The sequence below is a fragment of the Chlamydotis macqueenii genome, chromosome 21, assembly GCF_036417535.1.
Source record: "Chlamydotis macqueenii isolate bChlMac1 chromosome 21, bChlMac1.mat, whole genome shotgun sequence".
In the NCBI taxonomy this organism is placed as follows: domain Eukaryota; kingdom Metazoa; phylum Chordata; class Aves; order Otidiformes; family Otididae; genus Chlamydotis; species Chlamydotis macqueenii.
This window is the reverse complement of record NC_141576.1, coordinates 5,227,663-5,280,908: the sequence shown is the minus strand read 5'-3', so window position 1 is coordinate 5,280,908 and position 53,246 is coordinate 5,227,663. Positions and strand designations below refer to the sequence as shown.

General features: G+C 38.6%; 2 protein-coding genes and 1 long non-coding RNA gene across 9 annotated transcripts; 1 reads left to right on the top strand and 2 right to left on the bottom strand.

Moving 5' to 3' along the window:
- Positions 1 to 965: 965 nt before the first annotated feature.
- Positions 966 to 44,174, bottom strand: UBE4B (ubiquitination factor E4B). Of its 7 annotated transcripts, none has more exons than XM_086764257.1 (29): positions 43,929 to 44,174; positions 37,686 to 37,872; positions 32,777 to 32,912; positions 32,136 to 32,223; positions 29,510 to 29,654; positions 28,419 to 28,647; positions 27,535 to 27,945; positions 26,553 to 26,666; positions 22,912 to 23,053; positions 22,299 to 22,399; positions 20,967 to 21,081; positions 18,976 to 19,059; positions 17,373 to 17,429; positions 16,870 to 16,986; positions 16,652 to 16,768; positions 16,078 to 16,191; positions 14,889 to 15,087; positions 14,510 to 14,648; positions 12,173 to 12,272; positions 11,322 to 11,449; positions 9,868 to 9,966; positions 8,815 to 9,050; positions 7,972 to 8,098; positions 7,529 to 7,673; positions 6,320 to 6,454; positions 5,741 to 5,887; positions 3,253 to 3,427; positions 2,736 to 2,882; positions 966 to 2,323 (listed from the first exon to the last, which is right to left on the bottom strand). In XM_086764257.1, exons 1-29 carry the CDS (start codon positions 43,950 to 43,952, stop codon positions 2,262 to 2,264), a joined length of 4,020 nt encoding a protein of 1,339 aa, XP_086620383.1. In that variant the 5' UTR covers positions 43,953 to 44,174; the 3' UTR covers positions 966 to 2,261. The 7 variants fall into 7 exon arrangements, with proteins under 7 accessions (XP_086620383.1, XP_086620381.1, XP_086620382.1 ...); XM_086764255.1 differs by having other exon boundaries at positions 5,741 to 5,932; positions 43,929 to 44,173; XM_086764256.1 differs by having other exon boundaries at positions 5,741 to 5,932; positions 16,652 to 16,750; positions 43,929 to 44,172.
- A 366-nt stretch (positions 44,175 to 44,540) lies between these two features.
- Positions 44,541 to 47,734, top strand: LOC147598168 (uncharacterized). The gene is made up of 3 exons (XR_015260858.1): positions 44,541 to 44,643; positions 44,728 to 44,835; positions 47,663 to 47,734. It is a non-coding gene; the product is annotated as an uncharacterized LOC147598168 (long non-coding RNA).
- Positions 47,735 to 48,100: 366 nt separating this feature from the next.
- Positions 48,101 to 51,445, bottom strand: RBP7 (retinol binding protein 7). Its single transcript, XM_010122940.2, has 4 exons — positions 51,359 to 51,445; positions 49,065 to 49,243; positions 48,691 to 48,792; positions 48,101 to 48,355 (listed from the first exon to the last, which is right to left on the bottom strand). Exons 1-4 carry the CDS (start codon positions 51,429 to 51,431, stop codon positions 48,305 to 48,307), a joined length of 405 nt encoding a protein of 134 aa, XP_010121242.1. The 5' UTR covers positions 51,432 to 51,445; the 3' UTR covers positions 48,101 to 48,304.
- Positions 51,446 to 53,246: the final 1,801 nt, after the last annotated feature.

Genomic DNA, 53,246 nt, shown 5'->3' with positions numbered 1-53,246 from the left:
GAAAGCCTTTCTTCCGTCTTTCCAATACATTCATAGTCTGTCAATAAAACTAAAAGCTGTATGATGTTAACTTACAGAAAGAAAGCCCGAGTGAAACCCTAAGAGTTGGATCATCCTCCAGTAAAAACAAATGCACGCTGCTGAACACTTGTCCTCTATCAAATGCAGTATCAAGTATGGGATGTTTCTGAAGATTTCATGCTATAATCCTTAATAATGAGGTGACAGTGGAACACGGAGTTTTTCTTTATGTAGGAAAATAATTACCTCTAGTAAAAAACCCACACCTTGAAAGCTGTAGCTCTCTGCATCCCCTTATAACTTGTTCAGAAACCACGATGGATTTGGATCCTGAATGACAGCTTGCAGATTAAAGCATGGCAGACTTTGTTCCGTGACTTTGGAAGAGGGAAGAAGAGGGGGATTTGAATTTGTGGAAGGCGTGAAGGTTAAGGAACTGAAGCCAGTCAACAAACAAGCTTCTCTGTTTCAAAAGTCCATGCGGAGTCAAGCTTTGGAATCTTCCTCCCACCCCTGGGGAATACAAACACACACACACACATATATACTGGGGGCAGTAAGGGGGGAGACACCATTAAAATAAAAGAAAAGAAAACAAAACAAACCACCACAACAAAAAAACCCACTACATCTTCACATTTTAATTTAGAATTACTTGCACATCTCAAAGGTCAGCACTGGGTTATATATAACCTAACCAAAATTCCTCCTGGAGCCTGTCACCAACTGTCATGTAGCTATGAATAGGTACAAGTCACCCGCTTGGGAACATTCCTTACTTTAAAGTGTACTGATATCTGCGTGCACAGAAATTTTTCCAATAATTTACTAAGTTACCTCCAGAACCTTAATCACTATCAGCAAACCTGAACAAAGCCACCCAATCATTTCTATTTTTTATACGTTCATTGACACTTTTAAAGGAAAGAAAGACAAAGGAAACATTTTGTGCGAGTGTGTATCATTTATTGTAGTTCAAGAGAGTCAGGAATTGAACAGAAGACACAGCGGAAAACAAATAAAAGAAAAACAACCTTTTTTTCAGACTTGACTTTAAAACACTGTGGTTTCAAATCCTTTTTAAAAAGGAAATTCAAGTATCATATGCAGGGGGCAGTAATACAAAAATGTTTGTGAATTATTTTTTTAAAATTTTATTTTTTAAAAATGTAATTCTACATTTCCTGCACCCTTTCTGCTTTGGTAAGGCCAAGCCATGGATACAAATCGGTACACAACATAAAAAAAAAAAAAAAAAAAAGAAATGACCCCTGCCCCAAACTGCAGCCTCCAAGAATAAAAGGATCTGCTCTGCAAACAAGCTCTAATGGCTCAGAACTGTCATATAGCATATATATTGTATTTGCAGCATTAAAAGAATGGATTTTGTTTGTTGTTTTGTTTTTTTTTTTTAAAAGTCACTGAAATCCTGGTATTCCAAAGCATCTCATTCGTGGCAGCTGTTTTAACATATTTCTACCTCAAAGCTTTTCAAAAATACCAGAGCATCTAGATCAACATAAAGAAAAGGGACATTTCAAGGAACAGAAATTAAAATCCATCTGTTAAGTCTTTGCTTTTTAGAAATTATCCTTGTGTCTAACACCAATTAAAAACCAAATATGCAAATATGTGTAATATAAAAATACGATCCCAAGATTAACACTTTTTGCAGGCACAGTTATCGCACAGAATATGTTCTTTTGAGGGCAGGGGAATGATTTTGATTTTCACTGGGATTTTTTTTTTTTTTTTTTGCATTACAAAAAAAAAAAAAATGACAGCAGTGCAGGTTTGATGGGTGGAAGAAGAAGAAGGGAGGGAAAGAGGAAAAAGTTACTTTAGCAGCAAAATGTCCAAGGTTCTAACCACAATCAAATTAACGGATATCTGGCTGTAAAAAATAAGGTTGAAGGGATGCTGCCCTGCTCCATTCATCTTTGCTAAAATAATTCAGCTGTAAAAACTCCAAAATGTGACATATCGAAGGACAGTTTTGTAACATAAGCAACTTCCTAGCTTGTCCTCCATGTTATTGACCATCGTTATCACTTAAATATATGTACAAGAATTAAGCTGCTTTCCTCCTCGTCCGCATGCTTCTGGTCACTACTGCAAGTCAGTGCCAGTGGGCGTGCTAACCCCATCAACAGCTTTCAAAGTGTATCGGCTCCACTATTACCAGAACAGCCCACGCCCCGCTCTTCCCATTGGTGTTGGCGTGCACTGCAAGGGAATTTTTAATGGTCAGCATTCTGCTTGTCTCTCATCCAGGCTTGAATTTGCTCTTTAAGTTCTGGCACTAGTAGCGTAAAGAAAAGAAAAAAGAATTATTAACTTAGCAGTTAAAATTGTTTAGTAATGCCACTATAAGAAAGCTCCTCATGACCAACAGCAATTTCTTTTCTACAAACTTGATCAGTAATATGTACTACTTTTTTCCTCTCTGTCAGTATATTTTCTGCACAGCTTAGAGTAAATGAATTACGCATTTACCTACCATAACGATATCATTTAGCCTGGCAGTTATGATAAAGATGTGGGGTTTTTTTTCCCCCAGAAAAAGAGGAAACAAAAGGAATGAAGTTTTCTGTGCAAGTTGAAAGAATTCTTAACTGAGGCCTCAACACTGCCTTTTGACAGCACACAGAACAAACTGCACACAAATTGCTTCCCCCAGTCAACAGTGGCATTGCCAACTGTTAAGCGGATACCTGGTTCCAGCATATTTTCTGTCAGCGTCTGACGATTGAAAGGATCAGTGGAAGAGTTCAACAGGTGCCTCAGGATGATTGACCTGTCCATAATAGTTCCAGATGGCAGCCTCACGGGATCAGTCATCAGAGTGTCCATGAGTGGATCTGAGGGCACAAGTGTCTCACCATTAAATTGAAGACAACTGCCTCAAATTTTATCTGCACACAAAACCAGGGTGCAGAGCTGAGATACTCAGGGTCCCCCATCAGGTATACTGCTGAAGTGATAGAAAAATGGTTAAAATGAGCAGTGAACTTTAGCCTTTATACTGCTTTTCCCCTTCTGATTTGGGACTAAGGATTAACTATTTTCACCCTATTTTCTGATTTTGGGGTTTTTTTTTCCCTTATTGTTTTAAAGTACCTGTAAGCAAGACATGGATAGGACTGGACAGTACAATCCCAGGGAAAAACCAAAGTAACAAAAGAAATCCCTCTTCTCCTAATAAGTCAGTATTTAGAAAACTCAACTTGCCTCTGAATTCGTCCGGAGCATCGCTGTAATCAATTTCTGCACGGGCATTCTTGGCAACAATTTCTTCCACTTTCTCTGCCAGCAGTTTGAATTTCTCTATTGCTATGGTTGACTTGATGCCAGCCTTTCTCATCTTTGAGATAACCTCCTCAAAGAGCTCTTTACTGTAGGACCTCTACAAGCAAAGCATAAAAAGACCACTTTGCTGAGTTGTAGCCATCAAAATTCTAAAGGTCTTTTAATGCATTTTTAAAACTTCAGAAGGAAGAATCAAGGAAACCTCAGCATTATATCAGACAGAAAAGTAGTATGCAGACAGCATTTCATCTAGCACCAAGATGTCAGCTTTGGGGTAGACTTACTGTTTTTTACTGGTCATAGCTACGGTAGAACTGTTTAGGACTTAAATAAAAAATAAAAAATTTTTTAAAAAGGGGCAAAAAGGCATCATCCTCTAATCAAAATGAGTAGACACTCAGAGAAGCTGGCTATAATTATCAGGACTGTTCCTTAGCCAAAACATCTGTCTTGCCACTCCTGTCTGTATTCTTGTTCTTATAAGTCTTGGCTGAAAATACAGTATAAAACAAAGTTCTTTTTATTTCTTAAGTTCTCTGATCATGTGCAAGGCAGTACTGGGAAAGAAATGCTTCTTTCTCCTAACCCAAACAAACACAAACAAAAAACCCACCCCACGATGTTGCAAAAATAGCAAGGCAACTCAGAGGGAGCTAATACTTGCGGGAAACTTGCCAACCAGTGCAGCAAGAACCGTACAGCTACGCAGTACAATGCTCAAAGGGACCAAATGCACATCCTATGGCTTCAACTGAAGCCAGCATGGCTCTCACATAAAAAAAACCAAAGTCAGGCAAGGATTTCTGAAAGCTGCTGATGTTCTAAAGACACCATTTTCTTTTAAGTTCACTTATATCAAAACATGGTATTGTCTTTTAATAAAATTGTTATTTACACTGCAGTGTAAAGTTCAATTAAATGACAAGACAAACAAAACACAGTAAGTCTCACAGATGTCTGTTTTCCTGGGGGATTTTAAAATGTTCAACACAGCCCTACTTCTTTCATCTACACTGTGTCGCACCAAGAAAAACCATTCACTACTTAGGACACACAGTGCCCACCCAAACTCCTTTCTAGTCCACAGAGGAGAACAGAGCTATGGCAATATGCCCAGGGCTTTATAAATGTTTTCAGATTCCTTCTCATACGTGCTAGGATTTGCAAACGGGAGATGTATCAAAATGCTTTAGAAAGACCCTGCCATGATCAAGCTACTTTTTGTTTTTGTTTTGTTTTGTTTTTTTCTCCTAATCCCAGTAGCAATTAACCAACTGTGCATTTCCTTGGTGTTTCTTTCCTGTCAGTGACAGTTTCCAAGATACTAGTCACTCCCCTCCCTTTTTATGAATGCTACTTTGTTAATTAAGCTTTATTCCAGTTCCCACACCAGCAAGCTTCTTTCTTTTTAATCCCTATGTCATTGCTGTGCATTTTGCTGTGGCTAGCATCGACAAATGAATGATGGATACACACTCTCGCTTTCATATATACTGAACAGCATAAAAAAAAATGCACTGCACGCTCATTATACACATGCAAACACAGAAAGCGCGTTTCACAAGTGTTACTGATGTTGCCTGCAATTCTCAGAACTTAAATAATGACAGAAAAAAGATCATGATCTGCTTCACCAGATACGTAAATAGAGTTTTATATATTGTAAAACAGCTTCCGCTAGAATTTCAAGTAGCCATTGAGAACGTTTTTTTCCTCGAGATTGTGAGAAGTTTGTATTATGAGACACAGGCACGGAGAGGTGCGATTCAGTACTCTGACAACTTTACAAGAACAGAGAGGTGAGCAATAGCTTATCTACCTTAAGAATTAACATTCTGCTCCGAAGACTACCATGAGGAGTTCAAAGGTGTCTCATGTATGTTGCGTTTTGTCAGTTTATTACAGTCACTTAATAAAGTGATATAAAAGGGAATACAATTTGGAAACTGTTAGTCTAGAGAACGAACTTTGGATTGTTACATGAGGCTCTTATTCTCACTCCCAGCTCTGTCTGTTTCCTGTGTTCTTTGAGAAAGCGGGGAGGGAGTCAAAACTTTGTATGCTTCGGTTTTCCCACCTGTAAAATTAGGACAAAGTACTTCTACTAATTTACAATGAGGCTGTAGCTAATAAGCAACTAATGCTCAGCAAATTTCCTATGTGTGTGAAGTGCTATAGATGTTTACACGTGTCTATAGGTTTGCAAAACATTTTGAAAACATATCTATCTACAAAGAGCAGACAGAATATGAACAGAGATGATCTGCTGAAAGAAAACAAACTGCAAGCAAACATGATGGAAACGGGGTGGCAGCATACAAGTAAGATGAATCTCTTCTTGAGTATTCCGCAAAGTCTTGTTTGTCCACAGTGCTCTTGCCCTTCCCCCTCTCATCTTTTTGGAGCTCACCTGATCATCAGCAATTGCTTTCGCAAAGCGGGCACAATCTAGCTGTAGGTAAATGTCAGTCAGTTGGTCCAACAGCTTCTTTGGTTCAAACCCGTATTTCTCAGGGTTTTCGACTTTCAGGTCACGGCACTTGGGGCCACACAGTTGCTGTAAGTTAAAGTTCAACATAGCGGCCAATCGTGGTCCAAGTTCCTACAAGAGTGATGTAAATCACAGATCACAGCATGAAGGCAATGATCAAGAAGATTATTACTAGACTTGCATACAGCAAGATCTGGAATTATTAACTAATAAAATTATCATTTTGTAGGCTTGCAGGGAGTGTATTTTCTTTATGCATGCTTTCAATTTAAAAAAAAAAAAAAATCACGCAAACAGCTTCTCTCTAGAAGGAACACACTATTTCAGTGACTGAGGTAATGCTCTTAACATCAAATAACTTCAACAGCAATTAGATTTCAATGATTTGGAGAAAGGGGAGGAGAATGGAGGCAAAGCTACCAAATATTACCAGGTTATTATCCAAGAGAAGAGATGTTAGAGAAGCTAGAAACCAAGTTAAATGTCAGTAGGACTTACAGGTCTGAGAAAAGGCTTTTGAACCTGCTTGGTAAGGATATGGAACATATCAACAGTTTCTGTTGCCAGGGCAAGATATGAACGGGACACGCGCTCATCCTGAGCTAGCTGCGATTGCCGAGCCTGTTGCTGATCCTAGAAAATAAACATTCAGTGCTTACAAGTCCACAGCATTTCCTACATCATCACCCATCAAAACCTTAACAGTCATAACACTAACATGATCTAGACAGACAAAAGAACAGATTGCAATATGAATCCATATGTCATGCATTTTGTTAATTTAAGGTACAGCTCACTTTTACTACCCAATACTGAAGTCTACACCAATTTCCCAGAATTCTGCAACACTACAAACCAAATGCAAATGGTATCACAAGACGCCACCGTTACTGAGTCTGTTTACATTCTGTAACTGCTCCTCACAGCTGCAGAACTGGTTATGCTTCCTTTCCAGCCAAATGCCAATACTTCAAAACCAGCTTGGGATCCGAGAGTCAAGTGAGGTTCTCCCTAATTTACTTGCTAAGAAATAAACAGCCCACACTGGAACAATCTGTAGATGATCTACCAGCTCATTTTGTCACTACAGTAATGGCTTTACCTTGCTAGTAGGCACAAACAGGAAGAAAGGCTTTGGAAGAGTAAAACAGAATAAGCTTAAACAAAAATCTTTATAGCTTTTCAAACTTTTTTTCTTTTAAAATCAATAACCTTAAAATAGAAATACCTGACATTGGTGGCTCAACACACAAAATTATTGTTTACTCAGGCTAAGGTCTGAGGTATAGGACTCTAATTGTCTGCATCAAATCTACCCAAGATCAATGCATTAACAAAATAAAAGCTTCTACTCCTTGAAGTCAATTCCACTGGCGTCCATCTTCCAAAAACCTCCTTCAAGAAGGTTAAAGTCTCCGTTTCTCCACTTACAATTAAGTGCACAGTAATTTAAAACTTGATACTATGTCCACTTCACACCACACTCTTTGCCAGCCACAACATAACTACACAGAATCAGGGTTGGTTTTTTTTCAGAATGTCATCCAGAGTGACCACGGCCATACTGACAGCAAGAAAAAGCATCGAGAACTCCTCACGAGCAGCTCTTTGGTGCTGCCTCTTATTAAAAAAGTGGGGTTTTTTAATGGTCTTGTATTAAAAAATTAAAAATAAGCAAAGGGCACTTTGAAAAACAGCTCTGTTCACCCTGGGCAGCAGGTCCCATTGTTCTTTATTCTTCATCTCCTCTTGCACTTCATGGATACGTTTTAGGGACTCCAGACTCTCATCCAGCAAGAAAGTTGTGTCATTTATCAGCATGTTGATGTAGCGAACAAACTGCTTCCCAGAGCTGAAAACATTGAAACACAGGTATCACGGCAGAGTAGGTGGGTATGCAGATCAGACTGCAACCCCAGCAACACTCCTTCTGCACTGTATATTTCAAATATTGATCCCATTCCCCAAGCCAAGCTGATTGTGGTGTCCAGAACTCAGTTTAGAAACACTCCAGTTCTACTGGAAGGGCTTGCCATTTAAAATACAACGGAAAGCAGCATCACCCATTCCCAATGGTAATGACCTCCTCAGGTCATGGCCTGAGCAGCTTGCATGACAGTAAGCAGCATCACACACAATTTCTCACTCACTTGAACTCTTCCATAAATGTACCGTGGTGAGCTATATTCTGCCAGAGGCTTTTGAAAATTGTGCTGATGTGGTAGCGGATTGTAAACTTGTCATAGAATTCGCTAGTTGCTCCAGTATGTTCAACATCTGAAAAAGAAAACAGATGCCAGAACCAAAATCAGAACTCTTTCCCACTAGGATTCACCTGCAACACACTACATCTCTCCCCTACTGTCTCCAACGTCATGAGCTTCAGAAGCAGCAAGCTTTAAGAGATGAAATTCAGTTCCCATTCAGAAGCCTCCATCTTAGTTCCCATTAAAAGCAGCACTGTCCGTTTTGTAATCCAGAACCAACCTAATTTCTGAAGAAAAACCCTCAGAAAACAAACCTTTGTTCTATTTAACTCCACTCTGCTCTTTGTCCCAGGGTCTAAAATTTCAATAATAAGAAAACTCTGAGAACACTGCAAAAATAATTGTTTCTATGGGTACAAAGCCCTTTTGAAGCATCCAAATCTACAGGACTAGCAAAACCACAGTCCTAAGTTTTGAAATCCCAATACTAAACAAAAACCTTCCAGTCTGGAACCTAAACACCACAAAAACAACCATCACATCAATGTACAGTGCTAGTGCACAGCAGCTCGTGGAATGACTAGAATTCTCAAGGTTCTACCTAATGCCATTTCCTCCGATTCCTGAGCCACAAAAGCCTCATCTTTACAAAACTCAAGATTTACCTTTTATTTATTGTTGGGTTTTGCTTTGTTTTGTTTTTTTTTAAAGGTAACAACAACTAACACAGCCTTTTACCACTCATTACTTACTGTACACTCAGTGAACTACAGGCAAAGCACTTACCTGTGTAAAACTTCATCAAGGAGGGGACTAACAATTTAGTGGAGAGAGGATGATTCTCAATCATTTCAAAGAACTTTTGTGTCCGAGGCTGAACAGCTGGATTTGTCATAAACATCACTTCCACCAGCTTGGCTATTAAATAAGGATTTCGGATGTAGTTCTGGTTGCACAGCATCACAACGAGGAACATCACTATGTCCTGAGTACAGGGCTCATAAAGCACCTGAGGAGCATATCTGAAAAGAAGGAGATAAGGAAAAGAAAATTAAAAGCCCCAACCCTGATTGTCTACAGAAATTTATCACATAGATCAAGGAAGTTCAGATCACTCATTAGCAGCAGGAAAAGTTTAGTCATTTTTATCATAGTTTCACATCTTTCTCTACAGAAACTAGATTCTTACTCCTCCAAAAGGTCTTGCCAGCTGTTCACTACTGGAGGCTGAATTTCAGCCTGACACACTATCCTATTCTTTTGTGCATAGTAGCAAATTTGCTACGAAGTACAACTGTAACAGCACATCAGGAAGGCAAAAGCAAGTATCTCCTCATCATACAACACAGTGAAGTCTGAATTGGAAAGCATATTTTCAGGAAGAAAGTGACCAGCTTCAGAACTCCAGGATTACCTCTGAACAGTATTAATGGCCATCTAAGCTGCTAGAACTATACTAACGCATTTCATCACAGCAAATTTATAAATGGGGGAATTTTCTACTTCTTAAGCTATGACTTGTTAAAAATATTATTCTAGTGATGATTTAACATATAATGAGATCAGAAGGACTCAGCAAACTCCAAATCACGAACAAAATTACTAGGAACCAAAAAGCTTTCAACTTTCTTCCACGAAAAAGTTAGGTTAGAAGGGACTCCGGAGCTCAGCTAGGCATTATATCTGCAACAATGCCTGCCAACGCCATCATCTTATGGCTGTTGTTAAAAACCAGAACATTACAGAATAGCTAGAAAACTACCCCTGTGGTGCGCACATAATTTCAGAGCATGAAAGTAAATGGCCATACAAATTGCCTTTAGATTTAACTTTACTTACTGTACAATAAAAAATAAAAATTCTGCAACATCTTCCACGTAAAACTCTGGCAATGCTGCAAATACCTTCGGAACTTCAGGAGTTAAAGGCAATTTTATGCTGTAGAATAAAAGAGACAAGAAACAGGACAGTACAATAGCAGGGTTAAGTAGAAAGTGTCATGAGCTCTCTTATGGAATTCTCCTACGGGAAAACTTTACAAGAGTTCTGAAACTGATTCTTTAAAAATCCATGTCAGTACTTCAAGAGTTCTAAAAGTACCTGAGGGTTGTTTCGCCCTGCAATTGAACCTTAAACTGTAGAATCATAGAATGGTTTGGGTTGGAAGGGACCTTCAAAGGTCATCTAGTCCAACCCCCCTGCAAGGAGCAGGGACATCCCTGACTAGGTCAGGTTGCTCAGAGCCTCATCCAGCCTGGCCTTGAACGTTTCCAGGGATGGGGCTTCCACCACCTTTCTGGACAACCTGGGCCAGTGTTCTGTAACTCGCATTGTAAAAAATTTTTTCCTAATTTCCAATCTAAATCTACCCCCCACTATTTTAAAACCATTACCCCTCGTCCTATCGCAACAGGCCCTACTAAACAGCCTCTCCCATCTTTCTTGTAGCCCCCCTTTAGGCACTGGAAGACCGCTATCAGGTCTCCCCGGAGCCTCCTCTTCTCCAGGCTGAACAGCCCCAACTCTCTCAGCCTGTCCTCATAGGAGGGGTGCTCCAGCCCTCTGATCATCTTTGTGGCCTCCTCTGGACCTTCTCCAACTGGTCCATGTCCTTCTTGTGTTGGGGGCTCCAGAACTGGACACAGTGCTGCAGGTGGGGTCTCACCAGGGCAGAGTAGAGGGGGAGAATCACCTCCCTCGACCTGCTGGCCACGCTCCTCTTGATGCAGCCCAGGATGCCGTTGGCCTTCTGGGCCGCAAGGGCGCATTGCCGGCTCACGTTGAGCTTCTCATCCACCAGCACTCCCAAGTCCTTCTCCTCAGGGCTGCTCTCAATCCATTCCCCGCCCAGCCTGGATTTGTGCCTGGGATTGCCATGGCCCAGGTGCAGGACCTTGCACCTGGCCTGGCTGAACTTCATGAGGTTGGCACGGGCCAACCTCTCCAGCCTGCCCAGGTCCCTCTGGATGGCATCCCTCCCTTCCAGCGTGTCGACGGCACCACACAGCTTGGTGTCATTGGCAAACTTGCTGAGGGTGCACTCTATCCCACTGTCCATGTCGCCGACAAAGATGTTGAACAGGGCCGGGCCCAACACAGACCCCTGAGGGATGCCACTCATGACCGGTCTCCACGTGTAAGACATATATTCCATACAAGAATGTATCATCACTGACTGTAAGTCACAATTATGTAAGAATGCAGACACTGTAAAAAAAAAAAAATCTAGAACTGCTAAATTCAGTAAAAAAATCTAACATGATACAATGTACACAGACAATCCTGACACTCACTTGGGATAGGCAGGGTCGAGAATGCGAAGCATCAGCTGAATCACCATGCCATAGAAATTCAGACATCTCCTGAGAAAGTTTTCATCCAGCAAACCAGCATCTGCACAAGCCTTGCACCTCACCAGTTTCTGCAGAATATGCATACAAAAACTAATCCAGGGCAAGAAACATAAAAGGAAGGTCAAGTCTACCCAAGCTAATCAATATATCTGTGAATTATGACAATTATACAAGGGTCTCTTCTTAATATGCTCTTATTTGAAGAAAACGGGGCACTTAAGTCCCAACATATCAAGAAAAACATGCACACAATTCAGAGTTGCATGGACAGAGGAACCTTTCACAAGCTTTACGAGAACAATGTAAGAAATAACAGAGATATCTAAGTGGGAAAATGTGCAATTAAAGTCATTTTGGTGATACAACTCAGATAATTTGTGTCAATTTATACCAGGAAGACCTAAGCAGGTCAGACCTTCAAAAGAGAGAATCTGAGCATACACATCTTTGTAAGAATTCTACATGAGATTAGGGACTCGAGAGTTCCATCTCCATCTTGGGCATGGATTGTGCACGCACAACTACCCCTCTGAACAAAATCACAAACCTTTTGCTTGTTCTCTCTCCAATAAAAATAGTATTTTCTTCTTTCTGAGGAATACTGCCTAAGTTAATCTTGGTGTTAGTCTGAAGTTTACATTCATGACCACCACCTAGTGAAGGTTCATAGATTCAAGACCACCATTTTCAAGAAGTGTCAGTGAGAAGCTGCATTTAAACATTAGGACACAAAATAGACAGACAGACAGGTTGACAATGGCATTTAGTTGAGAACTGAATCACTTACAAACCTTAAGCTGTGTCTTGCAACGTTTCAGCATTTCTCGGTGCCTGGTAGCCAGAGGAGAATCCTTCCATTGACTTTCATTGTTTTTCAAATCTTCAACAGTCCTGAAAACCATACGCAATAATTGGTTACCATGACAGAGGAGATACATACTGCCATCTCCAAGGCATTTAACCTACTTAACTGCTAAATACAGAGGAAATATTGAGAAGAAAAGTGGGGAAAAGCACTAGTCATTTTCATAGAAGTTACCCATCATCACAAGAAAAATAAATTGCTTTTGTAAATGCAGACTGAACATCTGCACAGTGTGCATTCAAAGGCACTACATACACTAGACTCCAACACACAGGCCTGTCAGACAAATCAGAACAGTGAGGGAAGGAAAGAAAAAAGATGAAACATAGAAGGGATCTATCCTGCCTGACAAACTAATTTTATCCACTGTATTAAAAAAAAAAAAAAAAAAAAAAAAGTATTTTCTTTTTTTCACACTGAAGTCTATAATCATTTTAAAGGAAGGTTAAAAGGATGTAATTAAAATTAACCCTAACATAAAGAAGAGTTGGTCTAGTTGACAATGAGATATTTAGAGATCTTATTCATGTTCCAGTATCAGAAATGAAACTGGAAAACAGCGTCAGCTAAGGAAGAAAATGGTGGCTGACAACTGGACTTGTTGAAAACACCTTCCCTTTCCCAAGAAAGGTACAAGTCTGCATCTCCTGTCTATCTTCCCACTTTCCACTACTGTAAACGATTTTTTGCAGTGTTGTTCTACCCTTCTCATGCTCCACTCCCAACAAAATTCAGGTTTGCAGAAGAGTACAATACATGACTATTGTCTCCCTGTCAGCACAAGAACCAGGAATCAAGGTGATCAATATTACCTCCCCTCCCTTTCCATATTCTCACTCTGCCCCACAGAAGAGGGAACTCAAATGTACATCACACACACCATCCTATGCATTCCCCTATCTTAATAGGAGCCAATTAGAACAAAATTCAGTATAGCGAACTATATGAATAAAATCCCTTTTCATCCCTCCTCTAAACACAAGTTCTTTTCCACATCAATCCCTGCCAACAGCAGAAAAATATCCAGTCTGATTTCTCTATTATCAACATTTAATTGCGTTGCCCAGTGTTGCAAGCAACTAATTCATGGAAAATGCTGAACACTAAGCTCCTACTGATGTTAGTACTCTGCACCATTAGATGGAGATTGCTGCATAAGCAACTCTTTTGCAACAATTCTAAATATGGAAAAAGCAGCAATTCCTTTTTCAAGCCAAATGTATGGCTTATTTACAAGTAATTCACGGGCTGTTTTATATGAAAATACTTTTTTCTTTAGGATATACTGACTCTTCCTGCTCCATTCTCTACAGCTTCCCAGGTTCTTGGCCTGCATGGGCATTAAAAACTAAAAATGAAATCACCACAAATGCAGTCCAAAAATCCTGTAATGAACTCATGGTATTACTGCCAAGGAACATCTACCAAAATGCAATGAGTGCAATTATAAACAATGGAAAATATGGATGATACAAAAACTGTTCTAATTTTAACAAAGTATTCTTCGAGGTTTAGCAACTATAAAAGTCTATTTGAGTATACGCCAAGAGAAATGGAAAACAGCAGTATCTTCGTGTCAACTTTGTAACTTTTATTTATAATTTTAAAATGGTAAACCACATGCTGAATTACACGTACATCAACAATTTTAAGAGTTAACTGCTGAAGCCTCCCCTTCTTCCCCAAAAGTACAAGTTATCCCACCTCAGAAGCCAAGGGGAAAAAGGTAACAGGGCATATGAAACAGCAAAGGCACCAACTAACAATGTCTGGTTTCTGAAGTCACAAGTCATCTACGCTGACTTGTTTATCAGCCATGTAGCTTTATACACACTCCTACAGCTATGTCAGAGAGCCTGAGGCACTGACATCCACACACCATCAACCACACCACAGATTAAGTTATAATAAACAGTATTAAGTAATGTCATGAATCCTAAAATGCTCTGAAGATAATTCAATTATCTTTTAAAAGGAATGGTCTTCTCAACAATTTGAGCTGCCTTGTTTAACCAATATCCTCTATCCCATTATTATTTGAATTCCTGATTCAAGGCACAGTCCCACAAAGTAAGCAAAAATCCTTCAGAGCCAAAAGGAACAGATTAACAAGTAGTTAAGATTACCTATCCTCAGCAAGAGTTTTACCCAAATTGTCATTCTAATTTCCATTAGGTTTATAGGACTTGCCATCATGCTGAGAAGATGACACTGCTAGGATGCTAGGACTCTCAGATGCACTACAAAATGAAAAGCTTCTGACCTGTTGAGTTCCCTGATGGCCCGCAGCCTGCGTATGTACCGACGGCAGCTTGGCAGGATTGAGAGATGATGGGCATGCAGGGTTAGGAAGAAACATTCTGTTGGGAATTTCGGCTCAGAAAACGGAGACAGATCCCTGTCTAAAAAACAAACAAACAAACCAGCAGTATAGGTGAATAAATTTTAAAATGAACTGCCTTATCTAGGGGTGAGATCTTGAACTCAACTTTCTTTAAAACAAATAAGAGCAGATAGCATCAAGAAAAAACATTTAGGAATAGGGGAATTCTTTGCTGGAATCAAGTGCTTCCACGTACCTCTCCAGTATCAAAAACAGAAGGCAGAGTAAATGCTTAACGTATCTCAGTAAGAGTACTCACAAAGTTCGGCAATCCAGGCTGTAACATCCTCCATCGTTGCTTTCACTCTCGTCTCATCTGTTGGGAGGTCAATACGACACCTGGGATGAAATATGTACATGGGATCAACTGTTTCCAGCTTTATCTTCGTACTTAGTTGCTGCAGTACCCATAAGAAGTTGAGCATAAAGCCATCTGTAGATACCAAACGATCATCTGTCTGTGGGGTAAGAAAGTAAACAGTGGAAGACATAAGCTTAAAAGTATATAGGTAATTTTCTGCTGCGTTAACAGTATTCAACATAAATGAACTATGCAAATTCAAGAAAAGGGAGAAATGATGAAGAACGTGGATCTGCAAGGAGACCTCTGTGGTAACAGGAAAGTCTCTTACTAACTCACTTATTATGTTTCTCTATAGTTCAAGTTATAATTCTCAAGAACATTAAACAAACATATAAAAAGTAGATGACCTAAGAAGTTATAAGAGCTTAAAAGGGCCTCTTTCACTAGTGGTTTGTAACAGAAGAGTTTCAAACAGCCGCTGAGCTTCAATTCGTAAATTTTATCTTAAGTGTAAAGTTTCTATTACTTCTTCACTGGAATTTCACAGAAATATTCCTAGTAATGGTTCTAAATGTTTGCTTTTGAAAAGGGGACTCGAAGACAACAATGATGCAAACGTCAGTTGTTCAGGATCCCTGCACAGATTTTTATCACAGGAAATGAGTGCAACGTATTAGTTAAAACAATGACAAAATAACATTCCTGTTGTTTCACTGGAACCATGCCAGTTCATATCTGCATTACTCCTCTTACAGAAACAACACAAAGTCTAACAACTAACCAGCTGAGATACAAGTTTCTTAAACATACTCAATTGAAATGCATGAGGCCCCCATAGAATGAGGCAAGGGGAAAGAGTACAAAGCTTTAAACATCTAATACAGAATCTCTGTTAAAGAAGTGATATGTCAGTCCTGAGAGACAAAACAACATAAACTGATCAAGGAGGTAAAACAGAACAGTTTCAAAAATGGGAAACTTTTAGGAAGAGATAAAGACTGATGACAGTGCTTCCCGCTTGTTGTACTAGGCATTCAAAATTCTTTTGTCCTCCACTCAAGAGACAGCACTGCATAAGCCATCTAGTGCTATTTTTGCATTGACTAGGTCCACGAATTTCAGGAAGAGTGTTCCTTTTATTTACCTGCATTTGTGCCTTTTTCATGTTGGCATTGACAATAGCTGCCATGTAATTGAGAGCTGCTTCTCGGGTTTCACCATTCAGTAAAATACTATGTAGAATCTTGAAGAGTTCTTGCTGGAATTTCAAGTAAAGATTCTGTCAGTTTACACACACTTCTCAACAGCACATTCCTGCTTTCTGTTGCTCCATATTTTTACGTTCTACAATTCACGCAAAACTAGCTACAACTTCTGTTATTGTCAATATTTTAAGTATATATTAGTTATGAAATTTGTTATAGAAAAGATGTATACAGACTAGTGCAACACACATACTATTAATACAGTATGCATTTTTCTAGTCATCCTTTAACACGAACTATAATCCATGACTAACTGTTCTGTTATTTTCTCAATTGGCTTACAGCCTTAAAGAAATCTTTGCAGCACACTGATTTTTTTTCTCTTGATGCCCTTCAGCCATATCCTGTTGTTTAATACAGAAGCTAGATAATTTCAGATTATATTCTTCATCTATGTCAAGACCAAAAAGCACACCAAATTTTTGCATTTTATTAAAACATGAGAACACTTACCCTTGCTAATTCCAGGTAATGTTGCAAAGACTGGCTAACAACCCGGGTGTTTTCAAGAGTAATTGCAGGCCCTGAGAAGTACTTTTCAACTACTTTGTTCTGAAAGTAGAACGAATACTGGCAAATGCATCGAACATATTGGGGAAGGAAAAAAAAATAACAACAAAAACCAAAACCTCTCCACCACACTACTATCGACATCATTCTGTAATACTTACGTCATCTTCAGCAAAGACAGACAGACTGAAGAAGGCTCCAAGATAGGACAGTCTTTGCAGCTCTCTTCCTGCACCTGGGCTTAAAGATTTAGGCAACCACAAGGGCAAAGAGACAACCTAGAATAAAATAGGAGAAACAGCAAATCAATCAAAGCTGCCGTGTCAGCCATACTAATTTATCTGCACTGTCACCTTTCAGTGTTTGCCACGTGCCCTCGGTTCTTTAACATTCAGTCATGCTGATAGCTAAATGGAAACATCTCATCAGTGTTTCAGCAATCTCAGCAAGTCTTGTTTGTCCTAGTTTTTCTAAATTTGTGGCCAAAAGGACTCCCTTTTTTACCAGTTTACTTTAAACTACTGTTTAGCACAAGATACTACAATAGCCCCTGGTTAGAGTTCTGAATATCATTATTAATTTAGATCTTACGATATAATATGTAAGTTACATAGTTCTTTTAACTTTAAAAAAGAAAAAAAAAAATCAGACTGGATAAACTTACCAAACTGCACATAGGGTGTGTTTTCCCAAACTTGATTTCACAAAGTTCACATAGTGCCTATAAAGAAATCCCAAGAGAAGTTACTTTTGTGTGTAATTCCTAGGTAACCTGTCTGCAAACAACAAGGTTAACATGGTAAACTGCTGAAAGAGTCAAAACTTCTTCCCTTAATCAGTGGAAAAATTTCCATCTCCTGCAATGATTAAGAGGTCCAAAAAGAGCTAGAGCGCACTCTGCTCCCATTTTAGCTTTTACATTTCTTCCAATTTGCCTCAAAAAAGCTAACATGTCTCACTGGATAATAATTATTGCACTTATTTCAAAAATTAGCCAATTGTTTGTTTGTTCAGAACATAACAATGCCTTTGCTGGTCTCCTGAACTGCCACATAAAAGTCAGGAACAATAATAAATACAGCAATTGTTCTATACATACACCAAGGCCTTTGTCTTTTGAATCAGAGTGGAAAAATGTCAGATGAACACAGAAGCCAGAAACAAAGACTCCTATCCCAGATCTCTAACTCACTTTCAACTGCAGCACAGAAAAAAGAAAGCAGTTACAACAGACAACTCTGAAAACACAAAAATACTGTAGGCTTTCATGTATCTCGCTTCTCCTGTATTATATGCTCTCATTCTTCAATTATACTACAGCTAGTAACTACTATTTCATCCTTTTGCTGCACACTGTGCCAACTAGAGATGATCAAATGGAATATTATTTTCAAGTAACCCTTACTTGTAGCCAAGTCAAACTTGCAACAGTTCACAATTGAAGCTGGGGGGAATAACAGAAGAGCAGGAAATTACAGAACCAGCAAAAATTGCTTTTATTGTAAAAGTACTGCAGTTGCTTAATAAATTTGATTTGCAGCACCCCAGTCCAGCTAATTTCCTGAAGTACAGATTAGACCCGAGATGTAATAGCCTTTTTTGGCATCATACACTGAAGATCCTACAGTCTGAAGGTGTTAGCTGGCAATGCTCAATTAGCCAGGAATTTAGCTTGCTCTTTTGTGGCCAAGCATGCTTTTCAAAAGATTTTTTTGTTTTGTCAATAAAACCAATAGGAGGGAAGTAGATTTAGGGACCAAAGTACGCACTTAAAAAACCTAAAAATAACACACTCAACTTTTCAGCAGGGAATATTACAACATCTTCCTACAGTAAATAGTCACCAATTGAAATAATTTTGCATTTATTGCAATAGATTTTAGTCTCCCACATATGAAAGCGAGTCCAGCAAACACTGGTATGGATATTGGGCGGTATTCCCTAGACTTAAATTGGGAGGAGCTTCGCAGGATTTTATAACCATCTACAGTATGCATGATGAGCATATAAACATTACATATAAACATTTGAATAGCCTACTATACAAACTCTGTACTTCAAGCTTAAGATATTACTGGCCTCAGAATCTACCATATTTTTAATGGTCTTTTACACGTCTCATACCACATTAAGCTTCCAACATCGAGTTTAGCAATAATTCACTAAAAGAAAGCCCCCAAAAAGTTGAAGTACATAATCTTGTACAGAATCTGCATAAGTTACCAGTAATCTTAAAGAAACTGCTTCTAAAAATGAACAGTCCTTACCATAAGGGGGTATTTAAAATTGTCACTATCAAGGGAGCACTCTTTGGAAGCTGCAGCCAGGCCTTGTAAAATGGGAATAAAGATCTGTAAAAACAGAAGTAAATTACTGTATTCAAGCATAGAAAGCAACCAAATGACACTACTGCTGCACACAGCACGAAGTGCCTGTTCATTCTTCAAATAGTGCGAGTTACATAAAAGAAAAACCTAAGATATTTTCTTTCAACTTGTATCAGTTAAGCCTGAATGCTTAAGATACTATTCAAAGCTAAAAAAACCAACTTGCTTGATATAGCATAAGTGAAGTATTGATTTGAAGCATGGGCATAACTTACCCATAAAAAATTCTTTCCAAGCACTCGTATGTATTTTTCCTGATCATATTCTAAGTTTTTTCCAAACGTTTACTTTGCAAATCAAATAACCCCAGAAACATGTACATCTAGATTTGGACCCAAAGCTCACAAAAACAAGCTCAAGCTGTACTTTTTGTCAGCACAGTGACAAAAATCAGGGGTTGTTCCATTAAGCTCTCTGCGGTTTCCACATGCATAGGGATGCACATCCACATTTCACACAGGATCCCTGTAGCTCCCCTATGCCGGTGTGCAAGCATGTATATTACGTACACAAATGAGAGTACAAGTTCTGTAGGTCTCCAACAATTTGATTGCCCAAACGGGTAATAATTTCTTTGCCTACACACTTGGGTAATAATATAGCTTTAATTCTGCACAACATCTGAGCAAGTTGGTTTTGCGCTGTTAAGTTGTAACTGCGGTAAGAGCAAAGATGATAAGCAGCAGTCATGGACTGTTGGGACAGAGGAAGTGACATCACAGGAGCTCGCTAATAAAAAGTAATTATAACCAATTAGTAAAGTTCCAATCACACAGTTCTGACAACTACACCCTCACAACATAAATACAGTCATTTTGCAACAATAACAAGAGCTCCCACTGAATTTTAAATTTAAGTATAATGTGTTGCTTCTATGAAGAGACAAAAAATATTATTAAATCATATTACAGAAAAGGACTATAAAGAGGGTATTGTCTGCTTTAGCTAGGGGAATGGTTCTCTTCTCCAGGGTAGGTGACCTTTAACACCCTCCATAACCACTTTTTGACAGTCTTATTTGTACTGCATGTACCTCTACTAAAAGGCCTCCAGACAGAGGTATAAAAGGTACTTGTACTACACGTAAAAATTAGCTAATGTCATTTTTTTCAAATTTGGAAGAATCAAATGCTATTCTGAAGGCCTGTTCTTTACAGCTAAGTCACATAACACTACATGAACGCTAATTAGAGACAATGACTACCTCATTGATCTGCTTTAACATTATACGGGCTAGAAGAAGTTTGCTAGTTTTGTGTCTTAATTACTAGGCCTGCCAGTTCCAAATTTTTTATTATCTCAGTGAACCACTCTGACACACAGAATAAACCATTTAATGTTTCTCAGTCATCTCCTCCGTAAAATACAAAGACTTCATGGACTAGGACTCATAAAATGCTCTTAGCACCTTAGATGCAAACTGTTAAAGTTGCAAAGAAAGGTAAAGATTGCAAGACAGAACAAACAATAACTCTTTCCAAGTACGATTACAGAAGGTTGCTGTCTTACACACACATTTTTAGGATATTCTGTACAGAAGCACAGAAAGATGAAAACCCAAGATCAACCCCATAATACATGTCTGCATATTCTGAGTAGTTCACTTCAATGTCACATAAAATGCGTTTGTTAATAAGCAGCGCACTTTAAGAATCAGCATCAGCAAATAATGCAAGTCAGTCTTTTTCACAAAATGCTAAATGAGTTAAAAACAAACAAAACCAAAGTCCCATTGCTTAACAGGTTGCTAGCCCCTGAAGTAACAGATATAGAACTGTGAGATGCAGCATGAACCTCTGGAAATCCTCTCTTGGACATTGTAAATAGTAGAATCATATGATATAATTATTTATTTTCTACCTATGCCTTACCTGTTTGAATACCTCTTCATCCTGATAAGTTGTTCTCACCAATTCCTGGATGAAGCCAAATGGGAGATTCCTACACAGCATATATGGTACCAGCAAAGACTGCTGCTGCAATGACCTTTATTTGTATTTAAAAAAAAAAAAATAAATCCAAAACTACTGATCATTTGCAATAGCATTTGTAGTAATATTTGCAAAAATGTCAGAGTAATCACATCTAAGGACATGCCAGAAAGCAGATTATCAACGTGTAGACACACCTACTCCTTTCAGAAGTAACTAACCTTGTCTTCTCAAATTATTTGTGGAAAGGTTATTCTGAAACAGATGCTGCTGCTGCTGCTGCCAAGATCACACTTTAGTTTAATGAAGCTGTAAGAAAATAACAGCTTCTGTATAGTAATTAGTTCTCCCTTCTACTCCTCTCTAATTAAAAGACCCTTTGTTAAGCTCAACTAGTGAAGGAACATTTTCACGTTTGTTTTTCCAGATTAAGGAAAGAACCTAATATGTCTTTCATGAATTAACACAGTCATTACTTTGAACTGCTCCTGAGAATTTTTGAAAAAGTATCTTTTTTCCTTATTACATATATAAAACTTATTCTAATGTCAGCATTGGTTCACGTAAAGACAAAACTAATCTCAAAGAACAGTGGATAGCTGGTGCAGCTTTAAAGATTATAGAAATATTGTTTGGAAACACAAATACAAAATTATGCAGATTTTAGTCAAAGTCACATATCCTAATTTAAAAATGTTTTCACTGTTCCAACTAAACAGGCTGCTAGTTAAAACAACTGCTCTTGAAACAACTGCACCTGAAATCTCAGAATTATGACTTAGCGTAGAAGGTCTACATACAGATTTACATTACCAAATCTGTGCGATAAAGTCTCTGAAGTAAACAAGTGCTATGCCACTTCAGCAGTTTTTGCTACACATTTTGTTAAGTCTGTTTCTCAGATGCAGCTCTACTGGTTACTGACTTTCACAGGAGTAGTGCCCCAACATTCTGCAAGTAAAACAGTTTATGTATGTGGTAAGGCAGAAAACAGTTTGGTTAACTCAGATCCTCCATTTAAACTGCTGAAGTCAACCTGAATGATTTTACCCAAACACAGTAAGAAAACACTTCAACTGCTCTCCACCAACACATCAGTGGGAGAAATAGTCTCCAAAGGCACAACAATAAACTATTCCTCTGGCACATAAATGTATCTTGCTCCAATAACTGATCTTAGTTTTCTTATCTAATCCTCAGAAATTTAAAAAAAAAAAAAAAAAAAAGTCCCAGAACAGCCTAACTTTCATGACTAACATCAGCTGTATTTACCTTGGTTGTGTTAAGGATCCCTGTAGCACCAAAGCAGCATGTGAAATGCACTGTGATCGGATGTTGCTCAGTAACTGGCTAACTGTTGGCTGGCTACACATCTGATAAAAATAACTTTATTTTAATACAAACTAAAAGTATTCAGAGACAGAACAAACAGGAAATATGATAAACCTTTTCATGCAGTATGAATGTAATACACAAACTAAGATTAGCACTACTCCAGCAAAAAACCTTTCCGATTTTATATAAAGTTTTGTTTGGTTGTTTTCTTTTCCCCCAGAAGCAAAAGCTTAGAGCAGAATATAGAATGCTGCTAGGGAACTGGTATCACAAAATAATGTTTTACATGGAATAAATTTGGATAAAACACAGTAGATCAAAAGAGGAATGACAGTTTCTGACACAGTACTTATTTTAAAGATGTAAAACATTTACGTGATTCCAATATGATCAATTAATAAGCGTCAAAGGGACCTTATAGATTCTACAAATCTATTTGTACAACAAAGCCATCAAGAAAGAACTACCAACTTCCACCATCCTTCCCCACTATGCAGTAAGAGGGGTGTCTGTGACAGCACTGCTACAACTCCAGTCATCTCACACATACCTTTGGTGCTTTTCTCTCCTCTATTCCCACTCTGTCAAAACACTCAATGAGGTAGTTCAGCATCTCTGTCTCCTTACAATTTTCAATGGTGAAGTGGTCACTGCAGGAATCGGAAACACTTGAGCTGCCAGAGCCTCCCATACTTTAAAACACACAAAATAAGAAAAAAAGCATTAGGTACAGTTCTTCACTTGTGCACAATCAAATAATTCATGAGCTCTTGACCTCCTCTGTCAATTTTCTGAAGACTCCATCCCATCACACACATGCCCCAGCAATTAAGATCATTTCTGTGATCTATGAAGAGCTCTCCATTTAACAACTTGTCCAGCTCTGAAAGTTCAGCTGCACTGCAACATCACTGAAGAATCAATTATCTTATTAAATGAATAAGTATATGAAAGACAGCAATAAGGTGCATGACTTCAATGGGAATCAGTAAATCTTGTTCTCCCATGGCAACACCAAAAATGAACAGCCTTTAAGCGGTACCTGACACCAAAACTGTTTGGACGCTCAGGACATCACAACACTTCCATGCCATGATACAACCTCTGCACAGTTTCTGCAGCCTCTGCATACAGCACTCAAAATGGCAGAAATTTCATCAACTCTTAACACTCGCCAACCCATGGAAGGTAAGATCCTCCCACCGCAGAGAAGAGAGAGACCTTAGCTGATAGGTAGGACTACAACCACTTTCTATATTCTAAGGAAGGAGAATAAACAAAACAGGAGGCAATACATCAAAGCAACTGCTCCTTTTAAAACTCCCACATTAAAAGACCATTTAATTCAAACGCAGTTAATTTCAATTCCCTTACAGTAAAATAGGCTACTTCATTAAATAGCACAAATTCAGGGGGTGAAAACACTGATATGGTAAACACGAAAACTAAATCCACAAAAACAAAACCATGCTTGAGACAAGAGAGAAATTAAATACAAAAATGAGAACAGACCCCATGACTCTCCATCTCAGACTTGTTATCTCAACAGATTTCTTCTCCATGTAACAGCTTGGCAAAGCTAATTAAGAGCAAAATCCTCACTTTACAGAAGGGAATTAAGACAAGATATATTCACTTTATGCAAATGGAATTTTTAAAATAGCAATTACATATATAGTCTACTGCTATTCCTCAAAGGAAAGTCTGTGTACAATCAGGGTGGATTTAAATGAAGACCAATTTACAAGCCCCAGATCTTAAACTGGAAAATAAGAGTATCTGTTTCCTTAAATGCAGCTTTTTAAAAGGGTGTTTAAAACTACAAACTGTGTCATAACTGGAATTTCTTTTACACTGCAAAATAATTTATATTTTACTAATCAAGCTGTACAAATGTATTGTGCCAGCTTTACAGTCCAACCAAAGAATCAGGGAAAGGTTATTACTGCTAAGCATCTGGTAGCTCAGCATGTTAAGAAACATAACTTCTAATAGCAGCAAATCTCTTTCTGCAGAGAGAATTTGTTCTCAGTTATTCAATTAAAACTAATCCATGTAAAAATGTAGCTCTATAAAAATAGTAGTCAGTAACCATGAAACCATACACACGTTTTCCTTTCTATAGTCTCTCTTTTAAATGTCTTGACTTCTCACACTCAGCTTAAAAATTACCCATTTAAGAACACAAATTTATTTTTAAAAACACTACTTCTATTAATGATTTCACTGCAGCAGTAACTGAAATTATTCTAAGCTCATACATCCTTCACACACATACTGAATGCCTTGGTATTTCCAGAATTCAAGTTGTTGCATAATTGTACAGTCACTGTGTTTATAATTTAAATAACATCTTACTGTTGTCTGCACATTACCAGGACATAATTTACAAACTAAGACTCCAGAAGCATAGCAGCCTCAGAAATCCTTACCAAAGGCTTTGCAACTCAATTCAACATTTGGATTAAATTGCCAACAGGATAAGAATTAAACAAAACAGTGGGGAAAAATAATCCTATATTCCACATACATAAAAAACCCTAAACCTGTGTTATCAAGTTCACCGTCCTGAAATTAGACTGGAATGGAAAAGAGGAGATGCTATTGGAAGGTCTTCCAGTTACCAGTCTGACTTACGCAGCAGCGTCCTAACATACCACAGGGACAAGCACAGCTAGTGAGGGGGGAAGGATCATCTCCTATCAAGTCTTTTGGGGCATTCCCTGACATCACAAGACACTTCCTGAAGTCCTGACCTAGCTTAGTTTTAGAAGACTCAAGCAATTAAGTTTCCCCTGACTTTTGCTGCAACTAAAATAGTTTGAAGGGGACTGAAAGTCTTGGAGGAACTCTTTCCCTCCCAGTTGTTCCACGTGCATGTAGTCTTTAAAACTTTCATCTTTTCCATTTCTCTTATACATTTGTAAATTGCAGCTGGCTCTATTCGGTTATGTAGCCAGCCACAGGCCACCTCAGAGTTACTATCAGTCATGATTAGGGGTCTGAATATGCACAGAAAATGTTCAAGATACTAATAAGACTACAAAAGTATAATCATTCAGAAAAGTCTTCCTAAAATACATGAGTTTTATATAAAGCATTTCATTGTTTCTCCAATTTGGGTTGATACAAAGGAATGGGGCACTTCTTTGGGAATTTTGATGCATGTGATGAAGCTGATGAACGTTAAGTTTTAATGGGAAAATAAAGAAATGAACCGTTTTCACCAACAGACTAACAAATAACACAAATCACTTGCATACAACAAACAGTTTTGTAGGAAGGCTGCTCATTTTTCACAACAAAACCTCAGTCCTAACAGGAAAACATTTCTGTATCAGTCAAGACATTGCAGCATTACTCTGCAATGGAATGTAGAACTAGAGAAGATCCTACCCTGCACTTACATTTACAAAAGCTACAAAAGCTTTTTTTTCCCCCTTGGTATATCCAGTGTTCTGCAGGTTTTACGTACAGCTAGCTGGCCAGCTTCCCAAATAGAACTCACTAATACCAGTTCTCATGTTGTTTTCACATATCCATGTCACACAAATCAAAGCGCTTTGCTATATGATTTGTAAGTCTGTTTTACAGTAAAATATTCTGCTCTTCCCCCTCCATTCTTGGCTGTTTAAACTACATCAGCCTCTACTACTTACCACGTCAAAAGACCAGCTTAAAACTTCAGGTGTATTTTTGATACAGGCTAGAGGAGTGATCCTCAGCTGTCAAGCAACAATGAATCTTCAACAAAGTGATATTGTTTGCATCAGCTTGCTATTTGCCACTGTATCTTTTTCTACAAGTTAACATTTGTTCTCATTTCCCAGTTTTTGATAGGCAAACATGCACGTGATGTAGCACTGGTATTAAAATTACAACCATAGGCTAATAATATTCCTTCTACTCATACAGTCAATGAGGAGTTCCACTCAAACATCATTTCAGAAACCATGCTCGTTAAACCTAAAAGGCAGTATGATTAACATTTACTTTATCTTAGTCATGTCTTCAAAAAAGAGCTGACTAACTAGCTCATTATACATGTTTATACGTCATCTTAAAAACCCATCAAGGTCATCTCCTTGGCTTTAGTCATTTCCCAAGTTACTTTGAAGAACACTTGACACTACACAGACTTTTAGCTCCTAAACAACCAAACATGCAGGTTACATTCTCTTTCTCCAATACCTGGACCCAAACTGGACACAAGAAAAATCATCATCTTCATTTTCTTCATCACTACTGTCCTCAGACACATCAGAAACGGCAAGAAGAAGGAGGGAGAAAGGGTTGTCGTATATACTACCACAACAAAAATGAAAAAGGCCATCAGATTTTTAAAGCCAAAAGAAAAAGTAAATGGTAGCTTTTCTTTTTAAGTCTGCCAAAAATAACTTTTCTAAACATGCAGACAACGGATAACTCCATGTTAGTAAAACCGAGACTATACTAACATGCTCTGTTACACTACTACAAGTCATTCACGTATCAAAACACACGTTCACAAACCAAAAACTTACAAAGAATTTTGGAGACCTAATAAAAACTATGGCTGAAGTGGGAGAGTTTAGACACGACTGAATAATAAGTGTTACAATTCTAAGCTACTGAACTTTAAAGCAGTGATCTCCAAACCTTGCGTGCTCGTTTCTCCCTCCTGCAGGGACTGGGGATTCCAGGAGCAGCCAACAGAAAATGCAGTAGTACTTGGCCTAGCATACTGAAATAGGCTAATCTGTAATTTAAATCTATGCACTAGGGAATGAAATCTAACACAGTCCAACAAGTAACAGCTTTCAACAAATCAACTAAAGCCCTACTGAGAAAACAGATTTCAGAGCAAGAGGTCTGTTTGGTTTACTATCCAGCAGTAGCAACTGAACAGAAAGCTAATAGTTTAACTGGAATGGACCTAACAAGAGGAGGAAATTAAATAGTATTGCTACCTTTACAGTAATTACATTATACCGTAAATGTTTGCAGAAGCAGGTTTAATATTTTGGCAAAGATGGCTTGTTAGCAAGTCAACGTATTAGTACAAATCAAAACACAGAAATCAACTCAGGGTAAGTAGGGTGAGCTCAGCACAAACATAAGTTCTTCCAAATTGCATGGTTATGCCACACCCTGCACAGCACACATTAAACACACTTTTGTTCTTGTGAAATACCTAGAAGGAATCCTGTTCAGTAAAGAAGAACGCCTGCGCAAGGTACTGGGTGAAGCAGTAAACAAAGGTGGACCCATTGTTGTGGGTCTCTGTCTAGAAGTGACGACTGGCATGGCTGGAGGGCTAGCAGCCACAGCTGGAGGACTTGGTGAACTAGATGGGATGGAAATATTCAAGGAACGTGGGATGGAGGAAGCTGAAAAGCCTCCAGAATGGGCAACAGTGTATGGCCGATATCTCGGAGAGGAAGGCTGCGTCCAAGAAGGGCTTGTTGCTGTGAGGTGAGAGCTGACAGTAATGGAAGGCACAGATGTTGTGGCAACTGAACTGGCTGGTGGGGTAAGAGATGAACCAGTCATTGGTACATAGCTTGTGAAATTGGTAGTAGGAGCTGGACTAGTCCCATAGAGACTAAACCAGTTACAGAGGAAAAAGAAAAACAAAAACAAAAACAAAGCAATAATTTAGGATATGCAGAAAAAAGGTGGAAAAAAAATAAAATGAGCAAGAAAAGCCCTTGCCCTTCTGACGACTCTTCAGTAATAATTCTGAAGCTCATACACATTATTTCTTTTTACTAATGAATAAAACTATGTCACAATCTACACACTTCTAAGTTAAGTGTCATAGCCTTCACTGATGCAAGTTAGGGATACTTCTCAGAAGGAACCAGCTACATGGCTTTAACCTACCAAATACACTTCCAGCCATGACAATGTAATGAAAAATAGTGAAATGGAGCGACATTCACATAAAAAAGTGTGAAGAACTTTAAAAATCTATTCTATTTATTGTTCCTGGGACATTTCTATGCCCTTTTCTGTCTTCTAGTCTACCAATCAATATTCAAGTGAAATCAGTTTTCAGTTATAATCAGAAGTCACCTGGATAATGAACTGGAACCAAAGGAGCCCACATTACAGAACATAGGGCTGCTTCCTGGGTTAGAGCCCATGTTTAAAATCAGGCTTCTGTCAGGAGACCGGGCAGCTGCAGCAATTGGTTGTGATGTAGCTGTCAGGCTAGCAAATGGGTTTTCATCCCTTGACTGGGTGGACATCATCAGCACTTCCATCAAAATCTGCCCGATCAAGTCCTTAAAATCTGAAAACACTGTTAAGAATAAAAGTAGGTGAGAATACTAAGACTCTTCTGTCTTCATCTACACATTAGTCAGAGATGTAAACATTATCAGAGATTTCAACTAAAAAGGACAGGAATTTACTTCTGTGAATTAACTGCTGCTTTCCACAAAAACAACAGACTGATAGTTTCATTTATAACTATCACACTGTCTATATCAACTAGGTTCTGAAATTACAGCTACACAAAACCGGAACTTTTATGGAAGTGCAAAAGATCACAGATGACCTCATGTTGTTATTGTTGATTATTAAAAAGTTGTCTTGTCTCTCCCTCTTGTATTTTCCCACCCTGCTGTTGAGTTGGGCAAGTTGTGTCATAAAGAAAGGAAAAAATGCACGCACACATACCCCACCCCACATATGCCCACACATAAGATAAGAATTTTGAATTTGGTCATATGGTATAGCTAACATATAAAAAATAATTTGTTATAGAAAATAATCAGGAATTCTTAGCTTATCAAATTAACTGCTAAATGTCTATTTAATGCAATACAACCCATTAAGTCAGTAAAAGGTTTCTGGAAAAAAAAAAATAAAATCCAGCAACACTGCAATATCAGCACACTAGTTTGACAACAACAGAAAAACATAACCAACAAGAGCATAGTAATTTACTAAAACAGGAGCTATGAGCAATTGATCTATGTTCCTTTTTGGAGATTCCATTTCCTGCTACATTTGCTGATAGCAGATGTTGAAACCAAGCAAAGACCACAAGTAGGTGGCTCTGGCATTCTACTAAAGAGAGAAAAAGCTAAAAATAAGAGTAGGGAACAGGACACTCTACTGAAACAATCCCTAACAATGATAACAGTTCAGATACCTACCTTCCTTTGGGTTCTGCTTAAACTGGGCAGAGAGTGAATTCAGGAAGATAACATCTCTGTCTCGATCCTTCCAAGAGACTCTGAAGATCTTACAGACCAGCTGTAAAGCTTGCTCCTCAGACACTTCAGACCCAGACAGAGGTTCCTTGGTTGGAGGAGAGGAACACAAAACAAAACAACTTATTTACAACTGTATTAGTCAAGTCACAGTTTTATCAGATGCTGGTCTTTAAACTGCTTCAGACCAACTCTTAATGGCAGATTATATATTATACTTTGGAAGTAATATAGATATATTTGTCAAAATTTATTTGGAATAATAACCCTGAAGAAACACAAAAGAGATGCAGAAAAGATGTAGCAGAAATACGTAAGTTCAGCAAGAAGCAAATTCCCAAAACCCATTTGAAAACAGTATAACAGGAAGGGAAATTTAACCAAGATACCTATGATTTATCCTTTAAGGAATTGAGGATTCAAGTTTTCATTATGCAGAGGTATTTTAAGACTTTCTTGTAAAAATGAAAGCACCAGAAGGAGCTAGCTTCCACAAGTCTTTCCTGCTTTCAAATCTTTGCCCAAGATAAAGACATCTTTCACTTGAATGAAGTCACGACAGGACAATAGACTCAAGAATTTGCATTGTTCCCCTTACTTCCAAAAAAGGAACATCATGTAAACTGTGCTCAAAATGAAAAACTAGTTTCTCTAAAAAGAATATTACCATATATAGTAGCTAGTAAAGGTTAAATGGTTAAATGAGAGGGTTCTTGTCCTAAGGCAGCTCTGAGTGCGCAGTTGAAAAAGAAGGTGGAATACAAAGGAATAAAACTCAAATAATTACCCCTGCAATGTGAGGAGTGGTAGCATTTAAAAAGATTTCCAAAACATACATATGACAAGTCAGCAGCATAACTGTCCCTCCTTACACTCTTCCACCAAAGAAAAAAACCAAGGTTGCCACTAAAGTGCTCCCTTCTTTACTTTAAATTTGAGACCACATAATAGCCACCAGGTCAGCCTAGACCAGACATTTCCAGAGCTGTACCCTTTTCAAAAGCTTTCCCTCAAATCATTTAATAAACCATAAATTTTGGCACATTACTACATTTTTATTGACTTAATCACTCTACTAGTATTCTACTGTTTTCAAGTATTTCTACTTCTCCTGCCTATTTCTGCAAAGAAGGCTTTATTATTGAATAATTTCCAATGCAGATAACCAGGTAAGAAAATTTTTTGCTCATAAATGAAGACTATGCTGTCTCCTACCCACTTAGCTTTTTGGTATCTCCAAATGAGTAAGAGGAACTGAACCAAGTTTGCAAAGCTTTATTTTACTTACCACTGCTCCCCCCGCCCCTTCACAATTGTCCTTGATTCCAGGCTATTTATTTCACAGGAGCACAATGCAAGCTGTCCAATTGCCTGATCTGCAGCTAGGAATTGACTGGAAAGGATTCCGGAGCAGGGTTATAGCTACATGGCTTTAAGCCAGGCTTTTACCAACTGACCTTATTACTGACAGTGCAGGAACAAAGACATCTAATGAGCACTGCAAGAATTGTTGTAGAAACGTCTCGCCATTTCTTTATGGCTTTATTTCATATGGGCCTTAAAATCAAATGACAAAGAGGACAATTTTAGGAATGAATTAGAGCTTTTTACTTGCTTGCTTTTTCTACTTGAAAGGGTTCTACCACCTGTCTAAACCTTGATAGCTAAATATTCTTATCTATTTTCTTACAATATTATTAAGAAGAAAACCTTATTACATGACATTACTTCTGCATACATAGCATTTGAAGCAGTACTTCGTTAGTAGACTTTAAATGCCACACAAATGCTATACAAATAAGCTGCAACAATCTTCAGAAGCGTCTTCAGAAATATTTCTTCAGGCCTACTGTGTATTATTAATATATATGGGCATTAATATGTCACTTTGTTGTGGAATATATGACAAAAATATTTTCTTCAGAGTTTTTAAATATCATTCATAAAACAATTTGAGGCAATTGAAATGAAGTTTTGACTTTTTTCCCCTCTCACAAGTTTTAATAAGGAAATGCAGCAAAGAAATTGTTCACAGATGACACCTGAGGGCTAGTTCCATCCTCTCAAAAGCACATATTCAAAATGTGGAGCTAACTGAACTCACTGCAAGCTAAAACTCTGCATCACTCCTCCATCCTAAATCTTTTGATCCTGTTCCTATTCCATTAATTTGAAACACTTACTACACGCAGTTCTAGTAAAGGCATTTCTCAAAAAACCAATGTAGTTCCTTTTGAGAAAGAAGAGAATGCAAGGCAAGTCCCAGGAATATTACAGCCTTAGATGGCTATAGCTTTGCAATCTATGTCAGTGAGGGAAAACAACAATACAAGCAAAGGTAGAATTTATCAAGGCTGAGGTGAAGTCTTCACAAAATAAAGTCAACTTTTTACATCAGAAAAGCAGGTATTACACCAAAAACAAACAAACAAACAAAAAAACCCAACCAGCACTGTTAATTTCAAATTGCAAAATCTGAACAGGTTCTGCCATGAAATCCTAGAGCTCGATGTTACAATAACATACACACATAGTCTGGAAGAGAACAGCCAACATAAAACAGACTAACCTTATCCGTCAGACTCCTTTTCTCTCTGCGATCATTCTCATCCACCTCCATGTTTTCAATTCCTGAATCCACATCTACCTGGGACATACTGTAAGTGGAAATAAGAGAAGCAGCACATTAACGTGCAGGAAGCCACATACAGTCCTCTCTAAGATACTAACTGAAGGAGCGTCACCTTAAGTAGAAGAAGCAGAGAATAAAAAAAATCAGAGCAACAGCAAGTCATATGTACAAACAGCAATTAAAATCACTAGTTGTTAATGCTTCTCGCATTACATTTATTTTGAAGTCAAGAAACACAATACTATATTTCTTCAGCAGGCAACACAAGCTACAACAGCTATCACATCCCATAACCTTTTATTTTTTAAATAGAGTAGCTGAATTGCCCACACCAGACATGCTCATCACTTACTATCTAAGACAATGCTTTGTCTTTTATCACTTAGGTCAAGAATTCCCATTAACATCGGATTAGAAAAAGCATTACAGTGATCTAAACAGCGTGCCGTTTTAAGCATTTAACCCTACTGCATTAACACAGCCGGAAGTGAGAAATGGCAGAATATTTTCCTGTGTAAGTGGTTTTGATGATTAGCATTGTGCAGTATTTGCTGACTTATACAAGCTGCATTTTTTACCTTTTCTCACAGGAGACACTATCAATATCCATGCTCTGAGACCGAGAGAGGGACTGAGATTGTGTTTCAAGGCTGTTAGACGGAGAACTGCTGAGTGAACTCACTCCTTCGCTGCTCTGGCTTCGGTGGGCTACTCCTAGAGAAAAGGCACCACCAAGATTACTACCACAGAGGTGAGAAAGCACTACACAATCACTTGGATGGAAAAGAAGAGGAAATGCTGTTTTTCAATCCAGCTCTTAAGCATTCTCAGTAATGAATTAGGAAATAAATGTTAATAATATTCACATTTGACTGCAGATAATCACATTTTCTACCTCCCCTTGCAGCAGCAACATCGAAATGCATTACAACATAGAACAAAACTAAATTTGCACCCATTAAACGCTCAAAGATTCACTCCCATAAGGAAAAAAAAAAAAAAAAAACACTAGCAAACTGATCTCTTACGAGATTGCTCTGTATACTACCTTAAGACTTTGTCAAAGCCCCTCAGAAGTCAGTACCATCAGAACAGGAGTTCACACTGGGTCACTACAATGGAGTTTTACTTGGGTGAGGATACAGGACAAGACTAATCTGAGTTCTGATAGTTTTCCCACAAAATCTCCTGCAATTTACTGGGAAATTATCAGTAGTTTTCCTTCTCCACAAGAATAAAATAAGCATCCAAGAAGTTTTAACAACATGTAGTAAGTGCAACACCAACAAATGGAGAGCAGTATAATGGCTTTGGAGCATGGCTGATGAGCTTCAGGATATGAAGAGATGGATTCACTTTGCCATGAAGATTTCTTCAGATATGCAAGACACCGCCAGGCATGGTAGGAGGAAATTTATATGCATAATTCCAAATAATCCAGAAAAAGCCTTGCATTCGATAACAACGGAAGCTGAATGAGTTCTACAAACAATCTAAATGGAGAGGGCTCTTAAGTGTAGTTTGTTCCTAAAATTCGTGCCTAGAGACACTGTCATGATTTATAATAAAGTAGCATTAATTGCAAGCTGCAACTGCAGTTTTATCAGTATCAGGCATCTGCATGTCAGTAAACAAACTTCTTGAAGGAGCAGGAAAAAGGTATTATCCATCTGTCTGTTTAAAAAGAAAACAGCAGTGAATTTCACTCCTTTGGGTTCTTTTGCCTGCAGTTTACAAGACATTCCCCAAACAGCAATAGGGTACAGGTGAGAAGCATAAAAACAGATTGACAACCTATTTTTAAATTCCAGCACTGGCTGTGTATCAGTGTTACTACTGAGAAGTGCAAGCTTGTCCCACATTTATGGCAGCAACACATTCTGAAGTTAACAGTGGGGGTGGCAAAACAAACAAATGGGGATTATTTGATACAAGCTGTTTATTTCTCAACACCCCTCCCAAAGCTTTTCTAGGTCTTGAAACAATTCATTTTACAGTAACAAAACTGCAGAAGGCAGAAAAAAATCGCATTTAGAAGACAGTTTGTTGAAGAACTAGATATTCAGCATAGGAGGGAAGAAAAGTTGCTTCATTCTACTGCTTTGAAACTCCTCTTTTACTTCCCTGGGTATAAAACCAGCTTATACTTAACTCCTTATATTAGGCTGGAAATCAGTCAGTATCCAGAAAACACTCAGACCTTCAAATAAAAAGCGGAAAAGATGTGTGAGGTAAAATTAATCTGCATTGGTATTCAGAGAAAAATTTAACAAGCAGATTGTCTGAACACCTATGTTCTATAACCAAAGACACGTAAAAGCACTCTAACGTACAGCAGGACAACACAGAATGCATATGTAACTTGCCCATACCACAAAATACTTGCTAACTGTAAATTTTACTCAGTTTTGTCAAATCTTCTCTGCTTTGGTTAGCTTTAGGGCAGTAACTGCGTATTATCATTCATTCATAAACAACATTCAAACAACTTTCTTGAGCCCATTAGATTTTCAGTATGAAAAGAAGAATAGAGATGGGAACAGAGATCCTCCAAGAAAAGTTGATTTCACTTAACCACTTATTTGCCAATATTCAATGCCTGCAAAAGATTTCACATAGGAAGCTGGAAAACGTCAAGAAAAAACTGCATTTTAGTCCCAAATAGTTATTTCTTCTACTCCTGGAATTTTAGTGATGCATATTACAGCTTTGACACTGGAAGTCCTTGCACAAGGCACAGGCCCAAAGCCTTGTACAGTTTCTCCACAAAACCAAGGATATAGAAACATGAGGTACAGTGTCTGAACTGAGCAAAGTTGCTCGGGTCAATAAGGTTAAACAAAAGCAACTTTCAAAAGTGGAACTTCAATGATGCCGTTTCCCTAGAGATAACATCCAGCAGAAATATGCTGCCTAGAGATAACATCCAGCAGAAATATGCTGCCCATGGCAGGGGAAGGCTGACTTCAGCAGGGTATTCCAGCATGCCACTTTTTTAAGATTAATCAGTTATAGCCCTATTTTCCTGCATTACAGCACTGACTTCAAAGGAGCAGTCTTCCTTGAGTCCTTCCTCTCTCTTCTCAAAGAAAAAGCCAGTTAAGTCACTGGATAAAGAGAGCAGAGCAGACATGGCTTACCAGGGTGAAGCATTGTTCTACATTCCCTTGGGGTCTTACTCCCATCACCAGGAAAATGTACTTTGACAGTTGCACTGCAGTACTCATTAACAGACCTCTTCAAACAACCTGTCCTACCTACCACTTTTTCACAACAAATCTTCCAGAATTTATTTGCATCTGTACTTTGCTGGGTCAGGTATACAACAAAATACCTGACACCCGAAGTTCCAGTTTTCCTTTAAAACAAAAAAAAACCCCAGCATACAGAGACATGCACGAATTATAAAGACCACACACCCAGTATGTGTGTGATCTCTGATACACTGGTTTTAGGCTCTCCAAAATACATACAAAATAACGATCATCTTTTCCATTAAGTTGATGTGTAAGTCTGATCTCACCATCACATGCAACTTCTTATAAAAATGGATGCTTACAAGGACACTATGCTGTTGGGGCTGTTCTCTGTATGTCCAAATGAATTAAAATCCTCTGCAGTCATTTTAGTCTACTGCTCAAAGGAAGTCCTGTAAACTACGCAGCATTAGCCAAGTCTTTTTATGCTAAATAAATACAGTAGATAAACAGTTGTGAACATTTTTTCCCTATCTTCACAATTTAACCGTATCTCTTATTCTGGTGTGAGAGACACGCGCATTAAATTGCTGCAATGAACGGCACTGTAGGAAGCAAACACTATATTGACTAGGTAGCTTCTCTTTCTGGTCATCAAACAATCCAGTCTGTGTAATTAGGTACTGTGCAGTGCAGATAGATGAATTCTTAGAAGAGAAGTCTCTTAAGGTCTTCGCTTCACTTCAAATGATGATAAACCTGTCTGCCAATACACAAACATTTCTACCATCAGTTACATGTTTCCACACCTCTTGCTCTGTTGGCATTATCGTTTTTACAGTTGAATAGTAAGATGGATCAGGACCTCATCTATTCGAAATCTAGCCATTTACTTTTTCTGGGTTAGTCTTCATCTGGATTAAGGCCATGATCCACCTCAGCACACAGTTGCTACGGACAGCAGAGGGAGAGGCAGTGAAAAATACTCCTTTCAGCAAGAGTCATACCTAAGATGGATTTAATAGTCATGTAACCACAGTCTGAGTGTTCCCAGTAAGCGAACTCTGCACTGTTCTTAAAGTCACCTTTGCTTCTGGGTTGCTGTCTATAATCATGAGGACAATACACAGTGTGAAATTCCATCTGCAATGAGCTTTTCTCAGGAAATGCTTTTGACAGCTTTTCTCTGTCCTGCTTTGGATACAAGGCAACAAATAAGCAGGAAGGAGTCACTTCTAGATATCTCAGATGAGCACTGTAATTAAACTACAAAATTTAAGCCTGTAAATTACTGTACTTGCCAAAGAGAAAAACATAAAATTTCAGAAACCAATTAGGTAAATAGATGAAGAATTCTGCATGCTTATCGAGAAGCATTGTAAAAAAAAATTAAAAAATTTTTAAAAATTATTTCTATCAAATTATTAGGAATCATATTGAAAATCTGTTTAAAACAATCTTGACACTTGTTTCGAGACTGGTTTTGTGAACCACTTAGCGTAGTAACACAACATGCAAAACTATTAAAGTTTTCAGGTAAAGATCACAATACTGGTAAAAATGCCAATTTGTTTTGATTTCCAAGATATGCAAGTTGAAATAAGTTTTTATTCAAGTCAAAAGTGGTATTATATAAGAGAAGACAATATTCTCAACAGAGCAACCCTCCCAACTTTCCATGCTTTCTGCATTTGTCTAATTTTAATAGATCAAGTATCATTTGTATCTCCTGAAATAAATACCATCTGTAAATATTCTACTTCTACCCACTCCAGCAACAGTGAAATTGGCAAAGTAATACAAAGGAGAAAGCAAATACTTTATTCTCACATTGACAATGCACAGTCACAGCCTACTATTTTTAACTGTGCCAAATGGCAGTAATTAAAGATCAAAAATGAACTTGGGACTGAGTGCTGAAACATACCTAGAAAACAATCAATAAAAACTGTGTCGCAAGACTGAAAAGGGGTTTTTTTCCTGTCTCCTTGACAGGCTTTCTTTTCTGTAATATTCTGTAATATGCAACTGTATTACAAACTTCATCCAGCTTTGGTCACCTGTATTTTAAGTGCCATTAGATTACTGATACCTGGAAAATAATTCTATCTAACCATTTATTATTTGGAAAATGAGAGGGAAAAGTTTAAAATGTTTCTTTCTGAAAACTACTTTTGGTAACAGCAGAAATAACACCAGTAATAGTGTTCATGTTCTAAAGAAAAGGAACTGCATAATAATTTTCAGTAGACGTACAGTGATAATTTTTGTCGCTAACGCGCCAGCCTACCTGATGCACCAATTGGAGAGGTAGCTGGGGTCATGCTATGGACATTTAGGCCTAGACTATGGGATGGCCCCGGGGCTGGTGCTACTACAGGTGGTCCAGGGGGAGTCTCTCTCTGCGGTGACGTGAGTGGCGTAGTGGGCTGGGAGGATGGTCCGCCTGCCAACCGAGCAAGGCGCCTTCGACGAATCTGCACAAAGGAAAGAAAATAACAGCAAATAAACAAGTTTGTTTGCACGTACATAGGCACATACACCGCACCATCGCCCTTTGGCCTTCCTGTGCAGCAGGGGCATTCAGTCCTGGGAAACTGCAAATACAGAAGCTTTACTTGATAACTTGCTAAATGAAGCCGAGTCTTACTGTCCTTTCTCTGTTCTGTGTGACAATACTAAAATACTTTCGATGTTTAGATTTTAAGTACATATTTGCTGCCTTGGAGAATCATTTCCACTGGAGAATACTGTGTTTGTCCCTCCAACAGTTGAGTAAGACAAGTTTAACATTTACTGCTCAGCAACTTCAAAACCTGTAATGCTCCTCCTCATTTATTTTGGCATTTGATGAAACAAACTGCATTAATCTGATAAAAGGGACATGACCTTTGCCTTAATTTCACACCACATGATAGTAGTAAAAACACTTGTGCTAAAGAAGATCCAGTTTAAAGTTATTAAAGACCACTGCTGTCCAAGTTAATCTGAAACAGGTCCGCAACCCTAAGATACAACTTATCTGCTGGACAGAGGCATCTTAGGAAGTAAAGACAGGCAGTAAATAACACCCTCATTACCTAGAGACATTCTACCATGCAGAATTAAAAAAGTTTTTGCACATTACTAGTAAGATAGAGAACTATCTACTTCAAAATTAGATTTCAGAAAACTGCTATGAACCTGTCTATTAAAATTAATATGTCACCCCATAATACTAATGTTACACATGAGAAACAGACAGGATAAAACTTACAAAACTCCTAAGTTATAAGTGCTTCAGGCGAAACTTGAAGCATAAATGAAAAATAGAAATTATTACAGAGGATCTATTCCTAAAGTTTACCTCCTCAGCTCGAAATAGGCTGAGCACAAAATAAAAGCATCATATTTGAGGGGGTCCACTCCAATTTGAGGGTGTCCACTCCTTGCAAAAATAAGCTATTCTCTTATTCCCTCTTTGTATTATCACACTCAAGCATTGCATGCAATATATCAGTTTTCATTTCTGCTCATAATACTAAGAAAATGCCAAGCAAGTGAGAGATCGAACAAAAAAAAAAAATGTGTGTCAGTGTTTATGAGACATCACTGTAGTCATTTAATGGCCTGTGAAACCTATCGCAACAGGACGGAAAACAGATAAAATTAAATCAGACTTCAAAAATTGTGGGAAAACAGTGTCTGGAACTACATCTCCCTCCATGACAGGTGTCACCACATGAATACGGAAGGCAACTAGAAAATAAGTTCTCTTTTTTTTGTTCTTAAGACAAAGTGGTCTTTAATAACTTTCAACTAGAGCTTCTTTAGCATGAGTGGTTTTATTAGTATCATGTAGTATGAAATTAAATCAAAGGTCATGTTTATATTGTCCCTTTTTTCCTTAAGATAAAAAACCTATGATTAGAATGTCTTAATCCATCCTCCTCATCAAGCAAAATAGGGGAGCTTATTGCATAAATTGTTTAGCTTTGCCATAAGCAGAAGCTGTACATATTAGCATCTCTAGAAAGTTATTTTTAAATATCTTAATTATTCTCCCCTTCTACTATCTTAATTTTTCAAATTTTTCAGCTGTTTATCTGGAGAAAAACAAAACCAACCAAACAAAAAAAACTACAGAACTACCTCACCCCTCAGAGGCCTACTTGAGAAAGTGTCAGCTACACATCTCTCTATCCATTTTCCCTATTGCTGAATCCAAATGAAGTGTTCGTAGCTCAAAAAGCTGTACCAAAAAATTATCAGTAAAACAACCTACCTGAGTTGAAATCTATTTGAATTATAGGGCTGAATTAAAGTTTTAAAAGCTCGTTCCTTAACCTTTAACTAACCTATAACCATATATTTCAGATTAAAAAAAATGGCTGGGAGAAATGGAGAAAAAAAAAAAGAAATACAAATACACACATAAACAACCCATATATACAGAAGTGGCTGAGGAAGAAAGATGAAGATTAATTATGCAAAAAGCAAAAGAAAAGAGATATGATGTGAAACTTTTCCACAACTGTTCATATTCATTCTTACTAGCTGGTTCCAAATCTGATGTTAGGAACGAAATATGAGAGGAGAAAAAGGCATGGATATTAATCAATATATTTATCAATTTATTCTCAAATACAATCAAACATTGGTCACTCAAACAAGGTCATATTCCTCACAAGGTACAATTTGCACAAAACCTCTCCATTATCTCCCAGTTTCAGGCAGACAATCGAGGCCCCTTGTGCCACTCAGTATTCCTTCACCCCCAGTGCCAGGCTAGAACAACACCTAGGTTACAGCAAAACCAGCTGCAATCACTGCTGTTGAAACAGGAGGGCACTAAGACGAACTTTCTGCCTTGTATTTGTCACTCTTAGTCCATCAACCACCCATCTCGCTCATGGGCCAATCCCCCAGACTACAACCTGCCCTTAAAAAATCTGAAGAGGGTACGGAACAAAGAAATCTGCACAGACACCAAGCTACTTTTAGACAAGATACTGCAATTAAAACCAATGCAAGATTTTTCCCTGCCCCTTTAAGGATGATAGGCAAATTATATTTATCTTCCTTACTGCTGAACAAATTAAGAATAAAATATTAAATAACCCTGAATGTTTTTTCCACTGAAAGTGACAGCTTTCACAACTGAAAGCACATTTAGTGCTTGTTAAAGGACCAGATTTGGTTCTTAGATACCCCGAGTTGCCGTATTCCTCTAGGTTTACATAAAATTATCACAGAAATCTGAAATTTGATCTGAAGATTAGAAAGTAAGGGAGAAAAAAGGTGAGAAACAAAGATATTATGCTAAAAAGGCAAAGGTGCAGGCTGAAAGAGAAGTTTGGGAATACAGCATAAAACTGGTGCACACGTTATACCCAGTTAATTCCCTTGTGCCCTAAGAATAAACAGCATCCAGACGAAGGAAGGAAGATAGCTTTATGCTCAGGGCACGACATGGCGACTCAGAAGACGTAGCTTGCTTGCACAATACTAGGCACAAATGAGGCACCAACCTGTTGCCTTCATGCAACACAGAATAACATACATAAGAATCATGAGTTAAGTGACCTGTTCGCATTTCAGACTGCATGGGTCTCCAAATTAGCATGGAGAAACACATAGCTGGGTTTTTAAAAAATGTTTTCTCAGGAAAGTTTAGGGTACCTGAATAATACTCAACTCCGTTTCAGCAGTGAGTCCTTGCAATAGTGATACATGGCAAAGCTGTTATGCGTCATTATATCACCTAACAGCGACAAGTTGTCTGGTACTATTTATTATATAGGCTATAGAACAAACAATGTCTATCCTCCCTACAGACCACAACTCCATAATATACAGTTTAAAAGGTTATTTAAAAAAATGTAATTGGTAGAATGGACAAAGGACGTTGTTTTTTAACTAGTACAGTTTTTGCTGGACACATGTGAACTACATCTTTGAATAGCAGTTTTCAGAAATAATTTTTTTTTCTTACTGGACTTCTTCAACGTTGTTAGTAGGACACATTACAACAAACGATGTAAAAATAGTACCCTGTTAACTGATAATTTAATTTTGCAGCAGACCAACAAAGACCAGGAAGACTGGTCCCTCAGGTTCACACAGTTAAAAAAAAATTCTGTATCAACGTCTGCTTTAATGGCAACTGCTTAGTGAGACTCTAATGAAATTTTTTATTTAACTGTAATCATAGAAGAGTTCCAAATCTGGACAATCAAGGGTAATTTGAATGGGTGGCTTTATTTTACTTGTATTCATTAGAGCATGTTAAATTGGTGTAAGAAACACTTCATTTTCTGGTGACACTGGTCACGTTCAATGCTCAGAAAACCCTACTCTAAATGACTCAAAAATCATGTAAATGTTAAAAGATGCTAAGTTCACATCATTCGTTCCCACTTCATGTCACGCTTGTCTTGATTCTGCTTTTTACTATGCAGTCTGTATTCTCATCTTGTGCTAAAATTCACACATTAAAAAGGAATTTTCTTTTCTCTCATTGTAAAGATTTTAACATGGTCTGTAGTGAATGACAACTTCTAGTGCTTTAACAAAGTAACCATTGAGGAAATGTCAGTGAGCGACATTGTTGATAGCAGCGGAAAATATCTTCTTAAAGCTAAAACACATCCTATATTCCCAAAGCCACTATCAACTGTAGCTGTCTCTCTTCTTTTTCAGTTACAATATGTTAATATTATACCTAATTATGGTTTGATATAAGATAACCTTATCTACAGGAGGTTTGCAATTAGCTTCAACTTTGGCTAAGTGTTTTTAGGCCTTTGCTGCCAGATAAAAAGTTAAAATTGGATAGAAGTTACATATAACTTATTTTAGAAGAGTATTTTTCCACGTAGTCCACCTCTGATCCATGGTCCACAGCACCAAGTAACAGTAAAGGGGAGATGTAGAGGAATATTAAAACAGACTCAGCTCTGACTTTTCAGTGAGGGATCCATTAACAATAAAAAGTGACAGCGCGACTCTCTTAAAATGATCCAAGTTTATTTCAAGCAATTACCTAAAAGACCAGTCACAGCTTTGGTCCTAGCTGAACTGTACTACAAAGACATGGAAAACCTTGAGTCACTTGAGAAAAACATTTTGCCAGAAAAGGTAGATGAGTCCCTACTGGAGAACTCATTTTCTGCAGCCTCAGTTCCATGATGCAGTGGTTTTGATGATGTCAGTAATTTGCTGAAGCAGTGACACAAACAAGCTTACATAGGTTAAATAATTCTGAAATTAATCATTAAACACCTCAATCAGAGGCAGTTTAATAATGAGAAGAATTGCATGTAAACAAAGGACTTATGAAATACACCTATAAACTTAGAGACCCCTTTTCACAGCAGAAATCACAACACTAGCATCCCATGAAATAATACTCCTTTTCTCAGCGCTTCCACAGAGTACAAGCACCTTCATTAGGTAAACAGCAGGAAATATTTCCTCCCAGTTCCTGCTGCAACACAGAATTGCTAAAACATGATATACAATGTAATTAAAAACGTCTTAATGTTTTAGAATACAAATCTGAGTGACAACAGCAGCCACCTTGCTCTACAATCCAGCCATAAGATACAGTACAGAATAAAAATAACTTCTTTTGATCCTCCCTGGAGTATAAGTACAGCAACGAGCCTATGCTGCAGCTGGTCCAACACAATATACTTTATATAACTGCAATATACTTTAACATGAAAATATTATTTCAAAGAGGTGAGGGAAAATTTGAAGTTGTACGTTATTTGGGCATTACACTGGAACAGTGAGAAATTCCCTGTATCCTGATCAGTACCATGACAGAATTCATTTGAGAGCCCTCCAATATACAAGCAAAACATAAGACCTTAGTCTATATTAAAAAAAAAACCATCACCCATAAAAGGAAAAAACAAGAAATAGTTCACATTTTTCTGTCAGATGTTTGTCAATCATAACATAACACCTATAACTCTCAAGTGAAAAAAAACTACAGGCTGAATAAATTTAAAAAAAAAAAAAAACCTAAATCAAAACAAGCATCAGAAAAGTGGCACGCCTGTTTCAAATTGTCTCAAGAGCAAATGATATTAAATATAAGACCACAAACACGCAGCCCCTCTTGCTGTCAGCAAAGACTCTGAAGAAGCAAAATTTCAAGTGTTTTACTGTATTAAAAAGTAGGTGTTTGGGTTTTTTTTACATCACACACAGAGAGCATATAAAACGCCTGGCGTTGAACACTGAAAGGAGAGATCCTCCAGACAAAGGCTACCTGGCAGATGGAAGCAGAGGATAAACCATTAACCAGGAGAGAAGCAATTCAACCCCATCGACCAGCCGGGGGGTCGCAGGTCAGGGGCAGCACGGCGGAATGAAGCACACGAAAAACACCGATCACAAACACCGGGCGAAGGCACAGCACCCCTGGAACACCCACCCCGCGTACAGGCTCACCTTGGGGGCTGGAAAGGAACAACCCGGCGCCCCCTCCCCATGGGGTCCGTCCGCCCGCCCCCTCAGGCCCCGGGCCCCGCCGACCCACCTCATCCGCGCTCAGCTCCTCCATCGCCTTCCTCTTAATGGTGAACGGAGGGAGGGCGCTTTCCTCCGCCCCGCCGAGGGGCAGCTCCGAGGAAGCGCTCTCCCGCTGCCTCTGCCCCACGGGGCGTCTCACAAGGGCATCTCCGGGGCGGCTGCGCCGCGCCTCGCCCGCCGGCAACCGGTCCCTCCGCCGCCGCCGCCCCCGGCCCCGGCCCGTTCCCTGCCTGCCTGCCTGCCTGCCGCCCGCGCCTCGGCTGCCTCAGCTGCCGCCGCGTCCCGCTGCGGCCGAGGAGGAGGAACCGCCCCCCAGCTGCCCCAGCCTGCCTGCGCTTCTCGACCTCAGCCCCCGCCCGCGCCGCGGCCCCTGCCCCGCGCAGAGATTATTCATCAAAACAAGAGGGCGGCGGCGGCCATCTTGTGGCGGGATCACGTGAGGCCGCCCGGCGCCGCGGAGAGAACCGGGCATGCCGGGTCCCGCGCCGCGCCGGCCAATGGGAGCGCCGGGGAGGCGGGGCCCGGCGGCTCTCGTCGTGGCGGCGCGAGAGGGGCGGTTCCGCACGGCCGCGCCATGGCAACAGGGGCGGGAAGGGGCGGCTGCGGGGGGCGGGAGGCGCGCGGGGCCCGGCGAGGCGGGAAGGGGCGGTGTGAGGGAAGGAGGGCGTCCGTCGTCGGCGGACTCCTCGCCGCTTTACCCGGAGGCGGGAGCAGCCCCATGGGTATGGAGGTCGGGACCCGGGCTGGGGTGAGGCTGCTGGAGTCTCCCCGTTTCAACGGGCCCGTACGCGCTCCGCTCCTTTTAGGTGTCAGCCCGCGTCTCAGGGACGAATGGCGGAGACACTGCAGGCGTTTTGTCTCGTTATTGCAGTCTGTGTAACGTGCCATGGGAAAAAGAAAGTGCAAAGCCCCCAGTGAGTACTGGGCCTTAGCCCGTAAGTGTAGTTTGAACCTGAGGTATTTTTTTCCTTTCTTGTGTACAAACTTTTCTGCACCTAGTTGTTTCACTATACCACAAAATGATATTTTTGTGAAAGATATTCATCTTCTCCCCTTTTCTTTTCCCTTACCCTCAAAACTAAACTCCAGCTGGAGTACAAAACAGCTGGTGTCTATGTTGACTTTAAGTGAATTGAATGTTCACTTCCAGCTCTGTTTGGTCAGTTGTAGGTGTAGGTGAAAAGGAAAAGGATTTTGAGGTGTTGCACTTTTGGAAGAGGACAAAAAAAAAACCAAACAAACAAACAAACAGAAAAAACCACGGGGCTTGCATCAGCAGATTCTTGCCCCGGGATGAATAGTCACTAATAATAAGATCTTAACAGACAGCTCTGCACAGTGCGGCGTAGTTTGACTCAGCGAGTGGAAGAATCCCATAAAGGGAGGACAACAGGATGTTCTTAAGATGGAAGCAAATTGGCCTGTATGACTGAGAGATAAAATTAAGACACACTGAAGGTGTTTGAACAAAACCAGTGCTTTTGATGACTTAACCAAGGTGCCCAGAATGGGAAACAAATTCTTTTAAAAATAATTGGGTCATAATATGTATTGCTGGTCTTTTGAAGAACATATGCATTTTGTTACCTTTTGGTGATGCTATGTTTTGTGTTTCTTTATCTTCTTTGGATAATGTTTCATTTTATTATGTTGTTTGTTTTTTTTTTTTTCCAGTTGAATTGGAGTTATAAGCCAAAGCACAGGCTTTTATGTGATTTCACTTGCTGGTTTGTTCTTCTACTAAGCTGTTGGTTTATTCTACATTATATAGTCATTACATGAAATCATATGCAAGAAAATGATTAGGAGACTACACACAAATTGATATCTTAAAAGCTTTTGAGTAAAAATTAGTGACCTTAAAGGTACCTCTGGTGTCACGAAGAGTCACGTGTTCTGTTTAAAGGTAGCCTGTATAAGTCTGTCACTAGGACCAACTTTTAGAAATAGTAATAGGAAACTACATTCAGCAATATGACTCCTTACATTTTTATATATCCCTTGTATAACTTTTTTTTTTTTTTCATATTATCATTAGAGAAAGTGTTTTAAAGACTGTGAATCCTGGCTGTTCTTCTGGTTTTCCATTGTCTACTTTGATTTTAGAATCCAGAAGGCAAAATATTTCTGTTCACCTCTCCCTAAAGTACTTTGACATGCAGCTGGCATACCTTAAAATCATGATAATACACATGGTCAGCAGTTGCACTTAAAAACTCAGGAGCTGGCCAATGAAAAAGTTTCACCATCAAAGCAATAGTGTAAGATAATTGAAACGATCTGAAACACCTTTGAATAAAACCCTTCAAGTGCTTCTCTGGGGAATTTTGTTCTTGTTCTTCAGTGCATATCTTCTTGGCAAAAGCTATCCATGGGGGGTTTTTTGTTTGTTTTTGTTTGTTTATTTGTTTTTTAACCTCCCTTCCATAACATGTGGCTGCTTTCTTTCTTTTTTTCCCCTTACACGTCAAGATGTTTAACTTGTATTTTGTGAAAGCATGTGAATTGGTTAGCATATAAATGAAAATAGGATAAGCAGTTTTTTCACTGTAGTAGCTTCTCTCATCCTCAAGATCTCCAAAGCATCCTCAAGCAAGTTCTGTATGGCATTACCTGCTTCCAAATTTGAAGTAGGAAGGTAGCAATAAGAAAAGCAACGTCACTGCTGATAACTATTCTATATTTCTAACAGGAAGGACTTCCTAATAGCAGCCTTACTAATGAATTATTGCACTTCTAGTTGTACAGGTTTCTAAGGTTCCATTTTTCTGATTTCTACTTGGAGTCTCACTTTGTACTAACAGAGTTCTTAAGGTCATCATTGCCTTTCTGTATTGCTTTTCATGCATATCTTATTGGAGTGCACAGCTTAAAAGCTGTGCAGTTTGAGAGTATCTGCAATTTGTCACACTTAAAATACTGCTGTTAGGAACCGCTACAGATTCCCTACGTTCCAGAGGTGCCATCTAGTGGAGGCAGGAAAGTCTGCGTGGCTGTTCCTGCGTATTGCTGATAGATGTGACAGAGTAGGTTTGCTGTATGAATTTGTTATTTATATTAGAATAATATGGTAACAGTAATTTTGTTCTAAAATAAATGAAAACTACTCAGTTCCAGAAGGAAGACACTGTGTCAGGAGAATAAATACCAGACATTTTAATGCTGATCCCCCAAATTCCTTAACTGTATAAGGAATACTAGTTCCTTTCTCATATGTTGGAAATGAGCTTAAATATACATAGTCCTCTAGTAATTACACTGGGAGGGTTCAATCTAACAGAAAAGCCCTCCAAGCTTCAACAGACTTTGTCTGCCTCTGGTGGTAGCTTTAAGAATTCTGAATTGACAAGAAGTAGTAGTATCAGAAAGGTGGTGTTATTTATGTTTTGATTTGTCAGGGATTACTTTAGATATATTTTTTTTAGAAAGTAATTAAATTACTAAGCTTAAGCTAGAATTAATACAATTCTTTTCTCTTTCCACTAGGGAAAAGATCCCGGCAATGTTAGTGTTGCCAACAATATGTAGCAACTCATTTCGCATGTAACTACCAAGCTGATCAGACCACTTACGCATGTTCACACAAGGCAGAATAAAACCTGCTTCTCTCTGTGCAACATTACACAAGGTCAAAATGAAAAATATTGAACCTAATTGAACAGACGACTGCAAATGAATCTTAACTAAAGAAGCATTGTTTTCATTCTGAATATGTGCTTATAGAGTTCAATTATTTTGCAGACTGGAATCTACATGGATTACTCGGGCTTGTCTTCATTGTTCTGGGATGTGATCACAGGCTGGTTTCCTCTGGTAAGCTGAACTTAATTATTTTGAGAAGAAAGCAGCTATGTTGCAATATAGGACCTTACATTATACATTTAAGATACAAGCAAGTGGAGTTAACTACTAGTCTACATCTTAGAGAGAAGCATTTTGAATAATAAATCTATGTTCTTCGTTGTCTGCTTCCTTGGCTGTTATCTTCACTTCTTTACCATTGTTCCCCATCTGTTTTATTTGATGTTGGCATGCCCCTTTAGAATAGACAGGTTTTATTGTTTTGATTTAGACTGTTAGTTAAGTGGAGACTCAAGAGATATCAATTATGTTTTGTGTTGATTTGGTTTTTGCCGCCTGCTCCCCTGCTCAAAAAACTCAGAAGTCAGGTACTTAAGATTGGTTTGGTTTGGGGCATTTATTAGCAAAAATCAGATCTTTAAAACTGGCAACAACAGATTTATTTCCTGAGCCAGAAACATCAGACCATGTAAGTCAATAGGTACAAGGAATCCATTCTTGTCTGTACAGCCATCGCTGGACATGTGGATGCATAGTTTCCTCTATATAGCTGTCTCTCCGTGTAGGAACCAGTACACATATTCAAGCTCTCTTGAAGACCTGTTTACATACTTGATTCTCACAACGAAGCTCCTACCAAAAAAAAACCCCAAACAAACAAGAGCATAGATGAATATAGTAATCAACGGAATTGCTTCTAGAAGTGAGCATAGATCCTTTGCCGTGGCTACTGACCACCACTCTGCTGCCATGCTGATAAATTACGCTTACCATTCTGGATTTAACTATACAAGAGAGTGAAACAATTAAGTTGTTCCGGCTAAACTAAAATCAAAGCAGAATGTGCTCCTTATGTACCATCCATTACAAATACCACAGAGCTAGAAGACTTGTGTATGCCATGACCACGTTATAAACCTTATTTTTGTCATATGGAGACAAAATTAGAAGCAATGTGAAGTAAATACCAGATGGAGGTCATCTCCTTCAAGCCAGTGAGTCCAACCCCTGTTCTTCTTCTCGCCAGTCTGGACACAGACAAGTTTGTCATTTTCCCAGGTAACTAGGCTCTGTGGAAGAGGAAATAAAAAAGTGTTTCTGTATTTCTTTGTCTCAGTTCTGTAATATGCTCATAGACAATGTCTATTTTTCCTGGATAAAAGAAGACCTAAATATTCCTGAGGGGAAGTGAAACTCCTGGTCTGTAACTCAGGTTCCTACCTCTGTACCTCTGTGTTGCATTACGAACAGTATTCTTAAAACAATTTCAGCTCGAGTAGTTGGATGGATCATGGCATCTTAGTTTTGTCACAGCCTCTTGATTTTACATATTCAGTCTTACCTTGCATTTTCTGTTATCCAGGCCTTTATTATCTTCTTCAAACTCTTCTCCAATTTTGAACTGAAGCAAATAATCTCTGAATGTGCTAGTGGTATGGATATAAAATGAATCGCCATCTTGTTTGATCACTTTCTGAGGCTTCAACATTTTTGCTATCTTGCGTGTTGCAAAGTCAATACCTTGGACAGGAGGCAAGAAGTTCAGAGTTGTATTTGTCATCAGCCACTTTGACAGCCAGGACTTACCTTTATTACTACTAAAAGCATTTCTTAGATAGTTTGACCTTACTGCTATGCAAGGTTTTGTTGTTTGGGATTTTGGTTTTTTGTTTAAAGCTCTTATGTTGCACAGATCAAGTAATGTTCTTGTGCATTTGACTATTTGGAAACCAGTTTACCCAGTTGTTACATGATTCCTATGCAAGATTTCTGGGACTTTGAGTCTAGCTAGGACTTTGAGTCAGAAGAATCCTTTTAGGAGCCAGGGAGAGTTGGTTTCCCCCACACAGACACCCCAAGCTTTGTCTCAGACTTCTCCTCTGCTTAGCTAGAGGGAATAGTTAATGCCTATTCTCACACTTTGTCACAGGAAAGGGATTTAACAAGAACTCTTTGCACCCTATAGCTTAAATAGGGTAAAATGAAGGGCTGTCTTAAAATTAATTACTTAGGCTTGTTTTTGGGACATGCCACTCTCTATTAACACTTTTAAAGTGCAACTAGAAAACATCACAATTGTCAAAAGATTTCCTAGTTACCTGTAATGATCAGTCACTTGTAACAGAATCCTGATGTTCTTGGTAATACTGAGCTTAAAGCAGTGCTTCTAGAGTTATTTTTCTATTTCTCTAGTGAATGTTTCTTTAGAGGAACAGACCATGTATTAGGCAGGCAACTGAGTTATATTGCATCCCAATAGCATGCTCAGAGTTGCATTTTCAGGAAGGGGGATGAGCAAAATGGGAGACTGTGTATTAATTAATGTAGTTGTTTTCATTATCCAGATTAAAAGTGTCACTTTATAGGACCACTAGAAGCTTCTCACTTTATACAGACTGGGATTGCGACCTTCTTGACAGGGTGTGTTCAGCTACCATGTGCTGAGCCGTATGGCTCATTATGACATCTGTGTTGGAAGTGGGACTTAATTACCGTATGCATTATAGAAGTGCCAGAATCTGTCAGTCGTGTTTCTACATGGTGACCAGTTCATTTGAGCATAGAGGGGTTTGAATTCAGTACTGGCAACAGTTAAGGTTTAACATGGATGTAAGAATGTATAAATACAACCTACTTACAATTCTATTCTTTAAAGGTAGATATTAAGTATATATTACTTAATATCCAAACTGAGGAATAAATTCTCATTATGGGAGCACTCTTTCCTTTTTTTTTTCTAATTGATAACATAGCAGGATTAGAAATAAAGAAGAGTTCTTTCACTACATTAAAGATACCAACTGGATAATTTAAGTAGGTCACCTAGCACAGATAGAGCCAGAAAACAGATTTCAATCTTGTTATGTATACAGTAACCAACTAGAGTTGGTTTGCCAAGTCAAAAAGGCAGGAAGGGGTGGGAGAGGCAGGGAGAAGAGAAGGTAGCACACAAGGTTGCCTGCTGTCACAGTCTGTAATGAGCTTTGTAAAAGAAAGTTAATAAAGTACTGAGTACTTTCTTAGTTCTCTAAAAGATCTGAGAAAGGTCAGAGGTTGGCCTCAACCACTCCAGAAAAGGGACAGTTAGACTTACCAACAAGTCACAGTAACGAGAGAAGAAGTATTTTGTAATCTGTTTAAAGATAAATGATGCTAAGCTAAACAAATGCCTGGAAGTGGCAAATACGCAAGCACTTTTTTTGTTGCTTAACATTTAATTAACTCTAGACATAGGTTCTGTAAATTTGTGCTCGAAAGCAAGAGAAATTGAGTGGACAGGGCCAAGTCTTCCCTGTCTCTGATGAAAACTATACAAAAAATTTGTATCTTCTAAAAGGTGATAAAATCTCAATTCCAGATTCCTTATATATCCTTTTTCTTAAAAGTAAAGCATTCTTTATTCACTTTTAACAAGTACTAGGCTGAGAAATTACTGTAAGCAGCAAGGATTCTTGGGTGACAGGCTAAAGTATACTTAATGCTGTCTTTTTACAAACAAACAAAGATCCTTCCATGGTTTTTCAGAGAAAAAAATCTTCAGCAATATCTATGTTTTAGAAGAACTCAGACTCTTAAAATTCAGGAGGGCCCTTACGGGGGAAGGGAAAAAGGATAGAATCAAATAATTCCACCTACCTAAGGCCACCATATAACCTTCAAAGTTGTCATTGCTGATAAGGTTCCAGGTCCCACTGAAATCCACAGGCATTGCCAGACTTTGGAAAGAAGTTACAGTCAACCTCTGACCAAAAAGCAAATATGAAGAAGTAGTTTTCCAGCCACCCCATATATAAGGAAGGCTGTGGGTGGGATTACATCCCAGAGCCTTTCTGATGGAGGGGAAGGGTGCTATTGCTGAGCCAATAGGTGAGAGGGTATTTGTAGATCAGCTTTAGCTGCATTGGAGGGAAAAGTTCACAGTTTCTGAAATCATTGTGTGGAGCAAATGTTAATAGCCCAAGAGTCACAATGCAAACCGAAAACTGACTTAAAGCATCTGTGTCCATCTCACAGATTTTAAAGGGAATTATGGACAGATTTTGTCATTACTGCATTTCCCTGCATATATATTATATCTGTGGCTTTATGATCTGAAAACTACGTACTTGTTGAAAAGGTGATCTACTGTAAATATATTCTGTATTTGAACAGGCAGGGATTGACTGTTAAGCTGTGGATGGTGTTGTATCAGCAAATTTTAAAGCAGTACCTATGACACAGTAATAGAGAAGTAATATATGTTGTTGCTTTATGTCTGGAGTGAATAGTAGGCAGCATCGTTGTCTAGTGGTTATAGCAGAAATGTGAAAGACAAATCTTGTTTGTATATGGTATTCTCTCAACACAGTTCTACTGTGCCACAGTTTACCTATTTATCTTCTGGTTTCTTTAATGCTGTTAGTTATATTCTAGTTAAATGAACATGCATATACAAAATTATTTTTTTTCACAGATGCCTTACCAGACAGAAAGTTTGTGTAACAGTTAGGCATGAGACAACAGATCCAGAGGCCTGAGCTCTGTTCCCAGCTCTGCAGCTCTGTATTTCTCAGTTTTCTTAGACATGAAAGAGGATGAATACCTGTTCTTGCAATCCACTTCCAACTCCTAAAAATAGCCGATAACAAGAACAAATACAAAAAGTACTCTCGTGTTTTTGAATGTGTAGCTCCCCCTTTGCTTTCTATTCTTGACCCATACAGGAAAGGAGAGATGATCAGAAGTTATTCCCACTGATGCTTTATTAGATGCTATACATTGTGGCAGAGCATATAGGGAGTAGAGCACAGGATGCAGCAGGTAACCTTCAGTGTTTATCTTCAGCAAAGAAGTGAAAGAAATGTTTTAAGTGATGACCTAGCAATGTGTTTTGAAAAGTGAATAAAGAATGCTTGACTTCAAAGAGAAAGAATATACAAGGAATTTGGAAGCGAGATTTTATTTCCTTTAGAAGATACGTAATTCTCCAGTCTCCTGCAGTTCCTCCCTCTGTGGTTACTTTTTGCAAACTGTATGCCTTTTTGTTACAATTTACCAAGTGAGAAATATTAATTTAATAATCCTGAATAGGCACTCAAGAATTACGAAGTATAGGAAAGCTAGATAATTTTGTACCTTAGTTTTCTCATCAGTAAAATGGGGAAAACAGTCATTCCCAGTCACACGTATCTTTTGAAGATTAGCTTAATCCCACATTTTAAGTGGTCAGATAGGACAGTAATGAGCACCACAATGAATACGTTGAAAGAAAAAACCAAGATTGATGGACAAGGGAAATCCGTAGTAAAAAGGGAATTTGAATCCTGAATGAGGAAACTCACCTATAGCTACTATATTTATCTATTTACTGACTTGGGTTAGGCTGAATAAAAAGATAATATTTTGTGGAGAAAATTAAGTTTCCCTGAACTTTAGCTACATTTTTGGAGCTGACAGTTTGACCTATATGACTCACAGAATGATGCAAGTAGGAAATTAAGACGTCAAAGCTTGTTTCCTTTTTGCAGATGGATATTGTTCTCCA

Coding starts and splice junctions, on each gene's coding strand:
- UBE4B (XM_086764255.1), bottom strand. CDS start 43,952: ATGGAGGAGCTGAGCGCGGATGAG. Junction 7,674..7,971: donor ACATTTATGGAAGAGTTCAA/GTGAGTGAGAAA, acceptor CAATGTTTTCAG/CTCTGGGAAGCAGTTTGTTC. Junction 3,428..5,740: donor AAGCAATTGCTGATGATCAG/GTGAGCTCCAAA, acceptor CTTTGCTTGTAG/AGGTCCTACAGTAAAGAGCT.
- RBP7 (XM_010122940.2), bottom strand. CDS start 51,431: ATGCCTGTGGATTTCAGTGGGACCTGGAACCTTATCAGCAATGACAAC. Junction 49,244..51,358: donor AGGTTATATGGTGGCCTTAG/GTAGGTGGAATT, acceptor CTCCTGTCCAAG/GTATTGACTTTGCAACACGC. Junction 48,793..49,064: donor TGGATAACAGAAAATGCAAG/GTAAGACTGAAT, acceptor CCTCTTCCACAG/AGCCTAGTTACCTGGGAAAA.